General features: G+C 41.5%; 4 protein-coding genes across 5 annotated transcripts; 1 reads left to right on the top strand and 3 right to left on the bottom strand.

Annotated features, from left to right (window-relative positions):
• The first annotated feature begins 22,798 nt into the window (after window positions 1-22,798).
• On the top strand, window positions 22,799-24,489 carry si:dkey-242g16.2 (uncharacterized protein LOC336380 homolog). The gene is made up of 3 exons (XM_041960761.1): window positions 22,799-22,896; window positions 23,043-23,133; window positions 23,291-24,489. Exons 2-3 carry the CDS (start codon window positions 23,120-23,122, stop codon window positions 24,312-24,314), a joined length of 1,038 nt encoding a protein of 345 aa, XP_041816695.1. The 5' UTR covers window positions 22,799-22,896; window positions 23,043-23,119; the 3' UTR covers window positions 24,315-24,489.
• A 3,371-nt stretch (window positions 24,490-27,860) lies between these two features.
• On the bottom strand, window positions 27,861-28,756 carry LOC121623312 (phospholipase A2-like). The gene is made up of 4 exons (XM_041960561.1): window positions 28,708-28,756; window positions 28,470-28,617; window positions 28,234-28,367; window positions 27,861-27,979 (listed from the first exon to the last, which is right to left on the bottom strand). Exons 1-4 carry the CDS (start codon window positions 28,754-28,756, stop codon window positions 27,861-27,863), a joined length of 450 nt encoding a protein of 149 aa, XP_041816495.1.
• Window positions 28,757-37,068: 8,312 nt separating this feature from the next.
• Window positions 37,069-44,065, bottom strand: prkab1a (protein kinase, AMP-activated, beta 1 non-catalytic subunit, a). The gene is made up of 8 exons (XM_041959995.1): window positions 43,970-44,065; window positions 42,104-42,286; window positions 41,824-41,993; window positions 41,498-41,591; window positions 41,167-41,281; window positions 40,847-40,980; window positions 40,513-40,581; window positions 37,069-38,949 (listed from the first exon to the last, which is right to left on the bottom strand). The coding sequence occupies exons 2-8, from the start codon at window positions 42,251-42,253 to the stop codon at window positions 38,872-38,874; spliced, it is 810 nt and encodes a 269-aa protein (XP_041815929.1). The 5' UTR covers window positions 42,254-42,286; window positions 43,970-44,065; the 3' UTR covers window positions 37,069-38,871.
• Window positions 44,066-50,900: 6,835 nt separating this feature from the next.
• Window positions 50,901-68,218, bottom strand: phf24 (PHD finger protein 24). 2 transcript variants are annotated; one of them, XM_041960828.1, is made up of 8 exons: window positions 67,793-68,218; window positions 65,750-65,935; window positions 60,001-60,079; window positions 59,232-59,434; window positions 57,785-57,951; window positions 54,023-54,055; window positions 52,280-52,361; window positions 50,901-51,014 (listed from the first exon to the last, which is right to left on the bottom strand). In XM_041960828.1, the coding sequence occupies exons 1-8, from the start codon at window positions 68,216-68,218 to the stop codon at window positions 50,901-50,903; spliced, it is 1,290 nt and encodes a 429-aa protein (XP_041816762.1). The 2 variants fall into 2 exon arrangements, with proteins under 2 accessions (XP_041816762.1, XP_041816764.1); XM_041960830.1 differs by having other exon boundaries at window positions 50,901-50,997; window positions 52,284-52,361.
• Window positions 68,219-71,868: the final 3,650 nt, after the last annotated feature.

The following is a 71,868-nucleotide window of genomic DNA, read 5'->3' as shown; positions in this document are numbered from 1 at the left end:
CCTGTGTCCTCTATTAGAATCCTAACTTGGGGCTCTTATCACCAGTTAGGATTCATCAAGGGGAGTAAAAAATGATCAGTGAACTGGTGGACTAAAGAACATGAAAGCTTTTCTGAGACCAATTACAGCACAAATTTAACACAAAATGTTCCCTCTGCGTTTCGCACATGAGCTATTCCAATTCCTAGAAGAGAAGGCACCACATCAGGAGCGTTGTAATGCTTTGTCCAAGTAAATAATCAAATTACCAACTCAGACAGCTTATTGACATGCTGCACCGGCAGCACAGGTGAAATGACAGTAGCTCCCCAGCCACTTTGCACCACACTGCAGGACCCTTCTTTCATTTTGAGAGGCGTAACCCCCCACCACCCACATCACCCCCCCCCCCAACCCACACACACACACACACCCTTCAGACCATCTCATAACCCATGCCCCTTTTTGCCATTTCTCATTCCATTAAACCCTGAATTATTCAAAGCAGATGAAATTGATTTCTTGATAGTTTAATCGCAAATCAAAACCGAACCTTGGACCCAGTTCATTCCCTCAGGGCAATTTTTGACAATCAAATATTCATGGAGAAATGAAATGTTAGCAGATCATTTCTGCTTCTGGCTGATTAGGCAGACACAATGAAATTCAAATGGAGAAAGGAGGAGGCATGGAATTAACTTGCGCCAATATGCCACGGAAAAATTGAAAGTGAGATAAGATTTTCTGACTTGATTCTATGATCCAGGAGAAGCCTCTCCGTGCAGGGCTCACTCTTTTCTGCTGCATCAAGCCAATTTGCTCAATAGTATAGCACAATATTAAGTGGATGTGCATCAAACCTGTACTTTCATTGATGATGGCTCCTTATCAAAGACACCAGCATTATATTCCAGGGTTGATGGTAAAGTATTATGTGATACAGAAAAGTACTCAGCAGTTGTCACTGGACTATTTTCTGTAACCTTTTTCCCTGACTCCTTTACTAAACCATGCAACTCAGAACTTTGTATATGATAGCATATACTGTATTGTGAAGACAGTAGGTTTGGTATCAGGCTGACATTCATCAGAAATGAGAAAAATGCAAGTTCAGCTTGTATTTCAACAGTATCCAACAGCTTATAAAAGGATTCACAAAGTTTAGGGTGATGCATTTTCCCCATCACTCATCACCTCATGAATCTGAATTAATTTAAAAACATAAACTTTGCCCCTTCACAATATTTCTAAGATGGAAAGTTCAACACACGAGCGTCTGGAACCAATCCAAGCTGACATCTGAGTTTTCTATCACAATGTTCTGTTTATTGTTTAAGATTCGCTAAATATCTGTTATAGAACCAGTGTTGTACTGTAGAGCAAAGCTGCTCGAGGGTAAATAGAGTTATTTAATTAGGATATGAAATATATGTTGCTATCTGTGGCTGTGGATAAATGTATACCACTCTCATGTCTGCACAGCAGCTGGTTAGCTTAGCACAGGCGGCGGTAGGTGATTTTCTCATATTTGAACAGGCGAGCTGTTTCCCCCTATTTCCACTCTTTGTGCTAAGCTAAGCTAGCTGTCTGTCTTGACATGAGAGCCAATCTTCTCGTCGAACTGTCAAATTCTGTAAACAGTTAATATCTCTGCAGCAATGGCACAAAGGCAAATTCCAGTACAAGTCTCTCTAATACAAAACAGGAAAACACAACTCTGTGGCAACTGAGAAAACTCCATTCACTGAAGACCTTGAGGTTGTTCCCAAGATTAACAAGTTTCACACTCACCTAAAAGTTAAGCACCACTTTGCTGAACATACTTCCTTTCACTTTTGAGTTTCAAGTATTTCTTATCAATGCATTTGTTATGTGTCATTAGATTTTCAAGCATTTCTTATCAATGACCAAAATCCAACACAGAGGAGGTTTCAGTGTGACTCATCCTTTGAAAGCAGCAAATGCAGATGTTCACAGTTAATTTCTTTGGATTCAGAGGATGTGAGGGTGAGGACAACAAAGGTTTTTTTATGTTATCTCATAAATACACTCTGCCCGCAGGTCAGAAACACTGACTGCAGTTCATCACGTAAGAAAACTCTTTTCATGAAGGACTGAAGTTTGCAGAGGAAGTGATTTCTCTTCTTTTACTTTTATAAGAGCAAGGGTATTCATAATTTAATATCAGTCAATGTGCTCTTCTTTTCTTATAATTTTCCTAGTGTCAGAGCTCATATTACTGTTTCATGAATCAAACACGGAATAATTTATGTTTTGTTTTATTTTCCTGGTAATTTACCCGACTAGATGCAATATTTATTTAAATCGATTAAATTCCATGCTACTGTTGTAGGTGTATAAGTAGGTATATTGAATTTTTAAAGGGCAGGCAAGAATGCAATTACATTTTTTTTCCCTCCTCATCCAAAGAATGAATTACCTGTCCATTACCAAAGAAAAGGAGTCTAGATATGACTGGAATTCACCTCCGAGATGTGATCCTTGGAAGATTAAAATCCATTCGAGAACCCTGGAAGTGCACAATTGTTCAGTAATTTTCAAGCTCCCTTTTTTTTTTCTTTTTAACATATAAAGAGAAAACCAGAGAGGTGATGAATAAGGGTACAAAGAATGAAAGGGGGAAATCAAAGGCCATCACAAGGAATGAGGAAGTGAGGAAGAATTTGTAATACTCTCCTGTCTACTGCGCGGCTAATCCACTCACCATCTCTTTCAGCTGAAAGCAGCTCGAATCTGACTGTATGCTTTTTAGGGCGAAGGATGATTTACTCACACTGACACGGAGAACAGTAACATCAGATATATTTGTTCAACAGATTGCATTACGGCTCAGAACATACTTGTGCCCAGCTGCTTACATCTCTCTGCAGCATCCCTCCCTCCTACCGGGGGTTATGTTACGAGATTTACAGTCCTGACATGATTGCAGGGATTTTCATTTTTAGAATACTGAAATATTATCTTGAGGGAGAGTCGCAAAAACCCTTGATTATCTCATTACTTTTTGTGTGGTGGAACACGGTGTTCACTTTTTTTGGTTCATTATTCAAAATCAGACCGCTGTGTATCATCATTTAGACGTACAGTGACGCCACAGCTCTTTGTGCATGCTACCCTCCTCAGAGGTAACACACTGATTAATTAACAGTGTTCACTTTACATCAGACTAAGGCTCTCGTAATGTAAGGCCTATCAATAATGCAGAAATCCACAAGATCGCGGCAAGACTCCACCACGCAATGCCTTCGGGATCATGACATGCATTATAGTAAAAGAGCTGTCCCAATTTGCTCTCTCCAAGGTCAGCATACCGTATCACGCAATTGCAAAATGGCTTCAAATGAGCAATAGCGCTTGAGACTTCACGTTCTCCTGGTGCTCCACGGAATGTGAATCCATTATTTACTTGCAATCGCTTGCTTGTACCACATGGGAACTTTCTATCATGCAATAAATACTGCATGTGCATTCTCACTGCTGCACCTATGCACTATGTAGCAGCAGCAGAGTATGATACTAATGCACTTGAGACTGTTCCAGCACCAGAGGCTGTGTCTCTTACTACCTGACTAGCATATATGAGACATGCTCTGGGGTGCATAGTTTAGTATTTGCATAATGTATTAATGTTTTTAGTCGGCAAAATTAATATTTTCTAATGTGGCACAGCGAGCACAAAAACGTTTATAGGTCATTAACAAAAAAAAAAAAAATTTTAATGAGGTGAATTTCTGAAAATATAACAGTGGTTGTGAATGGCCTAGGTTCCAGGCTACTGCCCAAAGTGCAGTAAGTCCCTGGCAGAGGACCTACTCCAGTTGTTAAAGTTCTCAACAACATACATCATTTGCTGATATTCTGTCCAAGGTTACAGAAGTGCTTGCGTTTGTGGAAAACATTTCATGAGACTCTATCAGGCTGATTGAGCCAGAGCCAAAGCCACAAACTCACCTGTGGGCTGCAGGCCAGTGTGGTTGTGCTGTTCATAATAAAGAAGGTACGGTGCAGCGTTTATTGTGCTTATGTTTTGTGTAGGGACTTAATGATGCAGAATGAAAAGGAGGCTTTTGTGAGGGCTATGACTGATGCTCCACTGCCCTCAAGTGGAGCTGCAAGCGACTGCATGCAAATGAATACATGGAGGCCAGCTTTACTCCATCTTAAACAAGTGGATCCTGGGTAAATCAGGCAGGGGGGAGTAAAGATGTGGCTCACTCAAATTTGTGCAAAATCAGAAGCATGTAATCAATGAATCAATGGAATTGTAGCATTTTCAAAACACTTTTCTCCGATTTTGCCATCACACCTACTAACAACTGAAAAATATGTACAATATGCACATATATACACACAAACTAATATCCTCCAATCAATCAAAATCAGCACTGCTTGCTTTTACCACATTTGTGTAAAAACTAATCTGTCCCCTCCCTATCCTCCATCAATATTCATTTGGATTTGATAGATGAAGGCCGTAAAGGTTGGTAACTTTCACCTGGATTCACCTGACCGGTCCATTTCCTCCCCAGCTGTGAAAGCACACCCAATAGAAAATGTTTCGCTGCTCACAGCTGCTGTGCAAAATGCTCCTGCAGTCTGTAAATTAGGACACATCTGGTTTTGGAATATCACTGACCTTTGAAAAACCACCGAAGTTCTCAAAATGAACCACTCTCTATTTCTAACTTCTGAGCGAGCGAAGCATGACCAAGAACGTGGTCTGTGTAAGGTGGCTGGCCCTGGACATCGATTTTCAAATGGCTGCTGTTTGTGCATCATGCTATGTCTTGAATTTACCATGAAAAAAAAAATCAACTGCTTTTCTAAAAGAGGAAACTATAAAAACCTCTTCAGTGTTACTGGCGAGCCACAGGTGTCCAAGTAACATCTTAGTACAGCGATAAGCAAAAGGTCACCTCTACTCGTCAGACTGAGCAACAGTTAAAGACTGTGCTGGATTTCAATTCCCTCAGAAAATAATAAGGTCATTCCAGTACAGTAAGTGAGAGCATTACTGGCTGAAACTGTTTTTCGAGGACGTACATTGAGCCACTTGTTCTGACAAATCCCAGCGTCTGCTGGGACACCCTGACGATGTGGCATAAGCAAAATAAATCCATGGTTCTGTCCAGGCTGTGGTGTTGTTGGTGTGAAGGTGCAGGCCAGAGGGTGTTCTTTTTTTTGGCACAGGTGGAGCAGTAGAATTTTTTGTTAGTGGTTCACGTCCAGCAGGATCATGCACCACTGTCATGCTCATCTGTTGCATGACAGTGGTGTCAGCTTTCTCACTGCAAGTGTCTCTCAAGTCTTCCCAAACCTCAGACTTAACGAAAGGCGGGACTTTTGTGACGATGCGTAAAAGGAAATTTCCAAGAACTGAGTGACACTTGTATGAACATGTATGCTCAAATGTGCATGTGTCCCTAGCATCACAAAAAAGGTAAGTAGCAGATACAGTAGATAAATATGCATATACAAGATCTGATCAGCTTTGAAAAGAGCTGTCCCGATCACTATGTTTTCTTGGAGTAGACAAAACTATAGTAGAAAGAAAGAAAAATGTAATGGATTCTAAAAGAGCGTACATCTCCCCTAGTATTCTTCGTGGTGCTTTTCAGCTTTGCTCAGTAAGTCCTGGAAAGCCTTTGAATTCATTTATCTCACTGTATTATTTTAGTAAATGAATGTCAGACGGATTGTATAACATTAAGGCATGTCCCTGACTAAAATACTGTATGCTGGGGAGAGGAACATTATTGTTTCCAGTCCTGTAAAGAGTGAGAGTATACATTACACTGCATTATACATCATACATTAGAACACTTGCAAAACGATTATGCCTCTTGGGAATTTTATTTCATGCAGCACATAGGCACTTCACTGTTCCACTTATGCACTGTGCACCAGCAGTGGATGTGTAGAAGAATGCGTACGAGGTTGCCAATGGTTACACAGTATTAACATATGAAAAATTGTTTCTGATGTACATTAATGAGTATTTCTATGGATATCACACATACCTTGTATTTGATTTCATATGTTAACACAATCATAGGCCTAGTGTCAGATATCCATCTTATCAGTTTCCCTTTAATCATTTTAAATCACTTATATAGGAAACATCATAGCATTTTATGGAGAACGTAGCTGTCAGGCGACCCATCTACCGTCTCTCCTTTGTGTGCGCTCCACTGACTATTTTTATATGCACATAATATTTCAATTGTTATGAATCTTTCAGCAGTGACAGAATTCTGACATGTGTCAAAAATATCCCATCTGACATGACTGCCACACGGCCGACGCAATAGTTTTAGGCTCAAACTCATTTTTGGCAGTATTTCATCACAGGGCTGTTTGCTCTTTTTCTGTGCAAATAAGGAGCTCCTGGTGGGAGGTCACAGACAATATAAGATGATGATGTGAAAGGGTGGCCCGGCCCACCCACAGCAGCAGACTTTTTCACATTTCAGATACAGCATGTTTGATTTGTACCAATCGGTTCTAGACAAACACAGACAGAAGCAGTGGGGTGAGATGTCTATATTGGGTCGATTTCCAAAAAAACACAATATTTTTTGCCTGTTTCAACATGCTGTTGCAGATTATTACTCTTTACCATACAGTACTGTACCCAAGGCTTCATGTCCTATAGGTGGATGAGGTCATTGCATCAGATGGGGTCTGACTATAGCCCCACGTGCAACATGAAGATGATAAAAGGGGTAGATGGAAAACAATTACTGTACCGGATTAAGGAGGATGAGCAGCTTGACTCCCTTGTCCTGCTATTACATCCTGCTGTGACTCCTACAACAGCAGAGTTGGACCCGGGAATCCCAGCTGCTGCCTCGACCCATGCTGAGGACCCCTGGCAAAAGCTAGGAGCTCAGCCCACGGCTGTGCTTATCTCCATGGCACTCGTTCCTAAGCCTTGGACTGTAGCCTGCGAGGCTGAATATGGCAGCAAGCACAAACCCATGAAGCCAGCTGCAAAATAAATTTAATATCCCAGATCTTAATTTCACTAATAGCTCAGAAGAAGCCACTCAGCTATTGTGCTAAGGCAGCAGTGCAAATCTCACCAGTTGATCTTGATTTCTCTGAACTCATTCAGCTAAGAATGATGTGTTGCCATCCCTTCAGTCTGCTGAATGTAACCTGCCGTACATAGACTACATCTGTCAGATTTTAATGATCACCACTAAGCTTTACATCTTTATGACAGAATCTTCTCATAAGATCTGAGATTTAAGATTTCCTGATTGCATTTCATGTCAGTATGATGTGAAAATCAGCGTCCAAAGACTCAAAACTCGCTTGAAATAGGTAACACGTCGCAGTAAATATTTCAGGGGTGAACTGAGACGTTTCCTTGTTGTGCTTGTGGTAAACTGCAACATCACAAATTTAGGAATTTAACAATTATCACAGAGACTGACGCTTTGATTTATACAGGTAGAAAACGAGACAGGCAACTCCTTACTTTTATTAGCCTAAAACGCCAATCCAAAGCAAAGCCAAAGTAAACTGAAGGCTTACCTTTTGGACCATTTGGAGCACATGCATGATTTGGTCTAAACAGGTAACAAGTTTTATCCACAGTAGTCAGAATCACTGTAAGTGATGCTGGCATTGAGTGATAGAAGTTTGAAAACTATGACGTAAAAGGTATTATTATCAACGTATTAGGTTTTATTACTGTCTGGACTTGTTTTGGGTTTTTTTCAAATAGATGCCTGCAGATGACTATAACTGGGCCTTATTAGCAGGAAAAGACAATGGGACCACAGCATGAAGTCTCATCATCCCGGTTCTTCCGTCTCCTTGTCGGGAAACCTGGTGTCTGCTTACAAGGACGGGGCACTGCATCTTCTGCTTTTTTTTCCTCTCCCCACTATGGCTAGGAGCTCCGTCACATCGGCTGTCTCCATCTCCATGTCAGTCTGTCAGCCACATGCCTGACAACAATGGACTTCACGATGACTTGCCGGGAATCATCAGGAAGGCAGCAGCTCTGATAGAACAACCTGCACCTGCTCGTATCCTAGGCAGGGACGTTTATGATGAGGACTCGCTGACCAAACATCTGTTGCTTCACGGAGCTCCAGCCTTTCAATGAGGTATTATTTTCTGAGCCTGGAAAATGGAAAGGGCTGATCCAAGTACAAGCCTTTCACCAGTGTCCACAAAGACACAGCAAAAGGTTTTCTGTTCTGCTGCCTGAGCCGGGCCTACCTTCCTTCTTCCCAAGGCAACCTTCATTGGCAGGTGCAAGCCATCGCTGCTGACTGCTTGGGACCAGGTTTACACTCATCTCCGACCATTCTGCAGATCAGATTGCTGCAGCTCAAAACAACATTGTGCTGCTGTCTCTCTTCTGTCCATGCTATGGCTTTCCTGACTCCCACCACAGCAACAACGGTGGTTGCATCAAGGATTATGTCGTGGCAAACTATCATGCAGAGAAATATTTGGCTGCACATGTCTCAGCTTACCCTTCATCAGATGGGAGCTGCTGGATGGTCCCATATCCTCTGTTTGAACCACTGCAACAGCTTAGCTCCATGAATTAGCCGAGGAGGCAGAGAGGGTGAAGGGGCATTCCTCCTGGAGCACAGCTGCACTTCAGCCTTGTCATCAGCACCAAGATGCACGCTGCGGGCTGAGGCGAGCTGCAGCTGCTGCGGGCTGAGGCGAGCTGCAGCTGCTGCAGCTGTGCATCCACATGTACCCCTTGTAGCTCCACCTCCTCCCCCACCACGGTGTCCTTCTCCAGTGGCCGCGGCTCAGAAGAATACGCACCATCTTGCCAAGGACTGGAAGCTAGGTCAACATGACCTGTTTCAGAGTCACGGTTTGACACTGATGCTGATGCTGATGGGCATTCCCAACATGTTCCCATGACAACGATCACATGAATACATGGATGTCAAGGCTAATTTCAAAAGGCTACATCCTCCAGTTGGCCAGTCCACCCATTTATTGATATGGTGGAAACAATAACTTTATCTCGGACAGACAAAACAGTCCCAATGGCAGAGCTGGCAAAGTTTAATGATGTTCATAAGATGAACAGGTTAATTGTAGATATTGTGTTCATATCCCTAGGGAGTACTGCTATACAGCTTGCCTGACCGCAGGGGCCTATGGCATTCTGGGTAAGCGCATTAGGAAGATCTTACCCTCAAGTGTGTCCAGACGAAGGAGGTATGTACAAAGCTTTGTATGCCCTAGTTTGTGTGACACTCAATAAAATTAATCAAAATAACAAAGTGTGATACTGTATAGCATTTTATGCAGTTAAGGTCATATATATATATATTGAACAGATACTGCATTAATGTTTAGGCTTGCATGCTTGAATAAAAAAAGGCAATGCCTGCACACTACTACTCCATGTGGAAGAAGTTAAATAACATCCCACCTGATTTATCTGTCAGCATTCCCATTTTTCCCAGCAATCTCCCGTGTTTTAACCTTCACTCCCGTTGTCCTGCCATTTAAATATATTCACATAAACCTCCCATATTTTCAACCTTTCTAAGCCACAAAAAAGTTGGATCTAATGGGAGACAGAGCCACCAGGCGTTTTTGATGTACTTGGTACATTCCCCTTCGGTAACGCAGGTGGCAGTATGCAGAACATTAGCTGTAATGTCAAGTGACAGGATGCCAAGCACTCAAAAAGCACTCGCCAATAAAATAGGAAGAAGGATTCGTGTGAAAGGGATGGAGTACCTGCCAGAAAGGCAAAAAGTCTGTCCAAGTATCTCACCAAATAGGAGAAAGCTTATCCGTACCTAATGAGCCAGCATGACAAATCTTGCAGGTGCAAGTGTGCCCAAAATGTGCAGAATGCATACTCCATGAATGTGTGTGTTAATACTATCTCTGCCTATCCATGTTCATAATCACCCTCTTCACCAGTCATCACCAATTGTCTCACTTGCCGGTGGCCTCTCTCAAAATCACAACTGAAGCATAATGTGTGAGTGATGTGTGTGTGTGCTGGAAAATTTCCCTTATTTTCAAAACCCAGTGTGGACACGCATACCCACATTTATGCACTATGCACACCAGTCGGCTGACAAGCTTTATGATGACTAGTGTGGTTAACCGTGCAAAGCCGCCCAGGGTGATAAACATCAGAAAAAAAAACAAAAAAACAAAAAACAATTAACAATTTGATCAAGTACATAGAAGTAAAAAAGTGCAGAGAGAAAACCAGTAATGCAAATGCCACACTTCAAAATATCAAACATATATATTATAGTTATAAAACACTATATCAAATACATCACCCACATTCAAATATATAATGTATTAAGTTGGAGGACAAAGAGACTAAACATTATACATTTTAAATAGCATGTGGGACCATTGTTTGGTAGACTTTTGTCTCGGGCAGCTTTTACCCAAATGTCATTACACACTCTTCCCTTTAATTTATATTCAAACTCATCTGCTTGTTTGTCTGTTTCATGCAGATTCTCCTGATATAGCTAAAGCTTTTTTCAGGCCCAGTGGATGGAATGAATGCCCACGTAAGAAAGAGCATTTATTGGTTTCTTTTCTATACATGCCTGTCACTTGTGTGCTGACTCATGTTTACTAAAAATGATGCGATTAATCGTGAATTTTAAATGTTCTGGACAGCGTTTGAGATGCTCATAAAAGTGCAACAAACAAAAACAAAAAGGACCATAGGGAGTCATTTTCAAAACGCCACGTGTCAGTAACTAAATTTAAGAGACCTTTTGCTGCCCATGCCAGTCCCTTTGCGTGGCCTGTATAAAGAATATGCTTTTTCAAACATTGAGACATTTTTAAACAAGATGATTTCAGCCAGTTCCCTTAAACAGTGAGCACTTGTTATAGTCCCAGGCAGTCCTTGATATAAACATTGGATCAGAGCATTTAAGCTGCCCTGTTAAACAGATTTCTTATGTGCATTGTGAATAGGTGTGTATCACTGCTTTAAATCATCCACTGTGTCCACCGAGTCCCGCAAATAGGATGGAAAGGTAGTGACAACAGGTCTACCAGGTGGGTTTTCAAGGCTTTTGTGAATTTTCTGGTTGGGGATTTTAAAAAAAAATAGCAGGATTGATATGATGTGACACCTACATGAATTCACACTCTTTTCTAATAATTTCACTCGCTTCCAAATGGACCTTCAGTTTTCGAATAAGGAGTTGGATGCTTTTCTAACAGTAAATGGGATCCGACTGTCATTCAATGGCTTTGATGTAATCTGCCTGTTTAAATATGCAAATTGCACCACCTTTATCAGTAAGTTTTTATAACAAAGCTAGTGCCATATTTAACTTATCAAAGCTTTACATTGGTTTTTCGATAATTTGTTAAAACACCTGGGTACACCTTGATTTAGGTGTAATATTGTGTTTAAATTTTCTTTGGTCCTTTCTAACCCTGCCGCCACTTCTTTCTAGGTCATACCCCACCTGACTGTCCCTCCTCCCCTTCTTTGACCTCTGCCTAAAAAAGCAGGGGAGCTCACGTGTGAGCTTCGGCTGCCATCTGATTCGCTGTTCAGTGACAACATGCTCGAGATGGGGGTTCCTCTGACGTTGGATCAGGGACCCCTTTTGTTTTCTGTGTGACTTTTCCCACTGTGCCAGGTAAACTTTCTGTAGTTTGTAGTCTGAATCACTTCTGAACTTCTTAATTGTGTTGTTTTTAATCTCCTTTTCAAGATCCGCTTTGTAACTGAGCTTTCTTTCAGTGGTCAGCTCAGATTTCACAGATTTTCACATAGACAAGTGATCATTAGGTCAAGTGAACACGTGTTTCGCACCATTTGTCACAGAAGGCCTTGTTGTCCTGTCCAGCAGTGGCTATGAGAACTTTTTCAAGCCTCAAGCTGTTCACTGAGGGTGACAGGATGTAGAGTAAAACAAGTTTCATGGTTGTAAAGATGCTGAAGTTTATTCTGGAGGGCATCAATTGATTAAGTCACTGTCAAACTAAGAGTCTGTTACAATAATGCATTAATTGTCTTGCAGAGGGATGCATCGCATCTCTGTTCCTGGCTCAAGATATTTTCTTCCATTATGAAGTTGTGGCAGTGTTAAAGTCTTTTCACTGTGAGTAGCGAGAGTACATGCGCACATCATGTTCAGGCTATCAGAACGTGATAAATGGAAAACAGCAACGCCTGCAAACTTACTCATCATGCACAGCAATAGGCTGACAATGATGACAGGTGTGGTTAACCATCCAAAACTGCCCAGGGTGATAAACATCAAACAAACCTGAAAAAGAAAAACAATTAACAGTTCAGTGAAGTAAATAGACAAAAAGCAGCCAACATGGAGAAAAACAGCATTAAAATGCTACACTTCAAAGTATTCACACCACACATCAGGTGTGAGGGTGTCGGACTGCCAGCTGATTATCATCGCCAGTCTTCTTTGCTTTAAATGCTGGGCTTCAACTCCACCACGCTGGAAGACAACAACACGTTTAGTCTCAGGCCAGCCTTTCAGATCCTTTTGCTTGATTAAGCCTTTGCTAATTCTCGTTTCTCCAGACCTCCAGCTTCTCTGGACTGATTCTTGCCTCTGACCCATTTCTGTACAACCTGGAACCTCCTTTGGATCTCCTCGTGGTGTTCTGGACTCTCCCTCCTCAGTCTTTTCTCACCAGTTCTCCGAACTCGCCTGGCTCAACCCAAAGACTCACAGCCTCTGCTGTCCTCAGGCCAAGTGACTCAGCTGCCTGTAAAGTCATACTGTGTATTAATAAATTCAGCGCTGCGCCTACTCCTCTCCACTTCTGTGTTCAGCATTTTGGTTCCAACAACTACTACACACAAAACAAATATCCTTCATCCATATACAGAAACTGGGCCTCAACACCGCTATAGAAAGTTAGCTCGGTCAACAAAAGACAAACCTGTTGTAGTTGCAGCTCCAAGACCAACAAACATATCCTTAATAAACTTTTAACATATTATATTGCTGAATTGCAGTTAAGACAACAAGATGTTTTCAATTCAACTTTTTTAAATATGTGTGTGAATGTACCAAATATACTGTGTGTGTGTGTGTGTGTGTGTGTGTGTGTGTGTGTGTGTGTGTGTGTGTGTGTGTGTGTGTGTGTGTGTGTGTGTGTGTGTGTGTGTGTGTGTGACAGCTGGTGGAACATCTCACAATGAATAAGGTTAACTGGCAACAGATTAGTAACATGACTGGGTAAAAATCTTTCTGAAATAAAGATGTGGAGGGGTTCACCACTCTGTGACGCACTGTGCTGGAAAGTAGTGCAACAATTTAAGAATAATGGTTCTCATGGCAAAATTGCAAAGAATCAGGGGATTTCATTGACTACAGGACATGATGTCATTAAAAGATTCAGAGAATCTGAAAAGGGGCAAGGGACAAGACCGACAACCAATATTGGATGGCTGTGGTCTTCAGGCCCTCAGGCGGCGCTGCATTGAAAACAGACAGGATTCTGCGGTGGACATCACCGCATGAGCTCAGAGACACTTCCGAAAGCCATCGTCTGTGAACACAGCTCATCACTGCAGCCACAAATGCAAGTTAAAACCCTGGCATGAAAAGAGGAAGCTGCATTTTAACCAGATCCAGAAACGCCGCGTTCTCTGGTCCCGAGCTCATTTAAGATAGCCTGAAGTGGAAAACTGTTCTGTGGTCTGACGAGTCAACATTTGAAATTCTTTTTTGGAAATAATGGACGCCGCGTCCTCCGGGCTGAAGAGGAGAGGGATCCGGCTTGTTATCAGCCCACAGTTCAAAAGCCAGCATCCGTTGATGGTATGGCTGAGCATTAGTGCACATGGCACATTTGTGAAGGCTCCATTAATGCTGAACCATATATTCAGCTTTTAGAGCAACATATGCTGCCAAGTAGACGACATCTTTTCAGTGAAGGCCTCGCTCTGCACATGTTCCAACAGCAGGGCTCCTGGTGCTAAACTGACCTGCCTGCAGCCCTCACCTTTTACCCACGGAAAATTTTTGAAATGTAAAATATGACAAAGGAGACCCCGAACTGTTGAGCAGCTGAAATCGTACATCCAGCAAGAATGGATAAATATTCCACTTTCAAAATGACAGCAACTGGTCTCCTCAGTTCCTAAACGCTTACAGTTGTACTTTTTTTTGACATGTGTTGCTGGCATCAAATTTTAAATGAGGATGAAATTTAAAAAAACTATGAAATTGCTCAGTTTCAACATTTCATATGTTGTCTTTGTGCTATTTTTAATATTTTCAAAGGTGGGGTTTCAGTATTTTGCTTTGCATTTTGCTATTTACATTTTGCACAGTGTCCCAACTCAAATCATCTAATCAAAATTAGGAAAAAAGTGTCACACACTCTGCGGCCTTATGTGCCGCATTAATTTTGCGAATAGAGCCAGAGTCTGCCACTGTTTTAAGACTCTCATGTCTGCTTTACTATTGTATCAAAACCTCTCTTACCAGGTTTTTGAGATATCTCATAAATTAACAGATGTGTGTATGAGAGAGTACGCCTTTGGCCAGGGACAGTATGAATGTGAATTGTAGGACCGATCTGACTTTGCCTTGATTTATTATAATCTCAACCCGAAAGCTGAGAGTCAAAACGGCACACACAAATATCCTGTGTGAAACTGTGAATGCTGTGCGAGATGCCGGCTAACCTCCTTGTCCTCATGGCAGGATCTGGAAAGGGGAGCAGGTGCAGTGGAGGACAAGAGCACTTCTCTCATGTAGAGTGGTGACCTGGAGTTGTCCCTCAATCAGAGACTCCATGAGGCATCTGCTGGGGAGAGGGAAAAAACCTCATCGTCATAGCAACCTCTTTCTTTCATCCAGGTCATTGTAAGCTTTAGGACATTTGATCGTTCACTACTGGACCTCGTCAGTTTGTCTTGGAAGACGTTTCGCCTCTCATCCGAGCAGGCTTCATCAGTTCATGTGCACCAGACTAGATAGGTCAGCTCTAGTCCTGGTGGTATCACACTATTGTAAGGCAAACAATCCCCCATTGTCATTTGCCTCACAATCCTTGTTTTTGGGGGTTGGCCTCACTCAGAGGATAAATACTTGAACCTAACACCATGGCATTGGACTAGATCTGTCCTATCTAGTCTGGTGCGCATGAACTGATGAAGCCTGCTCAGATGAGAGGCAAAACGTCTTCCAAGACAAACTGACGAGGTCCAGTTGTGAATGATTGAATGCACTTAAGCCCACATATGTGATATTTTTAAGTTGTTTTTGCTGTATTATTTTACGATACATATGTTTTATTTGTGTTGGTATATGCACATTATTGTAATGCATATGTATGTGTTACAATGGACATGTATTGTCTATGCAATATCTGCTCACATTAGCGACATTAGAGGTTCACATGATTGTATCATGTGGCTGTCATGAGTGCTTATCTACGGCATCGCTTTAGTCTGATAAAGAGCAATTGTGCTTGAAACATCACCACCCTGAGCAGGCCCAGTTGGTTCTGATTTTTGCGTCAAGATGGCAAGAGCAAAAGATTTAAGTGACTTTGAAAGAGGATTCATTGTTGGGGCGCGAGTGGCAGGAGCTTCAGTCACAAAGACTGCAGTGACTGGTGCTTGAGAAGGAACAGTGCCTAAAGTGACATCTGCATTTAGTTTATGGGAAAGATATCAGTAAACAGCGTGGGAAATTGTGGTCGACACATTTGATGACTGCGAGGCTCGCGCAATAGTGCGATGTGTAAGGAAAAACAGGACAGCAGCTCTTCCACAGAAGACTGAGAATGTCAGTGCAGGACGTATTAGACAATGTCAGCAAGAGCAGCCTGTCAGCAGCTACAAAGAGAGGGATATTATAGCAGGGTAGCAGTGCATAAGGCCCTCATTACAAAGACGAATGCACATTTGAGAGTTCAGTGGTGCAAAAACTACAGGCACTGGTCCACAGAGGTGTGGAAAAAAGTGATATGGTCAGATGAGTCATCTTTAACCAAATTCTCAACAAGTGGGCGAGTGCATGTGTGGCGTACACCAAGAAAACGGTGCAGGCCTGAAGGCTTCACCTCTGCAGTGAGGGGACCCGGTGGCTCTGTTAGGCTTGGTTTGGGTCTACTTGCCCCCTTAGAGGGATGGGTCACTACAAATCAATACAAAGTTGTGATGAAACATTTCTATCCTGAAGGGAATGATCTCTTCCAGGATGACAATGCTCATCCACGGGGGACGAGGGCTCACTGAATGGTTTGATGAGTATCAAAATGCAGCAAATTAATATGCTATTGCCTTCGCAGTGACCTGATCTCAACCAAATTAAAATGCTGATGCATTCAGGCTTGTGAGATGCTTCTCTGCCACTGCCACCCTGTGTTCAAATAGGTTATTTAGAAAGGTTATTAATGGCTCAACTTTTAATAAAATGATGCAACAGGTGGAAAAAACATACAACACACTTTCATCAGCAGCTTATTCACAAAAGTTCATGTCAAGGCTCGACGGGCACAGTGAGGAAATCTGTTGTCCCCGTGCATGAGGTCATCATACACAAATTAGTACTGGGCTGAAAAGAGGGGAAATAAATACAGAATAAATGCCATAATGCTTTGTGAGATGCTTCTCTGCCACTGCCATCTTGTATTCAAATAGTAGGAAATGCCCTTTTTGCTGCTTCTGGATATTGGGTTGAATTTGACTGACACTGTAACTGACATAAGGTAACATGTCATTTTAAGAATAAAAATATGAACATTTTCCAGGGCTGTCTATCACTCATTGACCATGAGGCTCACACGATAGACACTTTTCACACACTCTCACACCTCGTCTATTTTCTCACTAAGTGAAAAAAAAAACTGAACTGATAACGTGGCAGCGCAAAAAGAGACCACTAAAGTGAGAAATATACACAAATGTATTCTGTTGTAATTTATTCCCATGTATGCTGTAATGTCAGACTCAGTCTTCTGGCAGCAGCGCAGCATCTCTCTCACTCCTCTCTAGACAGGTGCCATTTGAAACTTTAGAAAACAAGACTAAGAAAGAGCCAGTGCATAGACATAAGATGTATACACAATACAGAAACAAAGCAGGCAGAGAAGGACACAGTAAAGTAAATTACAAACCTATCCTTGTGATGGGATTATAAAAGTGAGAATGGAAAAAGCACATCCAGACATAATCCACTCACTCTGTATCGTGGAATTCATTCAAGGTAGATATTCAGATATCAACACTGACGCTGTTCAATGTTCTTCGAATGACAAAATATAAGTTTGCATTATCATTCTTTAAATTCAGTTCACAGCTGTTGTTTCTGTTTCTCATTGGAGCCTTTACTTTTGTCCCACCAACAGCTCAAGGGAGGTATTAATTGTCCTGTTACATACACACTGCAGTGAGCCTGCCCCTCACAGACGAGAGGAGTCCTCCCGTCTCTTTCCACAGGAGGGTGCTCCTCCCTTATCCCTTCCGGCTGTATAGGGAGTCAGCACAAATGATGATGGAGGTCCTTCGGGGTGCTATCTTCAGTCAGCCAAGGGTGGTAATGGGGTTACTGTGTGCAATTCGCTGCTCCAGCCCTGCAAGCTTACATCAGCCTCTCTCATCATTCTTCTTAAAAGCAGAATCCTAATCGTTCTGCCAGCAGAAATACAGTTTTTGGCTTTGAAGATGTTATTTTTTCCCCGCAAAAGAAATAAAGTTTTGGCTTTGAAGATACTATTATTATAGCTTTATTTATTTATTTATTTATCTTCCCCAGAATGAACTTGAGTCTTTAAAAAGCGTCTGAGGCGTTTTAAATTTCGAATTAAAACTTCAAAGGTGTTTTAAGCGGCATAACAGACAAATTGCTTTGCAGCAGTGTGTTTAAACAGTCATCGGATAATTTAAGCCAGAAATAGATGATGAATTAGGTCTTTTTATTATCCTCTATTGATCTAGTAATTCATTACTGCATGGAACATCGAAAAAATTTCATCCATCAAAATCTATCTAGACCATGAGAAGTCTCAACTTAACTTTGAGGATCCTTTTATATGAAAGACATAAACAATAGAGAGCATCAGTAACACTGATCATTATATTATATAAACTGTCAGATTGCCTGCCACTGTGTTGGCACACAAAGCAGCAATACGTTGGCTGAGGGAGCTTTCTCAGCATTAAATACAGTCATTAAATCAATTAAAATTTTCATTTAGAATTAATGTTCTCTTTTCATTTATCTTCGTCTTTTTCCTTCCTTGAAATAATTTATTTTTATGACTCCTACATTAGAGATTGAAGTCCAGCTGGCGACGTTCCTACCATGCAAAGATCTCCACACGAGGCTACTTCAGCTGCTTTACATTTAACTCAGCATGTGAGGTTTCACTCCAGTAACAATCATGCTGCAGCGAATCACATCGTGTCACGACGAAATAGCAATTTAGCAATGTCTTTTTATAGAATGGAATGGAGTTTGTCAGAATTACAAGAATGAAACATGTGATGTGCACGAAAGGTTGTTAGCAGCTCAGCTTTTAATGAAGTGATGCAACAAGTCTTTAAACAGACTTTCATCAGCAGCTTATTCACAAAAATTCATGTCCGGGCTGGACGGGCACAGTGAGGCAATCTGTTGTCCTCATGCATGAGGTCATCTTACACAAACAGGCAGAAAAAAGGAGATACAAATGTGGAATAAATGCCATAAATGCATAGTTTTAGGTGGTGGCATTGCAGAGAGCTAAAGAAAGCTCTATACTACATGCATGGATGCCACTGGATACTTTTGATTCACCTGCATGACGTATGAAAGGCTGACTGTGTGGTCTAGTGAAGCCTTTTAATGCATTGTTTCGAACTCAGTTTCATATGTAATGTATGCACTGTGCAGTATTAATGCATCAATTACTGTCTTACCAAGTTGTATAAGTCAGACAGTAAGTTTCTTCATCTTCCGTTCTTTCTTTATTGAGCAAACATCTTTCAAAGCATGCAAATAGGGGCTTAATTTGTTTGGTCCCAACTCCAAACAGCCAACCTCAGACAGCTCCCTGACGTATCAGCACAAACAACTCGCCTAGCATGTACTCATGTAATATAGACAATAGTGGCAATTAGCGGCAGGAGGTGTGCGTATGAGCGAGACAGGGTGTACTGCACTTCGGGCCGCGCTGAGATTATAAAGGCATTGCTGAAATAATCTCTTTAAACCCATCTGAGCAGACAGTCATGATACTTGTCACCAGAAGACATCCAGACAAACAGACAGAGCAGAAATGCGCACAGACAGACAGATGGTGTAAAAACAAAGATTGATGATGCATGCTGCATGACTCTGTGTGAGCTCATTGAACATCTGCACAAAGCAGACACGAGTCTGCATTGTTGCTATGTATCATGACTTTTGGCAGCGCTTTCTCAGGGACTAGTGGGTGATTTATTTTATCACATGCTACACTGAATTCATGACCAGTGTATATCATAATAAAATATATTCTTATGAGTAAGATAATCTGTAGATAATTACCTGTGCCTTGTAGCCCATATAGCACTGATAAATGAATACTGAACATATGGCCAACACTGTCAATTCTATTGACAAGTTATGTAGTTTTTAAAGGAAAAGACTGTATGAACGATGAATACAGAACAGTCATGTGAATGATCCATTCATACAGAGGCGACGTAGGCAGCAGCGCCTTTTGACTTCCTCTGAATTCATTGGCAAAACTGTGCAGAATTTACTTCCTCAGAATTTGCCTACTGACAGAATTTGACTTGTCAAGACAAGTGCTTAGATTGTCATATGCCAGAGTGGAAAAACAAAGCGTGTTCATCTGACACCCCAGTATCAGCCCCACTGCACAAGTAATACGACTCTGGAGGAATTATAGGTTGATATGATACGAGGCTGCAGCGTGGAATATATTATTTAAAGACAGAAAAAGGAGATGGAGAGAACAGTGCTCATAGAGATATTCTGAAACTAATCGATTCTTTGTGTACTGAAGTCAGAATTACAAGCATTTCAATAGATTTTCTCAAGCTATTCCCAATGTGGCTACTTGCATATTGGAGGTCTATAAAGAGGTCTCACTTGTGCTCTCTGTATTTGAAACAAACTAACCCTGATTCAACTGGTTTGTAACCAACCATGATGAAAACTGGAAATTAACCTAATTGGCTTAAGCTTCTTCTGCTTGTTGCAGCAGCAAAGCTCCTGTTCACTCCCAACGCAGAGTTTCAATTGAGACTACGTGTTGCTGTGATCTGATGGATATGATGAAATGCGGCACAATCTGGCACTTCGAGGAGACACGGCGTGTGGTGGAATAAGCCATGTTTACTCTGGTGTCGCTAAACATCAAATGTGTAAAAGCTGCTTGGCACAAGTTTCGCCACAGCTCTGCATTCACATTCCCGGGCACAAAGACAACCTGTTGCCATGGCGAGCGGTGACAAACCCACGGTAAACAAGCAGCTAACTTGATCTTCGTCACTTTTTAATTCCTGACCCAAAAGCTTTTAAGAATCTGGCTAAATGCTCTACTTCTGCATTTCTGGCAGATTTTGGCTGCGGGATAATCCAATACAAGGTGCACATTAAAGGATTAATTAGCAAACACCTCGTCATGGTTTATCCCTTACAACGTCCGTGTAAGTCGTGTGGATGAGCTTTTTTTTTTTTTTTTTTTTTTTTGACATGTAGCCTTTCACAGTTTGACAAACTTCCAAAACTAAATTTCTCCACCTCCTGGGAGCAAAAAAAAAAAAAAAAGAAGGTCCCATTATGTTCACATGCAGACGTGTGTCATACCAACATGCTAACGTTATCCCATTGCGTTTCATCTTGACATCAGAGCTGGGAGCTGGCTGGCGTGGTTTACCAGCAGACATGCTGGAGGACAGACAGACAGACCAATAAACTGAGAGCAGTGGAAGACAAGTTTAAAGCCTTACTCACTGCTTTCTTGTGTGACCCCCACCCTCATCGGTGAAAGTCTGCATGAAGGGCAAGTCAGGCTGTTGGCATCCAAGTATATAGAACATAAAGAATGATGACTCTCAGCTCTGCCGTCTCTGACTAGAGGCAAAAAATGGCTGTAATTAAGACTTATAAGGAGAGGCACAAGAGATTGATTCACCATGTTTATTTAGTTTATCATTTTCACATACTGGCTACAGTCTGTGGGTCGGTGGTTTGCACTGATAATATGAAAAGACGACTGTACGGTAAGGACACGGGTTCACAGAGCAATACATGATTGTTGAACGTGTCGCTCAAAGAAAACGTGAAAACATCCTGAACAAATTCATCAAGCATTTCCTGTTTGTACAACAAGCAGTGTGTAAACGTGATCACATGAACAACAGGGGAGCGCTGGAGCCAAGAACTGGAAGGCCCTGGTTTGTGGTCGGAACCACAAAACTGGAAGAACACAACGTCTTCACGTGATCGAGGTTGGCTGTTTGAGCCTGTCGTGAGTGACCCAGTTTCTGTAACTAACCCCGGGTTAGATGCTGAACTGAATTGTTTACTGGGGAATGCTTGAGCATCGGGGTGTTTTCATAATTGCTGGGGGCAGCATGATGAAAACCTCCAGACTGATGTTAGTCTGAACTTGTTTTTGGCAATTTATTTTTTGTTTTGGTAAAAACAACTATAGTGGAAAACATGTTTATATTGGAATTTTCCAGAAAACGATTCCTGTCTAACATACATACAACACACGTTTTTTGTTGGAAAAATGCACTTATAGCTTTCTTGCTGAGAGTTTGAGAAGATTGATACCTCATTTATGTTTGTCAAATATGTCACTAATGTCGGAGCCAATTAGCTCATCTTTAATTAAAATCTTTAAAAGATTAACACAAAGGTCAAAATTCACCTCCACCTCCAGAGTTAACCCATTAACATTATAACTCTGTCTTGTGTTGTTGTTGCAGGTTTTGTACAGATTAAATAAGCAAAATTAGCTAAAATAAGACAAGGTATTGGCTATATTTAGCATACAAGCACAACAGTGCTATCAATTATCAAGTTAAGTGTATTTCCCAAAATGTCAAACTGTGCTATTCTGCACTCAATAATGCTTTTGAGTCAGGTTGATTTTTTAAATAAAAGAATACAGTTTAATGTTTTATTTGCACCAGTGATAAGTCAGAAATGGTGTAAAACCTATTAGTGTGATTGTGAAATTCCAGTAGAACAGCAGGATTAAGTTATATACCAGTTAAGAAGAAGGTATGCTTCATAAAATGCTGTTAACATGCTCAAAGAGCTTTGGCAAATTTGACTATATTGACTATATTTGAATATCAATGTTCTGTTTTAACTTAGTCATTCTCTCCTCCAACAACATCAAAGCATAATCCTGGGCCATTTCCTTTCATACTATATTACAGTTTTCTCTTGAGGGCCTTCCACAGTATCTGCTGCCACAATGATTTGTTCCTTCAAATTGTGGAAGAAGGCAGGATTTAAATCGTGACATGTCTTACAGTTTGGTTTCAGCTTTGCCATCACACACAGAAACTTTGGTCTATAGTGTGTAAAATGCATGTCCCAGAGTGTCTGCATATAGGTCTGTATGTCTCACTTTATTCTTTATCTCTGGTTCAACCACAAGCTGCGAGCCTGATCTGCAGTAAATAAATCATTCGGTATTTCCATGAAGAGGCCCTACCTACCTTCTGTGAAACAGCTCCTTCGGGGCAGGACGGAAACTCTGGAGCTGCACTTCATTGGCTAAACTCCACCCACATGCAAATGTGGTGTCGCTGAAGGTTCAACCCAGATTGCTAAACTCCACACACAAGCCCCGGAGAGAGCAGAGGCACCACAGAGCCAGGATCCCGTCTTTCTGTTTCTCTGCCACTGATTTGATCAAACACATGTTGGTTTGCAGTCTGTAAGTGTAGTTTGAACTCAGAACTAATAATCACCTTTACATCTGTATTTCAGGAGCTGTATGCAGTCATGTCGACAGCTCTTGTTTGGACTGTTGGATGTTTAATTCAGCACACAGTTTTATTTATTCATTAAATCTGATTTCAGCTCAAAGATTGCTCTGACCTTGCTGCAGACCTCTGGCAAAGACAACAGACTTACGGTGTAACATCTACAGTCGGAAAATGAATTGCACAAGGTAAGCTGCTGCGCTTTCTTCAAACTCCTTTTACTGCGATTATACTTTGCTGGGAATCACCATTACCTGCCATTACATGTCAAAGCAGAATTACGCAAAAACAGAAATATGTGCAACCAGTGGTCTCATTTTAACCTCTTGATATCTTCCTTCCCAGAGTTCTCCACGCCTTTGGTAGTCACCCCCAGCCAGCTGCGATGCCAGTCGACCTCGCCATGTGCCTGAGCCTCAGCCGGCGTCAACCCCTTTATCAACTGCTGTCCATGTCCCCGCTGAAACCCACGCAGCATTGCTGCCAGGTGGCTGACTGTCCGCCGAGGACTAAACTTCGCTCTTCGCATCGCTCCTTCTCTTCCCCCTACCCTTCATCCTCGTCGCTGCCCTCGTCCCCTGTGCCCCCAGGGCCTCGGAGCTGTTTCCGCAGGGACGGCGCGGGTCTGAACAAGAAGCGCGTGGTGTTTGCAGATGCCAAGGGACTGGCTCTCACCGCTGTACGTCTCTTTCACCCCGAGCCCTCTTCCCCTGCATCGACCCTGCTGACGAAACCCTCCCCACCCGAACTGCAAGGCCAGCAGCCGAGCTCAAACAAACCGCAGCGCTACAAGCTGAAGCTGGGTTTCCCTCAGCCAACGCTTGACTTCAAAGCCTTCCTCGCACGTCTGCGAGAGACGCGCATCCAGCTGGAAAGCTGCAACATTTCAGAGCACTCCTTGACTGGCAAAGTGTGTGTCTCTCATGTCAGTATTGAAAAGGCTGTGCACATAAGGGTGACCTTTGACTCTTGGCGGAGCCATCATGACATTCCCTGCACATTCCTGCAGCAGCAGCGCTGTAGGGGTTCTGATCTGGACGTTTTTGCCTTCGATTTAAGCTTACCGAAGAACATAGATCCAAAGGAGCGAGTTGAGTTTTGTGTGTACTTCAGGCCTGGACCTGGCACAACGCCGCACTGGGACGACAACAGGGGTCAGAATTACAGGGTGTGCATGGAAAAAGATGGGTCTAATGCTAACCAGGGCGATGCCAATTGTTCTTATCCCACACTTTTACTCCATCAGCCACCATTGTGGCCATCACATGTGTCCCCCAGTATGCAGAACTCTGCTGAGCTTCAGTATCTTCAGAGGAGTTTATCAAGCAGAGTCAGAGCAGAGTGGAAGACTCTGTGTTCAGATCAGTAAGATCAGTGAATTTACCCCATGACCTGTCACCAGAGCCTGTAAATAATATGACAATATAAATGATCTGATATTTAAGAGAGTTGTTGCTTTTAGGGATGTATGGACTTTCTGAAATCTCCAACTCAACCACCTGAGCTCAACTACCCTGCTGGAATGTGAATAATATATGCTGATTAAATCCATCAAGAAAAAGAAAAGCTTTTCTTCCTCTTTTCTTCCCTCTGTGGAAGTGAAATCATGTATCACATGCACATTTACAAATGCAGCTTACACTTTACACCATAATGTGTATTTGTGCATTGCAGCATGACACATAATCCCTGATTAAGATACAGGGGCCCTGGAGGGAAAGTGAAAACATGAGACCTGTATTTGTCTGAGAGCAAACACACAACCTCTTTGTGTGTCCGTACACAAAGAGATTATTTGGTTCCAACCTTTTGAACTTAGAGCTACTAACCCATTTTTTTCCAGGTGTTGTGAATGAACAAATTGACAACCTGTGCTCCTGATGTTTCACACAGACATTATTTGTCTTGGCTCGAGCTCAGATGTCTGTTGCGTCTTTTCATGTGGTACGTCATGCACGCCAGACAGAAGGAAGCAGCCAAGTGAAAGATCTGCCGGGCAAACTGACGCACGTGTGTTGGACCGGAGAGACAGTTCCAGACACGCCCGTGAACCGTGGAACAGCACGCTGAGAACTGTTCCATCCTGTACTGTATGCATGTAACCATGGCAACACCAGGGCCAGCGTGCACTGTGGATGATGCGTGGGTTTGTGTTTACATGCCGGGGTAGAGTCATCACATGAGACTCTGGCAGCCTCACTGTTCTTTCCTTGTTCCACTCCTTCTTAATCACCTGTCTGCTAAACTTGTTTCTTCACTTTCAGGCTTCTGTCCTCCCCTTTTTTTTTTTGGCCACCGCTGAGTGACACCATCTCGGATGCCACGTGCGAGCGGTTCGCACGTGTAACAGATTTGCACACCTTGTAGCCAAAGGTGCTTATTTATTCATAACACTCCACAGTGTTGGGCTGGTGTCAGGTGTTAGAGCTCTCCACTCTTAAGAGCCAATGAGTGATAAGCGTAAACCAGAACAACAGAACTATAGTCAACTGATTTATGTCTAGCTTTTCATCTGAGAGTATTATTTAGTTTCCACAATGATTCTTATAAATATTTTGCAACTTCAGATCAATTGTGCAATATTTGAAACAGTTTGGTCCAAACAAGTAAGAAATACAGGAGGCGCTTTAACTGCTGCTTCACCAAAGGCGGTAAATTGCAAAGCCATTTGGCAGCACGTGAACGGAAGTGTGACAATTCACCATTCACGTGTTAACCGGCTGTCACTCAGCTTTATTTAGTTGAGACGTGAACAAGTTCCATATATCCATCACAACAACACAGTTCAGTCATCACATAAATTAAAACAGTGAGAAATGTTTTGAAGACTGGCAGTAATAGCAGCGTCCTGATGGTACCACATGCACATATGCAGAGGTGCATGGAGTGATGTCACACCGGCTCAGTCTGGTGCATTTCATGACTTAAAGACTTTCTACAAAATGTACAAGTATGACTTAAGGCTGACAGCCTCTACACAGCGCTGTCTGCTGCCGTCTCGGAGATTCTCATTGTCTGACTTGTTCACAATGAACAATAACAAACTACCACCGGTGCACAAAAATAAAAGATTTCTTAACAATGATTCACATCAGCTGCTAACTGGCTATACTATACAGTCACAAATAAACATTTACAGAGCCTAACCCAGTGCCACAAAAGTACAGTGTAAACGTCCTTCGAGCCCAGTAGCTGTTGTAACTTAATAAAATCACCACCTTACCTGCAACATACATAAATACCACTTAAGGTTGACAATCACTACACTCTTTCTGCTTCACTCTCCTCTCATTATCTGACTTACTCCAAAGAGACTTCATTGTGCCTCTCTCTGCGCATATGCTGCTTGCGTAGTGACACTGACACCTGCTGGTGATTTACTGGTGCTACTGCCTAATGATGACACTGGCAATGAGTATTATTGTACCCTAAATCCTAACTACAATAAACACTTACTTCCCATAAACACATACACAGAAACATGTATAGAATGCTCTTAACTTAGAATATTTTCTTGGATGCGACGTAGCCTGTTTAATAACCTACAGGACTTGTTGTGCCACATGTACATGGTGTATGTAGTCAAGGACATTTGTGTGTGCATTGCACCAGAAACCAGTCTTTCCCATGTCATAGTGGTACTGTAAGTGTGACTGATATCTTGGGTGACTAATTGCATCACACTGTAGTGAATAATATCCACATGATGATTTTGATTATTTAGAGAAGCTCTGTTCTGTAATTGTAAAGGAGGGACATTGATACAAATATAACATTATGATTAGAAGTTTAGTCATCTTCTAATATCACATCACATTTGCCTTTTGCCTTTTGCCATTTCTGTCATTTTATCTTGGAGCCAGCAGCAGCCACAGCTGGCTGATGGCAAGCATCCAGATACCAGCTGCTGGTGCTTAGAGTGCTGATGTTTAGTGTTGACTGAACAATAGCCGGAAGACTGATCCAGTGTGCTGCAGCCACAGCTGTGATCACAAAGAGCGAGCTGCTGGGAGCTAACAGTGGTGGCTAGCTGAAGCCAAGACACTAGGCTGCAGTGACCGGATTTGTTTTATTCTGGTGCCAAATAGTCCCAAAAGCAACCAAATCTTTGCTTGCAACCATCTGGTGCCCTGATAGCCGTGTGCAACAACTGAAAAGAAGATCAAATTATAGAAATAATTCTCCCAAAGCAGTTAAAAATGGATTGTTTGTTACACAGCAGTTTGTTTTGTGGCTAGCTCATACTGTCGTTGCCAGTGGTAGCCGTCAGCACAATTAATACACAATTAGGAGTGAGCATTCCCAGCTTCAAAACATTTTTGCATGGTTGTTTTGCATACTATGCCTACTGTACATACCTACAAACAAGTGAAAAATGTTGCTTCTTATTTAAATACATAAATAAAAAGCACTAGAGATTTCATCCTGTAGACTGGGAAAGAAGATGCTGGACCGATGTTAACTTGAGTTAAACATCATACCCTTAAATAACTGGTCATCTGTAAACAGCATGCGAGGTAAAATGAGAGATGCAGATCTAAATGTGTTTATTGTCAGGTTCATTATCAACCTCACAGTTGCAAACACAACAAGTGTCATTCAACACACGGAGGGATGGATGGTTATAGGTCACCACAATAACAGTGTATTCAATAGATTATTGAGGTATATTTGTGTAATCATATAAGGTACAATCACAGCAAGATGTAGTTCCATAAGATCTTTTAATTTGTGAATTTAAAAGAGTTTGAATAGAATGGGGCTAGTGAAAAATATGTGTATTATTGGAGGGAATATTTACAGTCCTTGGTTAAATTTCTAATAGAGCACAAATCTGCAACAATCTGATCTGTTTTGTCACTTGTGAAAACTAAAAAAAAATGGATATTCTCTAATTATTATAGCTGTGTGGTCTTTACTGACAGCGGTTGCTGGGCAGGTGCTCGTGCTCGGGGATCCAAGGTGTTCTGCCAAAACACTCGGCTGCCTTCCTGTCACACTCACAGATGAACATCTCGCATTCATCGTTGTTTTCTGAGGAAGATAAAGTAGAGCGCACGCTGTGATACCAGAAACAACCAGCACAACAAATGAAAGAAACTGGGAACAGTCTCAATTTGAATGGAATGATAACAGATTTTTTCATCAACATTTACATCTTCTTGTCTGAAAAGTCAGATTCATTGTTGGAAAAGCAATAACATTTCTGTTTCTGTTTCTGTTTGTGAGCAAATTAGTTTTAAAAGATCAAGGTCCTCCCTAAGATCAAATTATTTTGGTGTACTCACTGCTACAAGTGATCTTCTTGTTTTGCTTATCACAGCTGTATGCATAGAACTCGGTGTAAGGATTGTCCAGGATGGGCCAGCACTCAGGGTGTTGCATAGAATCACTGTAACACTGGTCATGCACTTGGCAGCACCTATGGGCCAAAAAGTCAAGCAAGGCAAAATTTTGAAACAGACTGGTTTCAGACAAGGTTTTGTTTTTATGTTTTTATGCAACAGAGCGACTGAATCGTGACCTATCCAGATCATCCACAGGTGTGCCGGAGCCTCCTTTCCCGCAGTAGCACCCATAGTCAGCGTAGTCAAAAATAGGCCAGCTATCAGGCTTCATACACAGGATCATGTTTCGAAATTGGTTTAGTGCCCTGTTGTCCAAGGACTGGGCTGAAGCACAACAAGACACAATCAGAATTGTATTCACACTCGACTAGATGATGCATCTGTTCATAACCGCTTTAGTCAAGTTGCACTCACCAACAGAGAGGCTTGCAGCCAAGAGAGTAAGAGCCTGGAGGGTATTCATCCTGCAGGTCAGAAGACCAGTCACACAGTAGCGCTCCCTAACATCAGGCCCTCCTAATATATATATCAAGCATGGGACCTTGGGACCTTCCATGTCAGCTGTTCATACTGAACAGATTCACACGCCTCATGATGCATTCACACTCTCTACAAACATTTCTGAACCCTGAGCCTTGTCATTGAATGTATTTGATGTTCCGTCGAGACGTGAGTTGCTCAGCTTTGGGGTTACGGATCCATGTTGTGGGAGGGAGGACTAGAGTGTTTTGGAAACTTCTAGAACAAAGTGAATTCAACAAAGCAGCTCTATTCAGAGATTTATTGCATTTACTCAGTCATTTGCAAATGCACTGTCTCGCTTGTTGGCTAAGAGAAGTACCATGACGTATTTTGCATCTGTAGTTCTACATTCAGTCTCGCCTGTCACCGATTTTGTCCCCCCTCAGAGGTGAACAACTGACATTGAGCTGTTACGCTTGTTAGCGAGCTATCGACTTTCCCTCATAGTCTCACAATTATTAATCAAAAAGATGCTGAAAAACTGAATTCCGCCTTTATTTCAAGCCGACTCGATAACTGCAACGCACTATTCCGTGGTCTCCTGAGAAAAGACACTGAAAGACACTTCACGATCTCCCTCCAAGAACACTGCGATCACCTGCTGCTAGTTTATTCAAGGTTTGCAATAACAGCTGAAAGAAAATCGGGATTCAGCCTTTGTCAATTACAGCTCAAAGCTGTGGAACACACTTCTTGTAGACATCTGGGAACCCAGCTCACTAAATATCTTGAATTTCCTGATACAGGTCTGACAATTTTGCGCTTTTCCTCGCACTTTATGTTGTATTTTATTTGATTTTATGCATTCTATGTACTCTATTTTGAACTTTATTTTATTGCTGTCATTCAGTGGTTTTATTTTCCATCTTATGTTATCATTGTCTATATTATATTCATCCTTATGCTACCTTACTTTTACTATTATTAAGTGGGTTTTATTCTTCAACTTATTTAACATTAATTTTTGGTGCCTGTTTTTATTGTTCATTCTATGTCTTTTCTATGTGAAACACAATACACACAATAGGCTTATTCCAGTTAATCAAGACCAGTGGTGAACATCAGTCGATTGGGAAACTGGGAGACTCTGTTATGCTTGTTTGCTTCAGAGGCACTGATTGGTAAAGTTTGCACACAAGGCAAAATACTTTCTCTTGAGTCTCATGCTAGCTGACATTTTATGAAAGGAATAAGAGATTTTGGAGACCTTTGATGCTTCTATTTTCATCCTTAGTTTTATTTCATTTTTACTATTATTATCAAGTGGTTTCATTCTTCATACATGAATTTCCTATCACTGATTTATGTCCCATGCCTTTTTATGTGAAGAACTTCCTTCGTTGTAAAGCACTTTGAGCAGCAATTCTTTAGTTAATTTAGGAGCACCAATGATTAGTGTTTTGCTCTAACTTTATGACCCACTGAGATGTTATACTTTCCTTCCAATGTCTGTTTAGAAACAGACCTTCATTATTATGCACATTGCATCATCTCTTCTATTACATTTAAGTGACTTTAAGTTCACTTGAGTAGTGTGAACTACTGTTTTCCCTTGCTTTTCCTATTGTGTCTCTGTGTTTCCCTTCCTCTCTGTCTCCTGTCTGACCCTCCCCTGTCTGTTTCTGTGTGTGTGTGTATGTGTGTGTTTTAACTGGCTAGCAGGTCTGCTCCACACCTGCTCCAAATCATGCAATCAAGACTCACCTGCTGCCACAGTATTTAAGGCCCGGCTTTCCACCCAGTATTAGTTGAATTGTCTACTCGTCCACATCATAATGACTGAGACTCCTGAAAACCAACTTAAGTATTTTTGATCACCCTTTTCCTTGTCTGCTTCCCTCACTCCTGTCTTTTTGTGCCCATATGCCTAACCATCATTTGCTCCAGTCCGCCTGTCTGTCCGTGTCTTGTGAGTTATCTGGATTGGACACCCCCTGCCTGTTCACTCTCAGTTGTCTCATCAGCCTTTGTTTGTGGACCTCCTACTATTCAATAAACTATTGAATTTTCTTACACTACTCCTGTCTCAGTGTCAGAGTTCAGCATTTGGGTCCGTTTTCCACTGTGTGAAAAAAAGTAAAGTAAAAGTTACATTTAATGGCTGTAAATCTCGTTCAAACAAGACACAAAGTATCGCCGCATGTTCTCAGTGAGGACAGACAGTGCTCAGAGTGAGAGAAACAAGAGTATTAACTTCTGACACTTTCCTCTTTTAGCATTTCATGCTAACTTGAACCTTCAGATTATCTGTCTTATTTTCTTAGGGCAAACGTGACAGTCCTAATGCTGGATGTTGCACACAATGGGTAAAATGTAATGTTTAACATTGCAACAACAAAAACACCAATGCTCACCAGTGCAGCCACCAGAGACAGTGAAGAAGGTGGAAGACAAAGGTGAAAGACCTTAACTATCAATGCATGGTATTAACATAACAACTATTCACTGAGTAATACACAAATGCAAGATAAAACAGTAAAAAAGTAGAAAACACCTTTAAAGGTTAAAATGCCTTTATGCACAGTTCAGTTCCAGCAGTCAGTCTCTGGTAAATGACAAACTAACAAAGTGATATCGCGAATGCTGTTTTTGGTGCCAACGTACATATGAACAAGCTGTAAAAATTAAAATAAAAATTATACCATGATGGCAGTTCAAAGTTTGGTTTGGTTTTACCAGTTTCCTCATTTCCATTTGTTTGTGTATACTATCCTATAAAGTAAAGGAAAACAGCATCAGGAATACAAACAGAAGTTTCATAAGGAGGGACAATTTGTGGAGCCATTGTTGATGTAACAACTAACTGCACCCCAAAGGCCTTTAAAGCATCAGTCATGATGTTGATAAAGTATTGTTGATTGTAAGAGATGTCGTTTATCCAATTTCACTACTTTTACCTACTTTTACTCACTACTTGTGTGCAGGATGAAGGTGGTACAATCTGCTGATTTGACAAGCCTTTAGTCCTCCAGGGCCAATCAGCGATGAGCTAATCAGCTTTCTGTGTCTGTTTTGAATTTGTAGGTGCTTCATAGGTACTTTATTTTGTTAAAGGATAACTTTCGTTTTTTACAACCTGTACTTTATTTGTAGCATTAAATACGACCATTTAGACACCCAGACAACTTTGGTGGCATTTGGAGTCATTTGAAGAAATTAGCCCCAGAAGAGCGGCGCGTATATCGTATAATGTGAGTAATTGGGGCACCCATGCGTAGCCTCTATAAACGCGTAATCTGCCGTGAAACTCGTTCATATTCCAATATTTTGTTGTGATATGCTGGTGCTATTCTCCTCTGAGCCCGTGGTGGCATGTTACCAACATCCAGTGTCTGTAGACGACTACTTCTGACGTGGATGACGTCATTTTCGAGCAACCGGCCACAACACGGCTAACTCTGCGGCGGTCGGCTAGTTTAGCAAAACTACAGCTACGCACGGGTGCCCCGATTACTCGCATTATACGGATATACGCGCCACTCCTCTGGGGCTAATTTCTTTAAAACGACTCCAAATGCCACTAAAGTTGTCTGGGTGTCTAAATGGTCGTAATTAATGCTACAAATAAAGTCTAGGTTGTAAAAAACGAAAGTTATCCTTTAACATCTCATACAGCTGAATTCCCACTCCTGCATCCGGCATCCTTCTTCCTGCCTGCCTGTCTCGAGGAAAGAGTACTTTTGGAGATTACACCTGGATGACTTGCTTCCCACTTGCATCAGAAACAAGGAAGGATGGGAGTGGTCAGTGGCATGTCACTGTCATTAGATGCCAAGTCATTTCGGGATATTGCAGGTGTGTGTGAAGCAACAAGGCTCACAAGAGTAGGGGAGAAGGGGGACAGTAAGTCGGCATGTTTCGACTTTTGAAGGGGAGTTAAAGAGAGTGAACCTTGAATTTGAGTGTTACAAGGTGAGGCTTTGTGAGAGCACTCTCTCATGTGTTTCTACTGTCAGCAATATGGACATGTTGCTGCAGCATGTCAGAAGATGTGGAAAGGATAATTGCTATGGGGTTGAGTGCTTAGAAGACAAAGAGCAAGTGAAATGCCTACCCTGTGAGGTTAATCGCTGTGCAGGGTCAGCAAAGTGTCCAAAAAGAATCAAGGAAGGAAAAGTGAATGGATTAGAGCAGAAAAGGGTTTGTTATATGCTGAAGCTGCTAAAAATGGAGAGACATAATGAAATGGAGGCAGCGCTAAAGGAACTGGAGCAGGAAAGAAATGGAGCTCATCAGCATATCTGCATTAACAATTAGTATTTGGGGCATTTATTGGCTATCATGGTTATTCGTGTTTATCATGCTATTGAATTACAGGGTAAGTCAGAAAGGATCAAGACGGTGCTGGACGCTGCCAGGAGATTCTTGAACATGGTGGACATATATAGATCAGTACAATATTTGGCCAATTTCTTTTTGAGGGTGCCATTTTCGCTCTGTGCCGCCCCTCCACTCTGTGGGTGGCACTGGCAGAATGTAAGTACATTCACTCAAACACTGCACTTTAGTACAAATGTGAGGTACTTGAACTTAACTCAGGTGTTTTCTTTTCATGTCACTTTCTACTTTTAATCCACCACATTCATCCCACAGCTTTAGTTACTGGTGTTTTTCATACAAAACATCTGAAGAGCTCATAAAATAAACGTTCGCTATAAATAAATCTATCCAACAGTTATATAGTAAGTACAGCTGAGACAATTAGTTTGCAATTAGTCGACAGAAAATTAATTGGAAACTGTTTTGATAATCCTTTGTCATTCTTCATGGAAAAACATTTCATGGTTCCACCTTCACCAAGGGGAGGAGTTGCTAAAATAGATTTTTTTAATCCTTGTGAGAGTTGCCCTACTGGTTGGACAGAGCAAGTATTGTGAAGGTGTCACTATGGGCTCTGCTTTTACATAATGTACGACTAGCATTTTTTTCTTTTTTTTAAATCTTTTAATAATTAGTGAAGCCTCTAGTGAGACAGTGTTTGTTTACCACATTCACCATTCCACAGTTTGACACATAGACCTACCTCTGTGTCAACTTTGCATGACAAGCACACATTCCTCACATATGCACATCCGGCTCTCATCCAGGCTGCTCCCACCATGTTATCAGCACAATTCTGTGCTCATGCCAAATCTGTGAGCGACGAGAGGAGGATCGGTTGTAGAATTTAGAGAATGCTGGTCAGACACACTGCACCCTTTGCAGCCGCCTCCAGCTTCCAGCTGAGCATGACCTGTTGAAACTGTAATTTGACTGCTAAACAATTATGTAGCTCACCGTAATTTAGGGTGAGGAGCAGGTTAGCAGGTTTTAATGCTGTACATGATTTGACCTTGACATCCGGCAGATGTAATAGAATGTTACTGAACAGAATGGAAGGCACGAACACGGATCCAACAATGCACAAGTCCCGTCATCCAGAGGCCTTCTTCCTTCCTCTTCAACTGGGTGGATCTGTTCATTTTGTGGAACTCCCCAGGGGCTTAACGTACTGTTTCTCTGGTTCAAAGATCTTGGATATAATCCAGCACATTCCTGCAGTTATTGAGCTGCACCCATCTCCCCGTAGAGTCTTCGTCCACACGAGTGCGAAGATCAAATATCAGTCAAGCTCCGACATGATATCAAAGTTTTAGCGGTAACTGTTGAAAGTCTGGGTAAACGATCTATAACAATGGGCCCATCATTGCAACTCTGAAAAAAAGTGTGATGTAATCAGTGGTATAAAGGGCTTTGTTCTGAGACTGGCTTCATCTTTATTAATCATTTGGATTGATTTTAGGAGAGTCTTATATAAAAAAAGATGTTCTGCATCCTGTCCTCCACTTCTTAATATGAGATCACTTGTAGACAAATCTTTTGTTATCTTCCGTGTGATCTAGATCTTTTCATCATGACAGAATCTTGGCTGACACCAAATGATCACGTTAAAAATGAGTGGAAAGGCATCATGTGACATATTAGTTGAAACACTGTTGAAATCTTGTTCGCAGTGTGCTTTATAACTTTGTTATCGGAGAAAGTCGGTGTATTACTGTAGTGCACTGCTTTTCTGATGCATTACCCCAAACACTGCAAGTGCCAAACTGCATGCAACATTTCAGAGTAGACTGCTGAGATGAAACATAACCCATATAACCCTGAGATATGAAGCAAACCACCACTTTGATTTGACTAATGTAAAAGTACTTAAGTCAAAAAAGGCTGAACATCGTGTGCTTATATCAAATGACCCCTGATCATCACAAACTGTTAGTGTTTACCCGTCACTGCTTCTAGCCTCTTTGGATATTGTGCCTGACATATATGTGCTTTCTAAGTGCCACATGGAGTCGTTCAGAACCTTTAACACAGCATACTTATCTTTAGCCCATAGCTTTTGATGCACTTCTTGTAACCTGTGCTAGATGCACTGTTCGTTTTCTCACAAAATAAGCATGTGTATGTTTGCATTAGGGGTGAAAATTCCTCCCCTGGTGAACACCAGGTGACCAAGGGTCCCATGTCTTTCCACTGTACATTATTTTTTCTCAAACTCTGCGTGTGCTGGGAATGGGGGGTGTTCACCAAAATCTGGAGTCTCCACCACCTGCTCCACCACATGCTCTGTGTAGCCTCTTGCATAAGTAACAGTCACACAGTACGGGACCCTGGTAGATCCTGGTTTCCTCCACAGTCTGTTCCAGTTTTACAGTAATTTACGACATATCGACATATTTATATTTATCCTGCACATAGCACCAAGACCAGCTTCTACTGAGGACACTGACAACCTGTCAGGTGTCTTTTGTGACCTTCAACTTTTCAAGGTTTAATTTTAGGCTATCCATTGTGCCCAAGCCCAATTAGCAATAGGAAGTCAAAATGTTGTTTTCCAATTTGAAATCACAGGACAAGTTTTTTTATGGACACTAGCTATTGGAATTCCTTCTGCTTTTTTTTTTTTTTTTTTTCTGAGAGGATGAAGGAGTGTCTCCTCAGGGCCTCCACTGTTTAGCGTATCACTCTTACTTTGTGACCTATACAGATGACTTTCCTTCCAGTACTGGTTTAGAATCAGACTCCATTATTATGCACATTGCATGATCCCTTCTGTTACATTTAAGCCTGAAGTGTCACCCTCTTTTCTTCGCTGAAGGACAGACAGTGCAAACTGACCGCGAGTCAGGCATCATCATCCAACACCAATGGCCGCCCTCTGTCATGCTCTTGTGGCTGAATGGAAGGAAAACCTGCGGCCAGGTTCCAAAATCTTGTGGAAATTCTTCCCAAAAGAGCGGAGGCTGTCATGGTTTTTGAATGAGATGTTCAATAATAATCTCATTTGAGTGCAATGTCCTGAAGGTTTTACTGTTGTTACTAGTAAATGACAAAAATCTATCTGGAATATGTAACCAGTGGTTGTCTGTCACTATGGTAATTTAGATGTAGATCTGAATTTAAATGCAGAATGTTGCCCAATAACTTTTTTTTAATATTATTTTTTAATTAAATAATTATTTTAGCAGATCAATATGATGTATATCACTGCTTCCATGGTCTTGGAAATTTATGCAATGCCTAAATTCATACTTGACAGCCATAATTGCCTTGGTCATGGCCTATAAATAGGCTCAAGGGTCAGAAAAGTGTCATGTCCAATAAAGAGACCTAACACAGCCTGTGAAGTTGATGTCCCACCATATGTACAGAGCCATGGAAAATCCCAGACTTAAAGAGCAACGGTGATATGAATGTTGACGATATGATGAGAACTTGGACGCTGGGAGCAAAGTGTTTAAAGGCACGTGTTTTGTGCAGCAGCTGTGGAGAAGAACGTTTCTGCTTTTGTTGCACATCTGTGAATGTGCAACCTATAGGTGTTGACTATAGGTTAGTGAATATACCAATAGTATGGGTCAGTATTACACTTTAGTCATTATACTGTACATAGACTAGAGGTCTGTGTGGCACCAAGCAACAAAAAATTGTATTTAAAGCACTGCTTGATGTTTTTTTTTTTTTTTTTTTCGTTCTCAAGCATCTGGTAAATACAAGTTTTAATTGTATGAAACATAATTATAATGGTGCTCATCAATTGAGAAAAAAGCAGAGAAGCCACTGCCTTCTACAAATGGACTCCTGAGTGTCTGTGAGGCTGACGACACAAATATACACACAATTTTCTATTCTGACTGCTATGAACACAAAAGTTAGTATGTTGTTGTTGAGAAAGAGCAACAGTACGATGAAAAACAAATGCAGATGGATTTGTAACAACTATCTTTAATACAAACGTCTCTCAAAATGAAAAATGTGTACATGCCAGCTTGGTTCAAAGGGTCAACAACGCTTTAATGTTTTTATTGCAGTTTAAGTCGAAGTCTAGCATTTTAACATCCATAAATCATTAACATGTTAATTCTCACAGCAGAAGTAATACAAAGACCTACACTAAGGAGATTGTCAGCCTCTACTGGCCTATAGCATACAACAAAGATAATTAACATCTTGGTCTCAATTTTGAGTGGCAATTATACCAAGACAGCATATGTGACAATAATAGTGCTGTGAATAGATGCTGCAAGTCATACCTTTAACTTAAAAAAACATTCTAATCCTTCAGACTTTATGAAACACAAACAGGCCATTAACAGTACATCGTAACTATAAAAAAAAAAAAAAAAGAAATCTTCAGTAACAGTACGACTCGGTCACATGATCCCATGCTTGTCCCTTAGCCGATTTTGTGGTTCTTCAAGTCAGTGTTGGTCACACGACTGCCTTCTTTTTGTCAAATATCTTCAACATTTTGTTCCCTGTTACACGTCTTTCTCGTCAACCATGAATTCATCATTCATCATTTTAGAGAGGCGAACGCCAATGATGCCATATTGACTGAGCCAGTGGCGAACAACTACCTGGAGTGACTTAATTTTTGTAATGCATTTAAATGTATGACATAAGGAAAGTCATGTTCCAGTGCAAAGGTATATCAGTGTGAGGACCACTAAACCTGCTTAGGTGTTCAAAAAAGGTAATAAGCATTGTTCTGATACATTGTCGTGCTGTGAGTGTACATACATTGTATGCATATTCTACTTTAAAAATAAAGGTTTATCATCATAGTGCAAAACTAATAAAGGTATTCTAAAGTTTAGACGAAATTCATTTCTCACAAACATAACTTGGTTGGTGGTTTTGGTCTCAGCTTATCTTAACTTATCGTCTTGACTGGAATGGTCTCGACCGCAACACTGCAACTAACTATAGAAAGAGTGTTTTTGACAACAAAACAAACCACACCACCAACCAAAGAAGAAGAAAAACACATCACTGAATACTTCACAAATGATAGAAAATATCTACTCTGTGTGCTGTGGTTATCTTTAAATAACAACTCTAAGAGAAACAGGCAAACAAAAAGAGTGGAGAACTACTGCGGTGCATTTTTTCCTTCCTTGACCTTAACAGTCACATTCTCGACTGTACTGCTGTTGTCCTCTCAGTCATGGGAAACACTACAGCTACCTCATGCATCTGAGAACTCAGAGTGAGATTTTCCCAGCATTGCCAGTCCTCATTTCCTCATATCAGACATGCTATGGTGCCCTACCTCATTATTTTTGCCCGTCTATGTCTACTAAGCAAAGATTGTGTTGTTGAAAACTACAGAGGGCAATCAGTGAACAAATAAAGGACTGGAGCAACTGAGTGATATGTATCGTCCTAAACAGATGTGGACAATAACTGGACTCACAGTGAGTGTACAAAATATCATCTCAGAGCTGTTAACTACTTTTATCGCCTTAGGTTCATCTAAGACTCTCATCCAGGTGACTGCTGGCCTTTCTCAAGTTTGGGCAAAGAATACAAGTGATCACACACTGCCTTTCAGAGCGCTGTGTGTTAATCTTCAAATCAGGATTTGGAAGTGTAAACAAATCAAACTCATGAGCGATGTGGCCTGGATTCCTCTGGTCTTTCTCTGTTGTCAAAAGAACAGATGGAGCTAATATTTTGTACACTCAGTGTACAGTTGATACACTTGGACAGGATTATAAAGTCAGTCGTCAATCAGATGGGTTTATATAATAAGGTGGTGACATACTTCTTCTTGTAGCGATGTGTCGCACTGAGCACCATCACTCCGTCCTGTAACAGAAAAATGCAACGTTACTTTAAACACTCACACTTTCTAAACAATGAAATATACGCTGACATCTAAGACGCAAGTGACCCAGTGGGAGCAATGTTATCAGTCACACCATGTGCAGTGTCACCATACTGTAAACCACAGAGATTAGTGGGAGGGCCACCCACTAATCTTGACAGCCTGCTCCGCTCATTAATCCCTGTCTACAATGAGGCAATATAGGGTCTACCACTAGAACATTCCTGTCTACTGCTGTTAAGCAACTATTCCTTTGGTTGCTTTACATGAAAGGATGGGTTCACAACTTTTAGAGCCACATTTTAACGTTCATTTTAGCACAAAATGAGGACTGCAGCTCTGTCAGAGGCATTTTAAGTAATTACAGAAAGCAAAAACTGTTTCAGGGTACACATGATCATGTGAGTGATAATTTAAGGCAGGCTTAACCTATCATTATATGTCTTTCACCAGTGAACCACTAGAGGGCTTTTATTGTGAAGCAGCTACACAAGGTGCAGTCTTGTGGATCAGTTTTAACTACTGCAATTGATAGGGACTCATATTAAGTGCTACAGGTGAAGCATGAAGGTAAGCTACACCTTTTTGTGAGTTGTTCTTGTTGTCTGAAAATTAAAACATTCATTATGGGCTTTGATCCCACTTGCACACGGTGTGACTCAGGTATCCAGTGGCATGGAAAGTCAACCTATATCATCCCACAGAGTAGATGCTGCCTGAAATTTCTTGACACACCGCAAAGTCAAATAATTGAACTTTCAAGTAAAAACACACGCGACTGTTCTGTTTGCAGCGCCCAGTTTATTCTATTATCTTAACAACAGCTTTCTATAAGGCTAATTTTTGCCCAGAAGCTATGAAATTATCAAATAAGTGTGCCATTAAGCAACATTTGTAAGCCACTAAAAGCAATTTGACAGTCAGCATGTGATCTGGGAATGTTCAGAGTAACATGGGACAACCAACAGAGCCCCAGCAGGAACAGATTTGTTGTTCCCCAACTGCAAGTGCCACTATGAAAAGGTCTCGTCTATCATTTATTAGCGTGAGTGTTTAAAGAAATATATATTTTCCATATATACATTACAGCATTTTACCTGCTCTTGTATAATTGTTTGATTACAGCTGAAAAGCTTCTGACAACCAAGTTGCTTTCAAGAGAAAGAGGCATACTAAAAACTAAAAATATTACATTTACAACAGGAAAAAGTCATTAACTACCATAACTGACTATGTGACCAGCTATCAACTAGTTTTCCTGTCAGAACGTGGGGGAAAAGGCCAATTATCTGTCCTTCGGCTCCCCTATTAGCAGCTTGTTATCACTGTCAGCACTCCACAGATACAATCTGCTGTGCAAGCTTCGTGCAAGCTTGCTAGCAGCTGTCGCGGCTCACAGTTTCTGTTAAAAATGCTAGTAAAGCTGGTCTTTTCTCAAGTGTCACCACAGAAAGTTTTCCCACATTTCAGCAGCCACATTGTGCTGAAAACAGCAAAATAAAAAAAAATATTTTTGGCATCATCCAGTCAACTTGAGAGCCTACCTTAATGGAGAGAGCGTAGAGGTGGTTGAGCATCACATGGTTGGGTTCTGGGAGTAATGCAGGATCACACTGGATATGAAAAAAAAAAACGTGTCATTTTTCCAATGAATTCTGTACATCTGTCTCATTTTAAGTACTTCATCAATTTCTGTTTATTTTTCATTGGTTATTGCAACTAAAAGGTCAAGCATAGAGACATTGTTTAATGCTTGTCAAAGGTCTATGAAAGAAATGGTGCTTTTTATTTTGACTATAATTCATACAGCACAAAACAGAGAACAAGAAGTTTATTTTTCAGCAAATCCACAATGGAAATAAACTGGGAGCTACTTACAGAAATCCCAGTGTCTTTGTTAAGGATGACCTGCAGCAGGTGAGGTGGAAGTATTGGTGGAGATTTAAACTTCTCTTCCTGTTTAGGAATATAGGCATCCTGATGATACGGCCCGGGAGGAGAGCTGGAGAGGTCTAATTTAGAAAAGGAAGAGAGACAGAATGAGGGTGGAACAGTATGACTGAGATGGAGCATCAGTTTCAAACATTTCCACGGGCCTGTCTGAAAATCATGCCCTCTTTTCACTTAGCAACAAGACCCTGCAGTACACATCACAGAATCTAATGGGACAGACATGAAAATGGTTTGTCAGCACTCACCTGACATGTCAGAGCATTTCTGCGAGTCTACCATTAGAGCATCAAACACCTCAAAGTCAGTTTTCTTCACCTGGATGACATTGTTGACTGTTCCGAGTTGACTGGTTATAACTGGCTGTAAGGAAACATCAACACAATGTAATATCCAGGATAAATAACCACTGTAAGTTGAAACCCTTTTGACAAAACAACCCCCTGAAGCAAATTGCAGGTAAACAGTAATGAAGCAAAACCTTCAATTCTGTCTTTGTCCCTCATTTGCCAAGTTCATGGGAATTATTTTCACTGTCTGGACAAAAAGTCACATTGGAGCGTACAAATAATTGCTTACCTCGGCTGGGTCATGGGTCCACTGGCCATCCACATAAAACTTGTACTGATGCTCCCCTTCAGGAAGATCAACAATGGCCACAAAAGTGTTCTGACTTTGACAGATGAGTTTGACAGGAGAGTTATCAGTATTTCTCTTTAACCTTATGAATATTACATACTGTTTCATGAAAAATGATCTTAACAGTTGTATCAGTGTGTTACTAGCTTCACTGAGAAATGGTAAACCTTGTTCTGTGGAATAACTAGTAAGCAGTATGGACTTAAAGCTGACAGAATTTCACACAGAAAAAACACATTATGTCAGAGTTCAGGATGCCCCCTCACCTTCTAATAAGAGGAATCTTGTTGGCCCAGTTGTTGAAGGATCCAGAGAGGAAGACCTCCTTGCCATCTCCAGTCCAGCGAAAGACTGTTGGTCTGTCTAAAGTCGGCCCTTTGTCATCGGCCTCCAAGTCTTGCTGCCATGCAAGAAACTCTTCTTTCTCTAAAGGAGCCTAAAATACCCATCAGACAACCACCATTCATTTGTCTGATTTGCAAAAGTCTACTGGCGCGACCATGCTAGCAACAGATGAACTGTCTCCGAAACAGCAGCACAACTTACCTTCATGTCTTCACCATGAAAAATATCTGCATCCTCCGGGCTGTCCATCAGAATTTTTGGCCTCTCTCCCTCCTTGGTTCCTCGGCTGTCCCTCCGCTGAGCCTTCTCCCCCTGGCCCATGGCAGCCCTCTCACTGCTTGTATTCCCCATGACTTTGTCTTCTAGTTGGCTGGTCCAAGGTCACTGTGAGCAGGAATTGTAAAGCTCACCAGCAACTCAAAAAGGCTGCACAAGATCTGACTCTTTAATAAGGTAAATAATCATTAACAGCTGCTACTGGAGAACTGGCAACAGCAGTTGCTCTCAAAGACCTCATGACTCAAATGAGAAAGAGGATTAGAATAGCAGGAAAGTTTCTGTCCTATCCTATCAAATTACAAGCAACTGTGGGTCAGAACCAGCAGTGGACACACATTTTTCAATGCATCACCCGGGCACGGGCATGGTCATAGTTTAAGCGTCTTCTTATGTTAGGCTCAAAATCATCCTTACATTACATTTTATTAGTGCTGTGTTGGACACCCTATTTACTACATACCACACATTTGTTACATTACAACTAACCATTTGCCAGTATAACACTGTGTTTTTAAAGTTTTTTCCTACCTGAATTTCACTACAATATAAAATATACATTTGCTGAGACTAGAAACCTTGAGATACAAAACCAACGCAATGCAAACATTGGCTTTCATCTTTTGTTTGAGTCATGTTTTTCTCATGCATGCTAATGCTGCGTGTCACTCATGTGGTGCAGAAATTCAATCTGCACTGCCAGCTGTATAAGTAAGCAGCAGTAACATAACCTTGACAAAATAAAGGCAGATATGGCATTTAAAGTAATGGACTGCTGTACCAGGATGTTTCAAATCAGTGCAAATTGAGTTTCGTATCATTGCCAAATGATATGATACCAGCAAACAGAGGTGACCTTGGAAAAGCCTGAGCCGTTTCCGCACAGGTGCTACTGACACATTTCTTGGTGATGCAATAATTGCCATGTGAATATTACTATTTCTGTCGATGGTACATAAACTCAGTTAAGGTGAAGCAAAAGGGTGGCAGAAAAGGTTTATACATATTCAGTGTTTGATTCAGGGTTTATGTAACGGCTGGTGTTCAATAGTTCAAATACTACACGTTTTTTTCTGGTAAAATATTAAAACGTCTATCCTTACTTGTCAGTGGATGACCGAATAAATCAAATCAACAGCTTACTGCAAGATCTGATTTTATAACAAAGGTAATTATGATCATGTGGTTATTCCAGGGTTTTGCCTTTTCTGCATCACTGTAGATGACGGAGTGCATTTTTTGCTGTATGATTATATTAAGGGTTTGAGTGAAGTAATGCTACTGTTTCCACCACTGGTCATGGTGTCGTGACAACCATATAAGACGACCATATAAAGAGGATGTAACACAGTGCAGTGTAATTACCTTGTATAACAGACGATGTCATAACAACTTTACTCATGTCAAGCGCAACATGATGTTGGCATTAGCCATCAACGGCAGTGACACCTTGCCAATGCTAATGTTACGCTAGCTAACTTTACCTGAAGGCTAAACTCTGAAGCTTCATTTGCGAACTCTTTAGCGATTACATCTTGATTTGCTTGTCTTGACTGGACTGTAGGTTGTTTCGCTTTAGGCAATAGTATCTGAGTGGCAATAAGAGGTAACGTACGCATAGTATGCATGGTTTACTAAAGCTAACGCTCGTTAGCAGCTAGCATCACTGTGTTGTGTAGCCGGCTGGACGTCCCGTTTATCCAAACAGTGCTACTGTTTGCTGCAGATAAGTACAACTTAAACAACGAATGCACTGACTATAAATACAAACACTCATGTGGCTTTTTTTACCTGAGTAATGTTTGCCGCCGTAGCTGTCCGTGTTAGCTCACAAGACCCATTTCACCTGTCTGAGCCGAAAACAAAACATTCGGTCACGCTAAACACACCCGCCCCCTGGTTTGCGCACGCGCAGTAGGTAAAACTATAAGTATGGCGCACTTACTTATTTAACTACTGAATAATCACACAAATACACATACCATCATGTAAACCACAGACTTTAAAATATGATCATGATTGTTAAACACAGCCAGACTGCCACAGATAAACAGATGTAAAATTACATCTGTCATCAAATGGAAATGTGATTTTATGTACTCAACACTAGATGGAAGCGTGAGTCAAGTACAGTACAGATGATGGACTTTAAGGTATAAAAACACAGCTTTACTCACATGTGATGAGCCGATACATTTTAATTTAATGTACATAAAATGTGTGTTTTCTGTAAAACAAATAACAAACAGTATGCATCTGAATTAGTAAGGTGACCTGTGCAACGCTTACCTGAAAAACAACAAACAAAAACCTACGTTCAGAAAAAAGGACAGTGCTGTTAAATATTTTTAGACAGAAGTTGTGAATATATATACTCATATTACATGTATATTTACATTTTTTAATAACAAATTGCACCATGGATGGTTCTCTTGTCTAGATCTGTTAGCTCATGCCAATGATTTCTTTCAGCTGGCTTCAGCCTCGTCAGCCAAATTCAGGCTCCGATAACACAACGGCTTTGTGCCATTCTTGGCATTTACTGTGAGCTTGTTCAGCAATGCAACATGTGCTGTGAATGAGCGCAACTTGCTATTCACACAAAAGGCCTCTGAACTATGGAGGTCCAGCTGTAATAATGCCTTATAAGGTTACCTTCAAAACCTTGTTTACCGTGACGTCTGTATTGCCTAAAATATCATACTCATTAAAGATGAAATCATGCAGAAAATCAGCAATCTCAGCCCAGTCTGATCCGAGGACAGTGCCAAACCTCATACAGCTGCTGTGGTCACACTTTCCCTGAGCAGTGCTGCTGTGCCAATGCACCTGTCAATAGATGAAGCCGATATTTTGACTTATCATGGCAGGAAAAGCACAGGTATAATTAATGACATTAACAATGTTGCAATTTAGGGGCACCAGTAAGTCACACAAATGGGCTACAATGCATAACACCAGGGCTCTGTAAATGACACACCTAATGGAGTGTAGCCATGATCGATGCTTAGTTACAATGCTTCAGTAGCCTCTATTACAGTAGTTTCTGTGAGCAGAGTCCTGTTGAGCTGCAGCAAATGCTGAAGAAGTGTCTATTCATCTTTGTTTTGTTCCCTCACCACTGCCATTCCCTAACTACACCCGTTCTCTTTTCCTCAAACTTCCACACAGATTTAATAGAACTAATGATTTGCACCCCCCTTCACACACACACACACACACACACACACACACACACACACACACAGCACTCTAACATCCTTCAGACACAGGGGGCAGCAAATGCTAGAGGCTTTGGCACATAACGAGGAGCTAAATAAAAATATGTCCAGCAGAGATGTGTGAACTGGAGGGAGGTTAGCTTTCACTGGACCATTTAAAAACAGAAGAAACTACATTTCACGCGGCCCTGTTATCGACAATGACACAGCAGACGCAGCCCCAAATTATGAGCGTGGTCACAGCTGATTGCAGTGCACAGATGTTGGTCCACACCGGGTGTTCAATTAAAGAGATTTAATTTGTCCCTTCACAGGGTTTATGCCTTGTAATAAACAGCATATATTGTTGGTTTCTCCTCACATGGCTTCATATAATTCTGAAAACAATAAGACTGTTATGACGTGATGCAAATTTATATGTGCATGTTTTTTTGTGCAGGTAAGAGTGCAGTGTCATACAACACTTTCACCACAGCATGTCAATATTACACTACATTTGAGTTTTAAAAAATCCAAGAGCCAGGCATGTTAGACGACTGTCCTGGAAGCAGACGGCTGTAATTGGCTCACGTCAGCTTAGGAGACTGAGTGGGCTCCAAGGGAGAAGTTGGCCTGACTGGTGGAGGTGGGATGTGATGTTTTTTGTTGCATGTGGAGGTGGATTTAAAAATGGACTGGAGGGATGGAGTTGGATGGTATGGCATGTTGTTAGTTTTGATGTGTTGAAAATGTCGATGTGTCAGTTGGCAATGTTAGAATGAGGACTGAAGTGGGAGTGGTAAACCCTGATGCTGGATCATTTTATGACTTTGAAAGCCGTCTTTGCTTGTGCCAAAAGGACTAAAGCTGCAGGGAAAACTGAGCGAGCTCTCACAGGCTTCATTAGAAATCCTGCACTGGCTCACAGACCTGTTTATGAACTCCGTGATGTGACTGATGCTCTGACATTTTGCTGCGGCTCCGCTCTGGCACCGCCTCCCCAGAGCCGTGACCACACCGCCACTGCTGTTTACCATTACTCATCCCTGCTGAGTTGAAGCCATCACACAACAGTGGCCAGCCACAGCGCAGCACCTCGGCCAGCAGCTGGCCCTGACACACTCTCTGCAGGACAAGCCAGATAACCTTTATACTGAGCTCCTCTGGATCACACATGGGGTGGTGATGACTCACACTTGTTGTCTTGGCACTACTGCAGGCTCACATCTGTGCGTGCAACACACTTGGCACACTTGTATTCATGCACTTGTTCCTTTGTGAAACGCTGACTGAAAACTGTGGGGAAATTTGAGCATGATTGGCTGATTGGATCGTCTTTATATCTAGGCACAAAGGACGCATTTGGTTATTCTGTGTTTTTCTTATTGCTAACAAATCCCACGAGAACCAAAACCAACAGCGCTAGATGCTAGCCCACATCTAACCATGCTTTCTGACATCCCTACCTTTAAAAACAGGCCACCACTCACTTTTTTTTTTTTTTTTTTTAAAGCCACAGTAAATCCTTAAAAATGCTTGGCACTGTAGTTTTTATCAAACGCTACCCAAACACAAGTTAGCTGTGCATTTGTTGGGGACTGTTTTTACAGGCTGTTTGCCACAAATTCAGTGCTGTCATGAGTATTTACAGCAGCAACTATGTTTATGTGAAACTGAAACTGAAACTTAAGACTGCAGTGCCCATGTTCACGGTGCTGAAGGAAGGTGTCAGCAAATGCAACACTTTGGCTCCGTGATGAGTTCACGGTCGCAGAGGAATCAATGACTACTTTAGCTACATGGACAAAACCTATAAGCATGATCAATTCATTGTTAGTTTTGATCTCTCAATGGTATTTGTTATATAGAACAATGTAAACTATTTCCAGGCTTATCCTTTAACATCAAGGCTTTTATTTAAATTGAGTAAACATGGCGGCACAGATTTCCAAACTTTACCTTTTTAATTCAGTCTGTGACTTTCACACTGCTTGCTTTAAAGCTTGATTGGTCAATTAGCCTTCCGTCTTGTCAAGATTTTTTATGGTCTACTAGAAGTTTAAATGACCTGGAACAACTTTGTCGAATGGATGGTCCCACTGACGCCGTCCATCAAAATGAGTCATGCACATGTCTGTGCAAAACATCTGTTGCACAGAGCATAACAACTGTCCGCTCTGTTGAAGGAATAAGAATCCTCAGCAAATCCAGGTTAAAGCTGAAGAGTGTGGTGTCCAAGGTGAAGTCTTGACACAGCACAAGCAGGAGATCGAAAATTAACTGTGCAAAAGGTGAGAAACTTTCACGATTTTGAAACAAAAGAAATGATAGAAAAATGACACTGAAAGAAGTTAATTTGAATCAGTAAAATGTTCAAATCCTTTCACCATGATTTCTTTACAATGCACATTCTGATTTATTTATATACTTCTTTAGCCTTTACCACATAGTAGATTAACAATAAAATCAAAAGAAAGACAGACAAGAAAATGAACAATGAAAAAAAGAAGCAGGGACACATTTTAATGTCCTTCACTGCTTCATGTGCTGCTGCTTTCTTACATGAAAGACGCGGCTTGTAATCTATTTTCCCCCCTTTTCAACTTTTTCTTTCAACCCTGTTCAGTGCACTGGGCCTGAGGATTTAATCATAAGCTGTCTATCCCAAATGATATAAAGGCTGCATCGCAAGGCTTCAAACAGTCTTTCTCATTAGCCCAGTAATTTGCGAGGCTATTTGGGTGGCATAACTTTGGACTAATTCGGGGCTCAAGTTTCACATTTGACTCAGCATTTAATGTAGCAATTAGCCCGGTCAGGAACATCATCACTGAATCTGTTATGAAACAATTACATAACATCCTCATCTAAGCTGTTTTTCTTCCACCCACGCTCTTTCAGTCTTTGTGTCCCTTTATCTCGATTTTCTGTTTAGTCTCAGTGCTTCTTTCTCTTTTTCTCTCTTTCTACTCTATGTGTCTTTCTCGCTCCCGGTCGTCCTGTTTGACCTTCAGTTTAACCTTTGGGGAGATGCTGCTGTTGCCGGGCTCTTTATTTTACTGCCAGTGAGGAAAGTAGCACAAGCTTTGCGGCAGCAGAGGTTTTAAAGCTAAAGGTTTTTAAAGTCTGAGTGCAACAAGTATGTTTTCGTTTTCTGTTTCGACCAGTTTCACTTTTTAAAGCTTTGCAAGCCTTCGGGGCGAAGCACTGTTCAAACCACAGTCTCTGCCTCTGCCCAGCCCTCTCTCTTGCAAACCCCTTAGTGGGAAGGTGACCTCTTGGTGGTATGAGAGACAAACCTTTTCATTTCAGTTGTAGGTGAGAGGTCCAGCGGCCGTGATGCCGTGAGAGCGAGAGCTCTGTCCTCTTGGTGGAAGCTTGAGCCGACACTCAGCTTCTTCTGCTACACGATTGCCACTTCTGACTGTCTGCCTTCTGGCTGAGACTGTGTGGGTGAAGTTCTCAGGGAAAGTCCTTTGCCCTCTGTGGAATGTATAATCTGTGCAATCGCACTCGATGAAGCGACCGTGCTTTTTGTCCTGCCACTTCAAATACTGAGCAGAGGGCGATCAAAGTGAGGGAGCTGATAACTGGCTGAATTCTAAACGAGTGGAAATTTAGTGCTACTTTACAGCCACTGTGATTGACTGTCTGCTAATTCCTGCCCAGAGTTGGTTAGCAGGAGTGGATAAAGCTCCTCTTTTAAATTAAAGCAAAAAATAAAAAAGAAAGAAAGAAGACTAAGCGGTCTAAATACGGCCCCTTATCGGTGCCTATGTAAGTTCCATATGTAGGGAAATACATATAGCTGAATGGCCTCCCAATTAGGGCTGGGAGGTCATTCAGTTCAATGCATTATTGTTGAGCAATTTTTCACTGAAAACATATAAGGGTAATATGTCATGATGTAGTTTTACAAAATTAAGTTGTCCAATTTAATGATTCCACACAAACAAATCTGACAATTTTATATGTAATTTTGCAAACATTTGCCACATTTTGCCATGTATTCTTATGGAAAAGTATTCTTATTAAAATTGTGATATTCATTTCAACCATGCTGTCCATCCTAATGCTGAGTGTTTTTGTCAGTATTCTTCTTAAAAAGGGAGAAAAGACACAGACCCGTTTCTCAAGGAGGAGGGTAAATGTCATGCATTTATTTCAGCGCTGTGACACATCCCTCAGACAACCAAGCTTCATGTCATAACCATACTTTATTCACGAAGAGGACCTGCCATTTACCCTTTGTTACATGGCATAAGCACTACATGAAGTTTTACTTGTTACAGTATGTTTCCAGTGATTCTATGGGCAGTGTCGTGTGCATTGAAATTGTCGTGCAACCTGCAACATTGTTGAATTCTCACTGTGTTTTCCGTAACAACTCACAAACAGTGCTTCTGCATATTAACATACGACAAGTGTTTGCACCACATCTCCCATTGTCCTTCAGTGCTTCATTACAGTGGTTACGTCACACAGTAGTCCATCTACATCTCTTTCCCACAGTGCAAATAATGACACTAGAACAGAGCAGCGGATGTTTCCACCTTGTCAAAGTGCAGCTCTGAGCACAACAGGAACAAAACAGACTATATGGCAGTATATACACGTCACTTACTGGGTTAGATTTCACTTCACATCCCTTTTCACAGTTAGTACTTCAGAAAAACATAGATTCTTAGATGAGAGTGGGGAGAACAGAGGATATATCAGAGGATACAGGAATAAATACAGCGTTTTAATGCATAATAATAATTTATACTGGTGTGAATAGCAGTTCTCATATAATATAATGTATGCGGATAGCTTTCATTCCTGTTTGGTATATGATCTGATAACGGCAGCCGCAGGGTTAATGTCCACCCAGGAGCCTATCCACTTGTCAAAAGTACCAATAATGAATCTGCATGTGCCTTTGTTTTGAAGGTGAATAACACAATCCCTTTACAATAACATGGAACTATTATTAGGACATGATGAGGCCCAAAGGAACGAACACTTGAAAGAGTAGCAGCCTGTCACACTAATGTATGTGCATGGAGAGGTGCGGTACGCAGCTGGAGGGCCACAGAGTGTGTGTTTGTCTTTTGATGCAGAGTGTGAGCATCCTAAGAGCTTGTCTGATTGTATGCGCGATCTCTACACTCAAAAGTTTCAGAAACGTCCCTGACTGACTGACTGGTCGTGGGTGGGTGGCTGTCTCTCTCCTCCTATGTCTCACATTTGTTGGAAGCCGTCGGGGTTCGGAGTCGGGACCTGTGACAGCTGCTGTCACTTGCGTCGTCGGTGTGTCAGTCAGCGTGCGTGTCGTCAGCGTTGTGGGTTTGAGGTGATGCAGAGGCGGGGAGATTATGTCGATGGCTTGATCTGCTGTCTCTCAGTGCTTCATTCAGCTCGCTCAGTCACCTTCCTTGTGTCATCATGTCTTCACGTCTGTCTTCTCATTTCTAGACTATAGGGTACACCCGCTATCTGTGTCTCCCTCTCTCTGCCGGCTTGCAGCGGAGGACCCTGGACTATAGAGGTATTCGGATGTGCATGGCAGAACTATTGGGGCGTGCAGCCAAAATATAGATGGCACTCTCCTTTAAAAAGTCTGCCCAGGTCACTGGCCTGTTGAATAAAGAGAGCTTTATTATTTGTTCATCAAAAATCATTGTTTGCGATCATTTCTATTAAATGCATGACTAAAATTCGGTGTGTGGATGAGGTTGCAAGGGTCAGGAATCATGAACCACACAAGAAAAAGAAAATGATGGTGAAAAAGCTATTGTTCGTTGAAGTTTTTCTTACTGTCAACAAATCTCACAGAAAGACCAAAACCAACAATGAAACGAATCTACTAACAAGTCCTGTCTCTGTAGCCAACGTCTGGTTTATCTCATATCCCTCTGCCATAGACCTCCATAGTTTGTTCCTTCATTATCATGAACACACACACTGAAGTTTATTTATTTATATGAGTCAGTCCTACATGCGCCATCCTGGTCCCATAAATACTCACTATTGTGTGCCAAATGTATATTTATCCACGGCTGAAAATAGTCCCCAACAAATGCATTGTTCACTCATGTTATATTGAGTTATATTTGCGAAAAACCACAGTGTGTGTGACACATTATTAAAGATTTACTGGACATCTTTAGGGGAACAGAAGAGCCATTTGGCACAATTTTAATACAATACAGTAACTGTGCAGTACAAATTATTTGGTCATGTCATTATAGTAAGTGTCTGGCCTCTGCTGTCATTTGCCTCATGCTTCTTTGAAAATTCAGTTCTAAAAACATGTTTGTTGGACCTCTGTCTAAGTATGTTATGCTGATTAGCATTCAGCTTAACTGAGACTCTCTTGTGTAGCTCTTGTTCTAACTGTGGTTCCCTGAAGTCGCTTTCCGAAGTGCTGGTGCATGAGCTGAAATTACCGCAAAACGTTGTAATGTGGCATGAAGTCTCAAAAGTCATGATATGTCAGAGAGGACTTAATTATCTGGTGACAGAGAGAATGTGAATTTGAGGTCATTTGCAGGGGCAGCGAAGCCTGAAGCGGGAAGGTTGTCTTCCGTCTGCAGTCTTCTAGACGTACTGTTTCGCCCAAAATTAATCCCACTCTTGCTGCCCACACTCCTTTCGCCCAGGAGGGTCACGACAGCCATGTCTAGCCAGCGGTTCCAGTGGGAAAAGTCAATGCTTACTCTAACAGGTTGAACAATTTTATGTAAATTTCACCGCTGAGGGGCGTCTGCAGGCCTGTGAAGCTCGTTAGAGGTGAGAGCCTGTGAGAAGAGAGCTTCACCATATTGCTATTTACTGCTAAGGCTGTCATAGCGTAAGGTGTTGCTGGTAATTCTGTAACCCGCCTCACACACGGATCGATGAAAAAAAAAGAAAGGACATACCTGCTTTCATCAGTCTTGCTCCTTTCGCTGCCAGAGCTGGCCGGACTGCTCTCACATATGGGGCCAACGTGACTTATACTGTACCAAAGGACGAAGAATAAAACACAGGCAGAAAAGGACAAGTGAGACAGCGGGCATTTCGATGTTCAAATACAAGTCATTCAGAGGCACGCAAGCTGCCATTAGTGCAGTGGCCCCTCGCTTGTTTTCAATCATGGGCTCGCAAGTACTTCTAGCTGGGTTTAAGGCAGCTACTCCACGCATTACTTTAATTTCCAGACTGTGGGGATCAGACAGAAGAGGTTCATACGTTAGTGTCATTCTTTGTGACCTGTTTCTATCACAACCAGTGTTGTCCGCTCGTGTTTTACCGCTGAGTTACTTCAACATTCACCTCGGCTAGCTCCATCTGCTGGGAGGGGTGACTGCCAACCATGATTAACCCAAACATCTGCACCATCTTCCACTGTCAGTCTAACTGCGTTCAGAGTCGTCTATGAGTCAAGTAAGTGTCATGTGATACTTCATGTTTCAAGTCTCAGCTGGCACTGAAACACGTATTCTCAATTCTTTGATTAACGTATGTCATGTTTAATTGATCTACAAAGTAAAATGTAAGAAATCGTCGTTACACTTTGTCAGAAGTCATGAGGTGACATCAGATCGGTTTTGTCCACCCGCAGTCTAAAACTCAAAGACGATCATCTCACTGTATCATAAAACAGATAAGCATTGTTTGATCAATTGGCTGACATGATTGATTGATCACCAAAATAGATGGTGGTAAATCTTCTGCCAGTCAACAAATCACTTCAGCACAATTTTTGTTGCTCTTTTTTCCTTCTTAGCAAGACAATCGCTGAAGAAACATTACTGGCAGAGATCAGCGGGATAGCACAATGTAAATTCTGATAAAGAACTTTGACTCAGGGCCAACAATTGTTTGGGAAGCCAACACAGAGCTTTCACACCCAGTGCAATTTTTTTTTTTTTTTTTTTGCTGGATTTTCTTTTTGATGCATAATCAAACAGTTTATATAAAAATATGGAGAAGACTATGCAAATTTCTCTCAAAACCCAAATGACTGTCTTCCACACCTACATGAGTCATGACTTTTTCATCTTTCAGAGTCAGACAGAGGCTGTTCTGATGAACCTTCTGACTGACAGCTGCTTGAATAACCCCTTTTCACCCTCACACTGTTGCTTGGTAATGTCTATAATGCAGCGATCAAAGAGAGCCGAGTTTTCTCATTCACTTGATATTTGCTTTTTAATGGACATGAAAGAGGTTGCCTTTTAGTGTAATGTGTGGACCTGATGTGCACAGTGCGCGCTCACACCCTTGCTGTCCACAGAGCCCTCTTACATTGATAAGTGAGGCTTTTAAAGTGAAACTCCCCTAAAGTTAACAAAAGGCTTTCTTTTGATCCCTATAATTAGAGGCCAGCCTGAGTCTTATCCATGCCTCAGTATAACAAGACCTAATCATATGAAGGGCTCACATTCTGCTCATTAAGCTTCATTCAAGGATGCATGCGTCTGATTGCTGTACGTTCAGAAAGAGTTTTCCAGCGTGGAGTTAAGAGGGTTCTCTCTTTTCTTTTAAGAGCGAGGGTAAAATTGCGAGGGAGATCTAAATCGAGGGGTTGTCTGAGAATACTTGAGGACAGAGTGCTCGAGGGTGGTTGAAGTGAGGGAAAAGGGAGACAAGCCATGCAGCGCTGAGTCACACTCACCCACAATTTATAGGAGAGCAGAGTCCCATGAGTCTGTGGGGAATGCCGCATGTTGAACAGGTGAGAGGGATGGAATGGTACAGCACAGATTTGACAGCACAAGAGGTTACAAGCAGTAGCAAAACACGTGCACACGCGCACAGACACAATACATCCACCCCAGTGGTGCAAAGTAGACAAATACAAACATACAAATCTGAGGTACTTGTACTTTCCATGTAATGCTACTTCATTGACTTCACTGCAGTTGTTTGCAGTTGCTACGTTACTATGCAGATTCTGATTTTATATTCAAAACACATGGTGAGATTGTAAAATATGATGCAGTGTTCTCATATTTATCCATCCACCAGCATATAAACAATTAAGATTTGCTCCCATCGACCAACTATAGTATAGTGCTAAATGTTTCTTATATAGTGCATGCGTCATTTATAATAATCAGTAATAATAGCCCAAAACTACTACTCTAACTCTGTCAATGGGATCATTCTGCATCATGAGTACCTTAAATATGTGCTTTTATTCATTGCACACCTTTCACTCATGAAGTACAATGTTGCACACATTTTTACTTTTACATGAGTAGAGAAGTGGAATACTGACACACACACACACACGCACGCACACACACAATGTCACAGGAACACAGTGGGTAAAAACAAATGCGACCTCATCAGAGTCAAACAGAGCTTTCATTATCACTCTGATGAGGTCTGCCTGTGAGAATAAAACTGATGAAGCAGTGATATTTTTTCAAAATATCCAATGTATTGTGCAATGATACCTTGCTGCCATACATAATAGAAATCATCAAGTATAGGCTACAGGAGAAGGACACCATAAAAACAGCAGCTGTGCAATTCAATCCAGTGCAATCATAATTCAGTAAAGACTGTTTTTTTTTTTGTTTTTTTTTTAAGATTCTGATGGTTGAATTTCGTTCAGACTTTGTCAGAGAGGTGTTGATTCAACTCTTTGGTTGTTTCTTGAGGCTGTACTTGCGTCAGAGTTGCATCGGATTGCGTTATAATGTGAAATTCATCTAATATTTTGTCTCCCCTTTGATCCAGTATCAACAAAAAGCCTCACAGAGGTAGTATTTGTTGCAGGGTAGTGGTTTGCCCTACGCTGTACACATGTTCAGTTTTTTGTGTCCACCTTTGTAGCCATTTCAGGCGCCAAACCTTGACTGATCTCAGCCAAGCAAAATGCAAACAGCTCTGCCTCAGGAGTCTTCACTGTTTGAAGTGAGTTCCACGTAAAAGCAACCAGCTTTGTCTGTCTAATACGTGACAATTTATTAACAGCAGGAATTCAGTCATACTCAGCATCAAACCGGCGGGCAGCTAAGTGCCTGCTAACAACGTGAGGAGCAGCACAGAATACATTAGTGAACGAAACATATTACTTGAGTGCCTTTAATATGAAAGGACGAACTGGCTGCATTTGCTTTTCAATTTTTATTTGTTTTTACAAAGGCATGACCGACTTGAGAGAACAGTTTTCAGTGTCACGTACTGAGAGGGAGGTAAAGAAAACTGTCCAACTCAATGTGGTGGCCAGATCTCCAAAAAGCTCCTAAGTGTGGTGGGTTAGTGCTGCATGACCACAGGAAAACTTCAGCTGAAGCAGATACCTGCAGGGTATTTGGTTGTTTGGTTTTTGATTTGGCACACTGGCCTAATGCTAACACCAGTGTAAATTTGAAGAACTCTTCAGGACTTCGTGTCATGTATAATATATGATGAGATTATAATTTGGGGATCTTTTTGAGTATTTCTTTTTGTTTACTCATTTAGTTTATTAATATACTCTTCCTTTTCATTATCTTGAAAGCAAAGCGTGATGGAATGCAAATGGGGCAATCAAGGAATGGTCCACTGGTACAAATATGCCTGCATTAACTTTAATCTTCCTCCTCTGTCTGCAAAACAAAAAAACAACTAAAAACTAAAAAAACAACAGCTTCAGCTTCAACAGCTGCAGCAACTGAGGTCGAGACCTTGTGAGGTTTTGAGTTCCCTTTTGACACCTGATTCATGTAGATGAGTTTTACTTTATTGTGGTGAAATTGCAAAAGCTACGGTATGGAAGCCTCATCGACACACATTTCTCTCTTCGACAGAGGTCAGGGTGCGTTGGTGAAATATAACTAGTTCATTAATTGGCCACTTGGGGACAGCTGAAGCATGTTGTGAACATAACATTGATATCATTACCTTTGAAGTTGATATAATAAACTTGTCAGGAAACAGTTGTTTATCTACACATCTAGCAGTAAAACTGCTCTATGAGACCAGTTGGCAGAGTAAAATGTTGGCATTGTACCATTCTGCAAACCACGGATATGTTAGATTTGTATGTTTATTATGTATCATATCAACATTTCTGCAATAGGTATCAAAATTACGTCATTTAGACTGATGGTACGAGCTGAATTTTCCTCATCATTAAGAGGGGAGGATGGTGGTTGAGTGACAGCTTGGAGACACGACTGCTAAGCAGCGGACTGCTATTTGAGCCTTGTTTGTCGCAACAAAACCGGGTATTTTAAGCCAAACACCCTAACCAAGTGGGGTGTTTTTTTGCCTAAACCTAACCAGACCTTAACCACAGCGATTTGCAACATACAACTGAAAACTGGACCGGAAAGACACAGAAAGATTTAACATATCCATGATTTGCAGAAACATACAATGTCTACAGTTATTGTGGCCACTGGGTTGGTGAGAGTGAACCAAAAGCATTAAAGTGGCTGAACAGCTAAACAAGGAACTGAATCTAAATATAAAGTCATGCAGGCTGAGGGGAGCTGCAGATTTAGACGATCCTTTCTCTGTCGGTTCATCACCTAGCCATCCCTGTCATATTGTCACACTGTTTTCACATTAATTTGATATATTGCTACATGGTGCTGTCAAAAAATATAAAAGGTAGATAACAAAACAAACATATTTTTGAAGAATGACAAGTAATGTAAAAGAATTACATGTCTGATTATTGCGATTAGTGGTAGCAGTTTCCTGGAGGTAGTAATGCTATTGTTTTAAAAAACAGAAATGAGTGCAAATGCAGATGTATACAAAAATCTAAACAATACAAATGCCACAAATGCCAAGTTCTATGGGGTATAATAGTAAAAATAAAAAAAAAGAGTGTTTAATCACACTTCAGACTTATCTCATGTTTAGATCTCACACTGGACCAACATGGACAAACAGTAGGTCACTTGAACAAGAACTGAGTTGCAGTTAAAACTGTGAATCACAATTAAGTTGTCTCTCAAAGCCAGCAGCAATGTTCTAAACAGAGCACTTTAACTAAGAGAGACAGATCGAGAGTGGTTGCTAATTTGGGTTCTTGTAGGTTGCAGCCAGTCTATTTAACACTGAACAAGTTTTCTGATGCTAAAAATACAGAAGACCGTCTAAGTTGATTTTATTGTTTGCTATACTGGGCGAGTAAAATGGTGTATCATCTGCAAAGCAATGAAAATGGACACTGTTAGTGTGCATTATGTCAACCAGAGGAGGCATATGTGATGAGAATAGAACACAGCTTGCTTCCATACTTCTTTCCCACTGTCTCTATTCTCTAAACTGCAGCCCTCTTCCAGCTGCAGTTTGCATAAAGATGAGATCCTAACTCCCCAAACTCGTGCCAGACTTTTATCACGCTTTTTATCTTAGTTTGAACATTTTGAGAATGCGAAAGTATTCCATGTCCAGACTAACGTTCTTGGTTTTGACCTGTGCTCACCTGACATTGCAAGACTGCGAGTCTTTGTTGAGCTTCTGGAACCAGGACTGCTGGGCCTGGCGACATTCCGCTCTCGTGATGACGCCGTCTTTATCCAGGGCCAGACCCAGGAACACTGACCGTGCCTTGTCTCTCTCCTTGCCGGTCAACAGACGCACCAGCGAGTTCTAGGAAAAATAAATCCAAACAGTGTTTGAGATTAGGTGGCCTGGATATACTCCTTTTAATCACTCATATTAATTCCTTTCCCCTTTTATGCTTTTGATTGCTGGAATGTTGGTGCCTGGAAAAGGTATTTTTAGGGCTGATTTCTTTGGTCTTAATCATTCTCAATCACATTAACACAGTCTGACATAATCTGTTAGCACAGCTAGCTGAGCAGAGTCACACACAGTCCATGAATTGCACATTTAATATCCCGAGCCAAAAACAAAGCACAATATTTAAACTTCAATGGTGGTGATCAAGTGACAATAAAAATGAGTAATTCTTGCAGTAGATGCAAGCATTTGGCCCTGAGCCTTTCTATCAAACTATGACCTCAACATAATGTATTCTTTGACCCATGTTCCTGCTTTCTCCACAAGGCTGTCAGGACAGTAATTTGGCTGGTCAGAGGAAGGTATGCCAACGCCAGACACTCAGTCAACAAGGCTTTATGGCACCTCCCTCAATATGTAAAGCTGAATATAGAGTTCTGCACCAGGACATGACAGTGTAACAACATCAAGTTGAAGTAAGGCTCTTGTCTTTAGAAAACACAATGCATATTATGTAATGCATTGGTTGCTGCAATCTCTGACACACTATATGAAATAATATAAACGCCATTGCTTCAGCTATAAATAACTGCAATGCAATAGTTTATTTTAGAGTGGTGAGATAAGGCAAACCTTCTCACCTTCTTTATAGTTGCTCTGTATCACTGTGAATGAAAGAATGTCAACAAATTTACTTTGAGTAATTCCGTGGCCATGGATGGTGTCGACTGAGTTTAGCAACCTACGATGCGGGTGTCTCTAGTTCTAATGAGCCAGTATTAAACTGTAAAAACTCAGGAACCGTATTTCATGGTGCTTTACAAATTGTTTGTACAAGTAAAGAAGCTAAAAATATTTTCATTCTCATTATATGTGCCATTTTGTCAGCAAGTGGATGTGATTTAAGCAGGATAACACCTTCCACGTTTGAATGTTTCAGTGATTGTAATGCACGCGTTGCATCTGGTTGTTCTTAGCGTCTTCTGCCTAAAATCACCCCAAAATCCCAATATTTCTTCCTAGTTTGTTCTTGCTATATCATCATTGAGCTTGAAGGCATCACCAATGGGAATTTTGGAGATTTTCAGGGTGGCAGTAGATGCTGTAGCAAAATCAGGGAGTGTACACCCTGTATTATAATCATATTTTGAACATATTCAACTTGTTTCCTCACTCTATTACTTTACCTCTGTGCGAAGCTTCTTCAACACTGCCAGAGACTCAAAGTACAGGAAGTCGGACCATTCGATGTGACCCTTCTTCTCGGGATCCAGCGCTGCAAACTGGGCCAGGACTTCCTCCTCTTGCTCATCAGTCAGGTCCTTGTCAAACTGCTGCTTGGATGCAAAGTGGCGGTACTGCAGCAGCTCATCTGAAACCAGGCATGACTCTACAGTGGCATGGAACAATTCATCACATCAGACCTAATTAGGCACCTAACAGTCTTCCAGATATAATTAACTTACGGTGACTCATTCTGTACAAAAGCAAGACCACCTCCCACCGACTGCCCTCCATCCGAACCGTGGAACACCACACATTTGAAAGTAGGTAACGGTGAGGGAAAATAATGCAATAACTCTCTCGATTCTTTATTTCAGTTTGAAACGTCTTTATTTCATGTGAAGAACAAGCAAACATGTAAAATGAGGCTGATTGGGCTGATAGAAATAGAAAAACAGGTCTAATAAGAGTCTACATCCTTGCAGGTGGCTGAACTTATGCCTAGCGATCCTTTGAGCTACATGCTAACGTCAGCGTGCTAATAAACTGACAATGATGATGTTAGCATGCTAATCTTAGGCTTAATATTCACTGTTCATCATCTTATTTAAGCATGTTAGCATGCTAACGTGCACTAATTAGCACTAACTAACTTTTAATGTTGAATGAACAGTGTGACCACATGCTGCCACACTACAAAATGTATTTTGTAAGCTCGATTCCATGACTCACCTGGGATGATCTTACACTGCTTGAAGGTCTCCATGAGGCTGTACATCTCTTCCTCTGTTAGGAGGAGATTCAGATTATCCTGCAGAAAAGGGTGAGAGGAGGGCAGAGAATTACCCTTGAAAAAATTGATGCTCAGACAGTTTCTTTTATAGTAAAGTGGTACATTACTTGACGTTTAATAAGTGAGTGCACTCCAATTATATGGAGTTGGTCCCAGACGTGCCCCCCTGCAATAGGGGAAGCCAGAAATAAGGATGATTTCCAATTCATTTCAATTAAGACATTTAAGTTCAGAGTGGCATATGGTTTGATATTTGACAAATTTTCATGTCTTGAAAAAAGTTTTAATTGCAAAAATATACAATGTGCTTTGCTAGTATTAGGTTTTTTTATTTGCTTAACTTATTTTAAATAAACAAAACAATGATTTAAATTAAATATGTATGTACATATCAAAATTTTATGGTGCTGATTCAGGCCTTGAATCAGATTTATGGAAAATGAAAGCCATCTGACTGCATCAGTCTGATGTAAAGATGAGTGAAATACAGAGTATATATTTCTTCCCAGCCTGGCATGGGCAAATCCACAGGCAAGGGAGGAGAAATTGATATGAAAATGTATATTTGTATATTATTTGTGCATTATTTATGAGATAAGTAGCGCAATGAAACTTTGATGATCCCACTGGGATTATCGAGGTAAATCAATTCTTGTTTGTTTACATAGTGCTTAATCACTGTTGCAAACTGCCAGGACTTCATAAAAATCAACGTTATGAAATCCAAATGAAAATCCACAACCGCCCACCCAAAAAAAAAAAAATGAATAGATAAAAGGAAAAAACACCCTCAAGCTCAGCAAATAGCTGTAAAATCTAAAATGGATATGTCGTGAAGGGAGAATGGATTAAAAGCAGATTATTAAAGACAATTATTAGACATGCTAAAGTACGGATTATAGCGCTAAGAAGATGATCTGTGTGTACTTTCAGTCAAAGAATATTCAAAGACAACTGTTTGACAATTTCTTGAGTCTGCATTTCCCAAATATGTGCAGCAGAAGAAATGAGCACATCGTTACTTTGAGAAATGTAATAAAACATGACACCGACAACAAATGGGAGATTTTTGCATGAAATAAATAAGGGGAGACGTTCAGGGAGCTGCTTACAACACTGTTCAAACCTAACCTCGCCCTCGCCCACGCAGTGCCCCTGACTGGCTTCCACACCTATCCACAACCTTCTCTGTGCAGAAACGTTTGATTCACCCACAAACCAACGAGGCCACATGGCCTCATTATATCAGCCACTGGGAGATGAGCAGGTCCGCCAAAAAGCTGTGTGATGTCCTTCTGCGTTTCTTCAACCTGTCATCAAGCTCACAGTAACTGCCAACGCTTTGCTACTCCACCGTGTGCAGTGTTTTCACAGATCAAGACCACGTACTGAATGTGTGGCTAATTATTCATTTATTTATTTGCGCTGCCTCGAATACAGCCTTTCATGCTAATATCAGGGTGCTGCAAGTGGGTGGTTGTGTTAAACTTACTTAATATTTTGAAGCGCCCTACTCGATACAGGAATCTCACTCACAAGAAACTCACTCATGTGAGTTTCCTTCCATTTGTGCACCCACTCCTTCAGGATTAACTTACACGCATTCAGCCGTCGTGGTCATTCCAAGGTCAAAGAAATCTAAAAATTACATGGATAATATGCTCACGTCCTGTCTGCAACACTCGGAAAAAAAAAAATAGGGATGCAGTCTGGGACATTGTGTCCTTGTTTAAATTTTGATATATGTATGTCATTTTCACAGAGTGGAGCCATTAGTATGAAGAGCCTTAGCTGAGTGAGAGCTACAGCCACGAAGGGCCGTTGGTGTCACAGTGAAAAAGACGATTGCTTCCTTCCACATTGTTTTGTGCTCGTCCTCTATTGGCTGCTCTCGGCAGCTTTGCAGTTTTTCCACAGTCACAAAGGCTGTTGAACATGGACACATTTCAAGAAAGCCAGTTCAGAATAAAACAGAGCATGCAAACCAGAGCTCCACTGATGACCACGCCTTCGAATCTGTTGGGTACCACAGAGTTAATGTATGTTGCTGTCATTTTTGTGGGCAGTGCATCTTAATGATAATGGCATTTCCCACCTCTCATACGCACCATGTTACATCGAACTCAAAATGCAGCACATCACCATCAGCCACTAGTTGATTTAAATGCTTTTACTTTTAGCTGAACTTGAAGTTCAATGTCATTTTTGAGAATTTCAGGCAAGATGCTGCAATTGAGGCGTTCAAAATCTAATTCAAAAAGGTCTGCGTATCCCTCCCTCATTGCGTTTTTTAAATTATAGTTATTATATCTATTACAGTGCTCAGTGTGCTGCATCTTACTGATTAAGTATCCATTTATCTGTATGTGCCTATCACTCAAACAATGAGATGATAATCAACAAGAACAAATCAATGATCGTGCTGTCACCAGGAAACTGCTTCCTTTGTTTGTTCCATAGAAGACATCATTTCTGTGCATCCCGACTCTGCAATGTTGTTGTGCTCAACGAGCATCATCCCGACTCATACCAACTGTCTGCTATGGATGCTATAATTATATTGTTATGTCAAGAATAAGTAACCTTAAAAGTGATTGTGATTGAACGCCTCATGACAACATTTGGAAAACTGGTTCTCTGGGACAAAAAAAAAGGTCCCTTGGGGAGAAAGTCTAATAATAACAACCCACTCTAATCTTATCCTGGCAGCTTCCATAAATAGTTCTTTGAGATTGTCCTGTTCATAAAAGTGACAGTGTTTGTTGTGTGCTCAAACAGCTATAAATAATCCAAAATTTAGGCTAATGCCAAAAAAAAATTCTTCTTATTGATTTCAAAGCTGCAAGAATCAATTGATCATCATAAAGCTGAAATAAAGCTCTGATAAGTCAAGCAAGCTTCCCAGAAATCTTGCAGCTGAAGAGTCAGAAATGTCTGACTCTTTAGATAGAGTTGGTGGAAACGAACCAGAGTTCAAATGAGAGTGAATATTGGACTTAAATCCATCACTGCGGACACAGTCGGCATTCAAAATGAATGCTTATCTCGCCCCATGACGTTTACCCATCCAGCATGTCTGTTATGGATGCCCTCTTTAACTGGGACGCCTCAACCTTGACTGAAACATGACCCCCAGATCCAGCGCCAAGCACCCAAAAGAAGTCTGTGCTGTAAAGAAGGGTCACTCATGCCTGTGAACCCTTCCTGCCTCTCATTGGCTGCCGCTGAGCCATACATGCAGCAGTCTGCTTTGAAAGCTGACTTTTTAAATCTGCTTGTTATCGGCCAGTCTCCAGCGCCTGTGTGAAATTAAATGTCACATGCAACAGAAGGAGGGATTTGTAACAGCTGACTGAAAAAAATGGTTTCTTTAGTTATGAGGACTAGAATTCACTGTTTAAACAAAACATTTCCGTCTCTCTCTCCCTCCCTCAATGAATTGTCTCCTTCCTGTTCCTCACACACCGAAGGAGGCAGCCAAACAAAGAGGACCTTTCAGTGCCCTCTCTCAGATTGTGTGAAAACATCACCCTCCGAGCGCTTTGGCATGTGATTTCGCTTCTCAGGGCTGGCGAAAGACAGCGAAGCCCCTGCTCCTCTCTGAAGGGTCCTCCAGCAAAAGCGCTCTTCAGCTGTTTATGCCTCCATTAAAACAGATTGCATTATGCCTCGAACAGGCGCAAGCGATCACCAGAGAGTCATCGGTTTTGGCATCGGCCTTGAATTCCTGATGAGGAGCCGGGTGTTTGTTTTGTTGTTTTAGAACTGCTTCCAGGATGTTGCCTCACTTTATTTGAACTCCAGTTGATTTAGTTTCCCAATAACAATGTAGCCTAACGCTTGCATGCTAGAAAGCCAAGTCCAAAAGCTCCCTGTCCTTATCTCACCAGCGCTGACAAACACTGCTTGATGCATGACTTTCCATGCCACATGGGTGTACGCCAGCCACAGCAGGAGTGATCCATATTCTCATACATTTAAAAGAAAACTGAAAGAGTGTAATTTTCGCATTGCAACAGCCACGGTTTTAATTATAATTTCTATAATTAACACTCTAATAACAAGCTGTAGCAAGTGAAATTTAAGGCAGCAACAGTTGATTTGCAACTACTGATAACTGGCAAATTCACTCAGCTGTAGCTAATTAATGCTGCTGACTCACACAGTTCCACGCGTGCTCCTCCTGCTATGACAAGTCAAAAAGTCTGCTGTGCACACAGGGCTAGCAGCTTTTGTGCGCATGTCTGTGTCTGTGCATTTACACCACAGGGAGTTTCGACGTTTGAGAAAGGGAGAATTAATGGGCCCTGTCTCACTGGTGGCTACCAGGCGGTTCAGCAGCAGCAGTCTTGAGCGAATGTCCGACAGCCTCCCAGAGAAACTTCTCTGCGAAGGCACTTGTCAAGATTAGGAGTTGTCAGTCAAGTGTCCAAACCTGGTCAGATGTGATTCAACAGCAGTTTGTCATTATTTGGTTGACTTTTCTCTAATTGACTGGTTTAAAAAAAAGAACTCTGGGAGAATTTCAAGAACATGCAACTTTAAATTTTATCTTATCTGATTGTATTCATGGAGAAACAAGCTAAGTTTGCTTGGGCAAGCATATTTTATTTAATACCATGTAGATCACAAAGATACTTTAATTCATAGAAAATCACAATTGAATTTGTACTATTGGTCAGAGGTTGCTCAACACAATTTCATATTTACACCAAATTGTTCAGTCGCAACATGTTTTTTTAATGACTGTTACGTGTAGCAGTTGGCTGCTGTCTCTCTCTCTCCCTCCTTCTCTCTCCCTCTCTCTCAGCTCTGTTTCCTCCTCTCTCTACCTGTTGCACACCTGAGGTGGATTCTCATTCAGGTGGAGAGGAGGAGGGAATAAGAGGGGAAGCGGGTGGAGAGGGGAGGGGCTCGGCACAGCACATGGCACACAGCCAACGACACCTGGCAGGTAGAGAGGAGGATTTTTCTTGGTTTTTTCCTTTTCCCCACTCACATTCAGTCCCATGTCCGTTCAGGGGCTGGGATTTTTGTTATGTTAGTTTGTTTTGTTAGTTTGGGCTGGAGACCACCGGTAGTCACATTATTCTTCTTTTATTTATGATAGTTTTTGTCTTTCTTAGGTTAGAGGGAGACGTCGGGAGCGACGATCCGCTGTAGGGTTGGCCCGGCGCCTCCCTTCTTTTGTTTCTTTTAGCCGGGGTCTCCAGCCCCTTTTGTTTCGCTTTTGGTTTGTTTGGGATTTGGTTGAAATAAAGCTTGTGGGTTTATTGGCATCTACCTGTCGTAGCGTCCTTTCTCATATGTTGCTGCCTCCTGGCCCTAGCCAGCCTTGGTGAATTTGTTTAATGTGGAGGCCGTAACAATGACCAACAGAACATCTTCATTTTGGAACATGTTGGCATTCTCTGTAGCATGAGGAGGTCCCAGGTCACAGAGTCCTGATGTGAAATGTTTCAGCGAATCACTCAAGAAGCTGCTGTATTCACGCAGGGTAACACGTTAAAGTTGAAGCACATTTGCTGCTCCACGAGTTTCACGCTAACCCGCAGGCCAGTGGAACAAATGTTAACACCGACACCCACATGGTGTATTTTTTTAGCGCATGTCCATGCGTTCACATTTATGAAACCTACATGCTTTTTGTCCAGCGAGAGATGGTGGCAGCGAGCAGTGCACACTTACACAATAGTAGCAGCTCCAGCCAGTAACAGTGTGGGCCGTATCTCTCATCTCCTGCAGGGCCTCGGCGCGCAGGTAGCCCAGCTCCCTCAGGCAGCCGTCGTGGAACACCCGAGTGCAGATCCTGCAGGGGTACAGGTCGTCGGCCGTCCACACCTCACACACGTCACACATCTCATCGCTGGCCGGCTTAGGTAAAAAAAAAAAAATGTGCGCGTCAGTCAGATTGTGTTATTTGTGTCATCAATCATTTGATTTGGCAGACATGAGGATTACAAACACACACAAACAAGCACTGCTTGGTCTTCTGTCCATCAAAGCTCTGAATGACAGGTCAGGAGGCATCATCCATCAGCGGTAGGATGTGGTTTGATGCTGTGGTGGGACGGCTTTTGTATAACATATGAGTGGTTTGTGCTGTGTTCTTCGCTCATGGTCTAAGATAGATGATTAAGATAGCATCGACCGTGATACGAAGACTGATATCTGTGCCCTTGTCTAACACATTCACTGTCAGCCTTTCTCCTGTAGACTCCATTTTACAGCCGGGACACACTGGGCTGTCAAGGAACGCTTGACTGGTAAACCATGCAAAAGACATTGTCAGTTTCCATCCCTGCTATTTTTTTTATAGCTCTATTTCAGTGGCGTAGCATCGGCTTCAGGGCTGTAGACACATAGCAGATGAGACCTTGCCAATTTTTTTTCAGTCACAACTTATTTTAAAGTTATGGCAGACCTCTTGTGACCCGACAACTTCATTTGCATTACGCTGTGTCATCCCAGTCAAAATGAGATTGAGGCATTCAACAGGGAGTCTAACTCATGGCAAAGGTTGTTCAGCAACTTTTAAGTTGCAGGAATTTATGCAAAAATGAAGACTAATAATTTTCAGTTTTCATTACGGCACCCAGTGTTAAATGTGTAATAGATGTAACAAAGTGCATTTATGATGATAGTGAGGCATAGAGAGAATGAATTCTTGTACTAAGATTGTAGACTCCTTAGAATCTCCTTAGAAGCATGATTGTGCCCAGCAACTTTCCTTGCAGTCTGCCTCTTTGAAGCATAAATGCACTTAGAAATCTATCTTTGACATTTCTGTCATACAATGGGGAAAGTGCTTTAATGTTCAGGGAAGGACATAATAAAACCGAACAATGGTTCAATAAGAATGAAATAAAATTCACCACAATAAAATACGGTGAATTGACTATACTATAGTTGTTTATGGTTGAAGGAAGCACATATGAGGAAAATAAAAGTGGTCCCAAAATAGACCCTTGAGGTACAGTACACCATACTTGACAAAGAAACAGATGTTAATGGAGATACAAAAATACCATTGTGACAGATCGCAATTTACTGCCAAAGCATGAGCCCAGCCAGATCACTGCATAATATTTCTTTACTTATTGTGGTCAGGATAGGATTTTTGCTCAGCTTCAGCCTTTCAAAAATCCCCCCCAATACATATCTATTATTACTGCAAGGCATGTGCTTTTATTCCTCCATCTCTTGTGAAAGTGCAGCTTCGGCATGCAGCAAGTTGCCAGGCAATGTTTACTCTTTGCAAAATAGAAAACCTGATGGTGTCAGTGCTCCTGTGAACTCCATCCCCTATTAGTCAGCGTCGCCCTGGGTTTGGTCACCTCTCCGAGCCAGCCAAAGCAGCCCGCCCACAGGATTCACGCTGTGAAGAGTCCTCGTGCACGACAACAGCAACACATCTCACAGCTTGTGCGGAAAAAAAAAAAAGCCTTGCACTCATACTTTCTCACCTTCAACAAGGGTATGTTGATAAAGCTTAAGAGTCAGCCTGGCTGAACTGCTTTATCATAATGCCTAACTTGAGGGAGGAAAAGGGATGATACGCTGCTGTTGCCATGGAGATTCTTTGACATCTCGGAGACATCGCTTTAATCCCAGGATTTAGGGATTTATAGTGTGTGTTTTGTCAAAGTAAAAGGTTTTTTATATACATATTCCTGATTCAGATAACACCCTGGCCATGAGTTCTCAATGACACATTCAGCCATTTAATACCTGCTCTTTCTTTTCCAGCTCCACCTCCACAGGCTGGTCATCATCGGCTTCCCTTTTTGGCCGCACAAACGCAGGCGGCGTGAGCTGATGGCTCTTATCGAGATCCTCAGGCTCTACTCCCTTCCCGTCCCGTAACCTCGACCAAGCCTCCTGGTTGACCTTACACTCATCCCTGGCTGGCGCAGAGGCCTGCTGGGAGGTTGACGGACCCGCGCTATTGTCTGTTTCCTCTTGCTCCACCTCTTCGGTGTTCTTCTCCTCAGGGCTGGCCGATGGTTTGTCAGGGCCTTCGCCTTCCTCCGCCTCTCCTTCTGCCTGTTTGGCTGGAGCAGGACGGTCCTTGATGCCCGACTGGAAGGCAGAGACGACAGCGCTGCATTTCTGCACCCGCTGCACCTGCTGCTTCTTTGACATGAGCACTCCCATGGCTACAGACAGATGGAGAGAGAAAAAAGCAGAGAGCAGTTACACAAGCATGCTGCATTCACAATTTCTCATTACCCTGATTTACAACAGCACAGGTCTGATCCAACCTTTAAGCCTCTGAAAACTTGACTCAACAAGCGCAATATATTGTTAAATGTCCATGACTATAAGTAACAATTAGAGTTAAACATCCCTGAGTATCATTTACTGAGAGATAAACCCTCAAACAGCAGCTAATCTCCTTCATCAGGACTGTGCAGGTGGTGGTTTGAACAGGAAGACGAGCACAGAGAAGAACACAAAAACAGAAGTCTCTCACATGCCACAGCCAGAACTGTTCTAATTTCATCAGAAAGTTGTGTGGGAACATGTCCCTATTCGTAAGAGGATTGAGAAAATATCAAGGGAATACATGAATACATTACATCACCCCTTACACATACACCTGCTGCGAGATTTCAAATCTGGAATAAGACAAGGCCCTGCAATGGCTGCAAATGTTTAAGACAACATACGTTTGCCAGTCGATGTTGCCTTCAATACAAATGTTCCTCTTCATATGGTCGTAAGAAAGGAATACTGCAGAAATCGATGCAGAAATCTATACTTTTCGCTAATGTGTCTGTGGATTCCCACAACACATCATATGGAGGATGGCATGCCGCTGAACGCCAATAAATAACTGCTCATCAGACTGCCAAACCGAAATCATTTAGATTTATGAAGGGTTGCAATGTCCCCATCATCTTGACATATGGATAAAGGGACACAGAAACATTTCGGTTAAAGTATTAATAATCATAATAATCATACTATACTAATGATACAAAATAATTATATATATATATATATATATATATATATATATATACACACACACACATATATACATATGTATATATATATATATATATATATATATATGTATATATACAGACTGTGTGTCCCTCCCAGCTGTTCAAATTAAAGCACACACACACACACAGAGTGTGGCCAAAGTGGAAAGTCCATGCAGATGGATTTGGGTTTAATTTGTCTATGTCTCTTCCAGCTTTTCTGCGGTTAGAAATATTTAGAGAAGAATAAAATGCCCCCTGAGCTGCATGCGGTTGCTTAATGCGAAGTGTTGTCCATGGTGATGATGATAATGGTGCAACTGTCACCATGTCGCTGTTTCAATTACTTTGTTTTGCACTAATAACTGACTTAGGCCTCAGGCTGTTTGTGTATGAATTGTGAGGTTTAATAGTGGGAGTGGAGTCTGTGGAGTGGAGTTCAGCATACTTTTTATCATTAAAATATACAGTATATATACCTGCAAAATATACAACTATTCAATATGAATCCAATGTTGCATTAAAAAGTCAGGAAAAAAGATGATTGTCAGGGTTGGCCCAAAAAAACCAAATCCCTGGCCAGTCACTTGCCTCTGGCAGTGGGATTGGCCTTCATCCTAATACAATGTGTGTAAATGGGATTTTGTTTTGCGGTGCTCACAGCCCTGACAAACGGTCAGCAGTGTGTCTTTCCAGAACCAGTGTCACAGTTAGATTCACTGGAGCAACTCTCTTTTTCCAGCAAAGTTTCGTTTTAATAAATGCTCAAGGGAGCTGTGATTTTATGCTGAGCAAGGTGCTTTCCCATTCTATTTTCCCAACCAAATTTCATCCTGGTGCGACCTTCCTCCCAGAGGTTAACCTCTCGACCTGCAGGCCAGCACGAAACATCACCTGCTTTGCGCCTGCTAAATTAACCTCTGCGATTATGTCAGGAGGCCAGATTCTGCTCAGAGTTCAGAGAATCCCGAGAGAGTTCACCTTTACCGTTGTGAATATGAAATGTTGGCTTGTTTAGTCCCGCAGCAGAAGAATGAACACAGCATCAATCACTACAACATGCTGAGCTCAGCCGGTGGAAACACTGTCTGACATTACCTCTCCTCAGTTCCAACACCTCACCAAATGAAACAACTCAAGATAAGATAAGGTAAGATCAACTTTATTGATCCCCTGAGGCGAACATTAACGTCACTTTCTCTGCAGAGTTTTTGTTGGTTGTCTGAAGCACTAAGACGTTTCAATTTTGACAGCGTTTTTGTTATTCTTGTTGTTTTATTTTGGCAATAAAAGAGTGAGGTCTATCAATTCGCACCACATGGATGTAAAAAGCTCTTTCAAATTCTGACTGATACAATTTTTCTGAAGACTGTGGCAGTCTTTTCTTTTGCCATTGTGCTGGGGTCTGCAAAAAAACAAACAAAAAGCAAAAGAAGCCTACTTGTGCATGTATAAGAAACTTATAACCAAATGTTGTCCAGTGATTGCATAATTCCTAAACACATTAACCATACACTGTAAGATCTGATACACTGCACAGCAAACTTTGGAAGGAAAAAAAAGTGCAAAAATTGACTTAGTTCTCATTTCCGCTTAAGTGAGACACAAACGTGAATTCCATTATTGAGAAAAGGAGCCTGTCATGGATTCAAGTTGATTACATGGTACTTATGGGACATGTGTCTTTGCTCTCAAATGCAATCCCATCCATCCGCGCTCCACATAAGTGCTCGTGTGAAATTCAATCGCGTTTATCTGAAGTGAAGTGGGAGTCATTCCCTCTCTCTTCCTCCCAGGCTCAGACTCTAATAGTCTGCCAGCCCTTATGCTCTCCAGCTACCAGTGGACTCGTGCTTCATAGACTGGAGAAGATGCAACACTCGTTTGTGTCGCGCAGACTTCAGCAGCACTGTCTCTGTTTCAGACATTTAAGCAAATGGAAGGGGGGAAAAACACTGACCGATACAAACTGTGAAATTTAAGTTAAAAGAAATGGAAATTTAAATCTTCTTCTTTGTTCTAGTTTGGTTTCCTTTCATGCAGACAAAACTAGAACAGAGGTACAGTGATGCTCTATTGATTTTGGCACTGAATATCTGGATCCACTAGGAGATCAAAGGTAAATTAGTTGTAGTAGTTGTAGTAATGGAAGCATAGCACTTCTGTTGAGATCAACTTTGCCCCACCAGACTAATTTTAACAATGTTTTGAGTATGTCGCGTGTCCACACTGGAAAAACAACAACATGAAGTATACTCTCAAATGCCAGCATGCTTACTAACATGCTCAAGTGTGTTGTTGATGGACTGTATTGTTGCACAGTAAAAAATAGGAAAAGAGGAGGTCCTCAGGGTTAAAAAAAAAAAAAAAGAACATGAAAAATAGGTCACAAGGTCTCTGTATACCTGCCAAGCCTTGCTCTGTGGAGACACTGGGACGCACAGATTGTCTTCCTCAAGGACAACTACTTCATCTAAAACACATATGTCAAAGTCAAGGCCCGCGGGCCGGATGCGGCCCGCAAATGATTTATATGCAGCCCCCCGGATGATATTTGATTAGCATTAGAACTGCCCGCAGCCGCCCGCTGGTGTTTTGCACGCACCAATGCTACATTCCCCACAATGCAACGGTAGCCCGCGAACTCACTGCAGCGCGGCAAACGGGCATCGGCTTCATTATTCATCAGCAGCCAGAACAGATGTTAACTTTCAGTTGCCCACTCACCAAAAAGGAAAGTATTGTTTTGTCTGTGTCCTATAGATTTTTGTATTTTAATTTATTTAATTTATTTAGATTTATTTTTCAGTTGAA

Source organism: Chelmon rostratus, chromosome 19 (genome assembly GCF_017976325.1).
Source record: "Chelmon rostratus isolate fCheRos1 chromosome 19, fCheRos1.pri, whole genome shotgun sequence".
NCBI lineage: Eukaryota > Metazoa > Chordata > Actinopteri > Chaetodontiformes > Chaetodontidae > Chelmon > Chelmon rostratus.
Note: the sequence above shows the minus strand (reverse complement) of the source record. Positions and strands in the feature narration are given on the sequence as shown.

What these genes read in the sequence shown, in the direction of transcription:
- prkab1a (XM_041959995.1), bottom strand. Translation starts at nt 42,253, where the DNA reads ATGGGGAATACAAGCAGTGAGAGGGCTGCCATGGGCCAGGGGGAGAAG. An exon ending in AAGATTCCTCTTATTAGAAG is followed by an intron (nt 41,592 to 41,823) that starts GTGAGGGGGCAT and finishes CATCTGTCAAAG; the next exon opens with TCAGAACACTTTTGTGGCCA. An exon ending in GGACCCATGACCCAGCCGAG is followed by an intron (nt 41,282 to 41,497) that starts GTAAGCAATTAT and finishes GTTTCCTTACAG; the next exon opens with CCAGTTATAACCAGTCAACT.
- LOC121623312 (XM_041960561.1), bottom strand. Translation starts at nt 28,756, where the DNA reads ATGAATACCCTCCAGGCTCTTACTCTCTTGGCTGCAAGCCTCTCTGTT. An exon ending in GGCTGCAAGCCTCTCTGTTG is followed by an intron (nt 28,618 to 28,707) that starts GTGAGTGCAACT and finishes GTTGTGCTTCAG; the next exon opens with CCCAGTCCTTGGACAACAGG. An exon ending in CCTGTGGATGATCTGGATAG is followed by an intron (nt 28,368 to 28,469) that starts GTCACGATTCAG and finishes TTTGGCCCATAG; the next exon opens with GTGCTGCCAAGTGCATGACC.
- phf24 (XM_041960828.1), bottom strand. Translation starts at nt 68,218, where the DNA reads ATGGGAGTGCTCATGTCAAAGAAGCAGCAGGTGCAGCGGGTGCAGAAA. An exon ending in GCAGTGTAAGATCATCCCAG is followed by an intron (nt 59,435 to 60,000) that starts GTGAGTCATGGA and finishes ATGCCACTGTAG; the next exon opens with AGTCATGCCTGGTTTCAGAT. An exon ending in TGCTCTCCTATAAATTGTGG is followed by an intron (nt 52,362 to 54,022) that starts GTGAGTGTGACT and finishes CCTTTGGTACAG; the next exon opens with TATAAGTCACGTTGGCCCCA.